This window comes from Gavia stellata, chromosome 25 (genome assembly GCF_030936135.1).
Source record: "Gavia stellata isolate bGavSte3 chromosome 25, bGavSte3.hap2, whole genome shotgun sequence".
NCBI classification, from domain to species: Eukaryota; Metazoa; Chordata; class Aves; order Gaviiformes; family Gaviidae; genus Gavia; species Gavia stellata.
The window spans coordinates 6057061-6129149 of record NC_082618.1 but is presented as its reverse complement, the minus strand read 5'-3'; positions in this window follow the sequence as shown (position 1 = coordinate 6129149).

The window sequence follows — 72089 nt, the reverse complement described above, 5'->3', positions numbered from 1 at the left end:
GAGCAGCTTTTCCACTCCTGCTGAGTCCAGGGAGGCCAATGCTGAGTGCAGAGAAGTCTCCATAAAAACAGATGGCCTCAGGAGTGAGAGCAGTGAGATAGCTGACTAACACAAGTCAGCTATCATCGACCCATCTCAGCTTCCCTGCACACAGATTCCTTATTGAGAGCTTTCCAGGTTGCTACTTGATCAGAACCACTCTCACTGTAGGTTTTCTTACAGCATTTTGGGTTTAGAAGATCTTGGGGTTTTGTCCACACTGGTGAGCACTGGAAATAACTCACAGACATACATGGTGCTTTGCTTTGCTGTAAAGACTACCCAGCAGCAAAGAAACCCTACTACACTCCTCTTCTGCTCAAAAGGTCAGCCAGAAGCCCTCCTACAACCTTCCACCATAGCACAAGTCTCACATCCTGTTTTCTACCTGGAAATTTGTTTAAAAGCCAGATGTTTTCTCAGTGAACTCAACCAGAAATAACTTGCCTTTTACCCTGATGAATCTCTTATCTGTGAAGGCTGCAAGCACGCACAAAGAGTTTACACAAGTGCCTTGATCAGTCAAAGACATGCAGTTTCAGAAGCTTTCTCAAACCAGAGTCTCTGAATGTACTATGTGATAGAGCCAGTTGAAAGAAGGTAGTAAGCATGTTTAACAAAAAATAATACAAAAAACACCCCAAAACCAAAAAACCCAAGGACTATTCCTTTCATACAAAATGCTTATGAAGAATTTAAAAAATTATTTCTGTGCATGCTGGAACACAAACAAGAAGATAAAAGAGAAAACCCTGCTCTTCCCAGTTGGATTTCATTTTGACCAAAGAACAACTTCTTTTCTCATGATTAATTCTCCCTATTCCCTCTGTTACTGTTAGCTGGGGAAAGGGAAAATATAGAAGAACGAGCAAGAAAAAAAATCACTGCCTGTTTCACTTTGATGGCTGTATAGGGCTTGCATTTCTTTTGGAAGTGGAAGCAAACACCATATGCAGTGCAATAACGGGATAGTGATGGTGAGAAAACAGTAAGGAAGTCAGGAGACTTTCCCTGTGATTTGCTGCTTCTCTGCTTGCAAGATTGAAGCTGTGGAGGCACATCCCAAGGCAATTTTGTTTGTATTTCTTACCCCAAAAGGAGGAGAAGCAGGTATGAAGTATCTCTGTCCCTGAAGCTACTGCGAGGGTTTGCCACCTGAACTGGACAGACTGTTGATTGGCTGTTGATTGGTGGTGAAAAAGCCTTCTGGGAGCAAGTTCTGATCCTCTGTAGGAGGCAAGGCCAAAAGCATGCCAAACTAGGCTGGCTGGAATGGTCCCTGCCTCTGTGATTAAGGGGATTCATAAATATTCAATGTTTCTTGGCAGCTGGGAGTGCTTCAGTTGTTCCAAGTATCTCAAGGGGGATGGGAAAGGCAGAATGAGGCTTAGCATTTCTGACACCCTGCAGAGACAATGAACCAGGGAAGGAGAGTGTTCATCTTCTTGCAGAGAAGCGTTTCACGTAGGATGATTTTAATAATTCAGCCTTCGACTGGTCTGTTTAAATGTTTGATGCCTGCAAGTTGAGCTTTAAGATCCGGCCTCCTACGAATCCAAGGAGCTGAACTCTGGTTGGGTGCTCTCTGCCTTCCTTATCAGTGGTTTAAACATGATACCATGGTATGGCCCAAGCCTAAGTAAGAGCACAGATTTCTTCCTTCACTGCATGAAATTCTGGCGCTCTCACACCATAGGAAAAATATCAACCATCCCATTCTGGTTTGTGTTTGGAAGAGAAGAAAAAAGAAAAGGTAGTAATGGTGAATAAGGATAAAAATGCATAACTACATTCTGCTCATATTAGTGATACCAACCAATGCTGTAGCAAATGGATGGAAATCAGACAACAATCATGAGAACGTTGGCACAGAAAGGGCCACCAGGGCCTTGGGTCAGTCTCCACCAGCTGCAACCAAACGGTGTTGTAGCTGAGGATGCTGGTCTGTCTGAGCAGCTCTGGGGTAGCAGAATGCATATCGGGATCTGTGAGTGGGTCCTACCAGTGCAATGATCTCACTGAGTGATTGCCGTCTTGTGCATCGGTCCTGGACCCCATCTAAGGTAACGTCCCAGCTGCTGTTGTAATCTGCTGGGAGAAGGCCCAGTTCCTTTGGCAGCGTCATCTCTCTGTTTGCTGTAACTGGGCATTTGGACTGCAGGTGCTTTTTCTGGACAAGCCCCAGGATATTAGACCTCCTGCTTCCACACAGTGGAGCTGGGATGCTCGCATCTCCTTCAACTCATCTGATTTTGGCCATTCTTAGAGACAGGAGACTAGGCCAAATATATTTTGAGTTTGGCCAGTTTTGGAGATACCAGCATTCAAGGATCCACACCATTTTCTACCCTCCCATGCATTGGCATGTTGCCACATTCAGAAACTCTCCGTCCCACAGCTAGAGTTTCCCATCAGCTTTGTTCACAAGAGACCCTTCACTTCCATGTGAGATCCTGATCCTGTAAGCCCTTATCCTAAATTATCCATGAAATGTGTGGGCATGAGTTATGCATGAGATGAATTATCCATGAACTGGGTTGGTTGCCTTCTCTCTCTGTCAACTCTGTAGGTTTCTGCCAGGTATCAAAGCATAGAGTAGGCCTCATCAAGTTGGGGTTTTTTTTCCCCCAAAGAATCTGCATTTTACACAGTGATGTACAAAACCTGGGAGAGAGCTTAAATATTCCGTGGGTCATGACGGAAGAACACAGAAGGCTGCTTGAGAGTGCACAGGGTCAGCCTTTCCCCGAAGATGCAGTTTCAGATCCTAAATCCATTCTCAGTGGTTGTTCCTTTCTGTAAAGAGGAACAGCTCCAAGAATGACGGAGACAACTTGTCTGTCTCTGACAACACACTCCCACACCCGGGCTGGTGGTAACTGTAGTCATCTATGAAGTGGAACTTGAGATTTCAAGCCTCTTCTTTACGACAAACACAGCAAACTCTTAATTTTGGTGTATATCTACTTCTGATTTTGACATGAAAGTCTATGCTGGAGCTGTGTTACTGTTCTTGAGGGAAGTTTTGTCAAAGTTGGTCTGTTTGGAGAAGGGAGGGGGAGAGAGGATTCAGGAAATTGAGATTTTTTTGGGAGGGAAAACATATTTTTAGAGCATTCCTGACCAGCTCCATCACCTTGCTAATCATGTGGTTTGTCCCTAGACAAGGCCAGCAACTATGTCGGCACCAGCTTCCCAGTGTGTGGCTAAGAGCCTCTCCCCTTTGGCTGAGAGCACGGTCTCCCATACCTCCAGGGCCATCAAATACATCTTCCTCAATGGCTGCAAGAACATCACTGCATCTCACGCCCTGGCTGGTGCAGACACCCACAAGGTCTACAAAGGATCCATCTCCTCCCACCTCAAGGTGAAACACAACCCCAGCACAGCTGCAGACTGCTGCCCCCCGCTACCCAAGTACCTCCCCATCTTTACCACGTTCCCCATGCACCTGGAGAAGCAAGCCAAGGGTTTGGGGCACTTCCTTGCCTCCAAGAAAAGGCTGCCAGTGTTTCAGCAGCTGTGTGGGGAGGCCGTGCCGGCTACGGCCCTTGAAGACACACATCTTCAAAACTCAAGCCAAGAGCTGAAGGAGCTGCCTGATGCCAAAGCACCTGAGGGAGGACACGAAAGGCTGGAGGATGAGGCAGGCAGCAGGCTGCTCCCCTTGCAACGAAGCATGAACTGACTCTGAGATAGCTTCTGAATAAAATATAAGGTTATTGGTGTCCTTACGTTACCAGGAGGTCAGTGGAGACATGGTGTGAGCTCAGATTCACTGACAGCTGAGGGCTGGTAAAATGGGAGGAAGGAAAGGTATGATATCATCTGTCCAGGATACTCCTTCCACTCTTCTGGGTGCCATGCCAGACTGCCAGTCAAATAGACCGGCAGTTTGTACAAGGATGGCCATCCAACTCCATCCCTTTCACTCAATCCCCCCAGCATGCTAGAAATAAAGAAAAACTTCCTTCTCCACATCCTGAAACCCAGCAACATCGCCTGTACTGACACCCACAGCCCTTTCACCAAGAACCCTCTCCAGCTGCTGCTCTGTAGAAAAATGCATTGAATAAAGCATTGAGTACAGGCTGTGGCAAATCAAGTACCAAACACTATGTGGGAAAACAAAAAAACATGAAAGGGAGAAGGAAGCAAACAAGAAATCTCATGTGAGAGTGTCTAGGAGGGAATGTGAGAGATTTTCACTGCTTAAGTCTAGAGATTGGGAAAATGGTGACAATTAGAAAAAATGCTCCACAAAGACAAGGTAATAAACATAACTGGACTCAGGAGTTTTGGCACACGTATCACTCTTAGACGTGTTTCTGAAAGAAACTGTTCACTCTTAGACGTGTTTCTGAAAGAAACTGTTTACATCTGGATGATCCCAGACCAACAGGGACCTTCTGAATGGGTATGTGAAACCAGTCTCAGCAGAAAAGAGGAAGAGACAATGGAGACTGCAATGGTTTGAAGCCTAAGGAGGGACAGGAGGCTACTCAGAAGACTTCAGGGGAAACAGGACAATCAGAAAACAGGAGAAAGACCAGATGGGGGGAAAACCACACCTGCACAACCTTGGAAACAAGCAGGTATCCGTGAGTGGGGACTTGTTAGGAAGAAACGTTTGGTCCCCAACTTATTTGGGACCAAAGAACAGAAGGCTGTGGTGTCTGCCAAGGGAAAAAAAAAAAGATCTTATAGGTTTAAGTTAAAAGCTATTGATGGTCCTTTACTTTGGGCCAGTAACTGGCAGAATCCCACAGGAACGTATTGCAGATGCCAGCACCAAACTGGAAGATGTTCAAAGAAGAGAGGCTTGAGTGATCATCAGAGGTAATTTTTGCAGTTAGCCAAGCACACCCAGAGGATGCAGTCCAGCAGGCCCATCAAACACTGATGCCATGAGAAAGGTTTGAGGATGCTGAGCTGTTCAAGGGAGGAGAATTATTTCCAGAGAGTAAATTCCCCCTGGTTAGGTTTGGGTGTTGCATGCTGAGATTAAGGCTGACAAATCCCAGAAGAGTACTGCTAGAAACAGAGGGGCCCAGAGACAGAAGAGGAGAATCACGTCATCACCATACCTACCTCCGCAACATAGGGAGTGCAATCAGACTAGCAAGGATAGACTAAAGACAAGGATGGGCTAGGCTGATGAAAATAAAAGTTGTTTGAGAGAAAGACTCTGCAATGAGTTTGTAGGTCATGCTGGAGACTGTAGATCTCCCCAGTCAGAATGGGACTGAGTCATCACAGAGGCTTTAATTTTTGAGGCACAGATTGCAGAGCAAATGTTGCTTATTGCAGGCACCACTTATTCCTAAGCATGATAATAAACAGACTTTGTCTCCAAATGGTTACTGATCCAGGAAGACACAAGGCTATTTTAGTAGTATTTCAGTGAATGTGAAGACATTACAGAAGAGGTTGACCTAGAAAATAAACATGAGTCCAGTAATCAGAAGTTGATGCCATTTAAATTAAATGGAAGGAGATATTAAAACAGGTCAGTAGCTGAGGCTATTTGCAATGAATTAGCATATGAAATTACCAACATGGCAACAAAGAATTTTACTGCATGTAACAAACTGGGAGTGGAACCATATGCCTGGAGTTTACCAAACACAGCACCCACGCTTAAGGAAATGGGGCAAGACTAATCATGACAGCTGAAGAGCCTTTATTCTGACCTCAGTAGTACGCTTCGATTTCTAGCTAATTTTGAAGGTGAGCAGAGAACAGGGTCCAGTGCAATATGCTTTTACGGAGGATAGGTCATGCCATGTTGGCTGTGGAAACACATCACCCAATGGCCATAACCCTCACCCAAGGTCACACTCTGCAAACAGGATCCCAAAAACAAGCCAAAAATCAGATAGAGCCTGAATCAACAGCCAAAATTTCCTCCACTGAGCATCCTAGGAGCAAAAACCACCTTCACAGAGGCACTGCCCTTGGCAGACAGGCCTCAGGGTTGCTACTTCTGGGATGAAAATGAGATTTCTCTGGCAAACCTTGAGCTGACCCGTGAGGACATCGAATCTAGTGGCCTGACACTAACTGGCACCCTTCTTTGAAAAGGGGGCCAATTCTTCTAGGCATGAAAAGCCTGGTACATCTAATCCATGTGGGCATCCACACTGGCTCTGCAGTGCAGGAGATTGATTCAACGAGTACAAGCGGAGTTCCTCAAACAATGGCCAAGGGACTCACGTCCTTGGCATTTCCATTGATGGATTTGGCACAGACAGACATATTGGATTTAGGAAGACTGCTGATTCCCCAAAGCTGAACGGAATCTATTTCTCCTGTGGGAGAAATTAGGTGACCTTGAGGAACAGCAATTGCACAAAATCTCCTGTAAAAGGAGCTTCTGCTCTAAGCTGGGAGCTCATCCATTGGAAACGAGTGAGGGGGAGAAAGGCAGAGACGAACTTGCCAATCATGGGTGATGATAAATCTCTGATGTAATGTGGCTCTGAAAGAAGGCAAATATGACAGTAGAAGGTGTCAGGGGAGATATTCCCGTTAGAGAAAGGAGACTGCTTCTGTCATTGCACAAAGCCCTGAGGAAGCCTTGTTTGGAGTCCTGTTATGACTCCGATCAACCATGTTCAAAAGAAATTAATTGAAACCAGAACAGGTGGGAGAACGGGTGGGACGAAGATCCTTCCTTGAGGACCTGAAAGAGTTTGGCTCATTCAGCCTGGCAAAAGGCAGACTGCAAAGGGAGGGGATGCAGCTGCTGCCTGAACAAATAGCTGAGGGAGGAACATTTTGGGGGACCGGATGAAGAGTTATCTGAGGTTGGCATTAGAAGAGATGGGGATAAAAAACCCAAGGACACATTTCAGCTGGAATCAGAGGATCTCTCACCATGAAAGGAGCAAAGCTGTGGGACACCCTCCAATTCAGAGGAACAAGGGGCGAGAAACTGAGCAAGAAGGTAGATCTGGTTAGGAAGGGGAGGAGGTAGCTGGTATCTCTCATTGAGGGGAATTTCAGCCTGATGACCAGGAGATCCTGATCAGCACACGATCTCTCCACCCCTTGCCAGTTGCAAGATCCCTTTTTTTTTGTAATGCTGTCGTGTTTGTGTCTACATTTGGGTGTATGCCTCCCTCTGCGCTCTACTGACTGGCTTGAAATTTGCTCAGTATTGTAGATTTTCTCATCCTGAAAGGCAGGACTGCTTCTGAGATCTTGCAAAACAGAGGAGCAAAGACAACTCTCTCTTTCCCAAGATCAAAACCAGAGACCTGTTTCTCTACCAGCTGGCTAGCCTAGCATTGCCTCTTGCGTGAAGTGTTAGCCTTGCCCAAATAAATCAATGACAGAAACCTGCTCGCACTTTACAGCTTCATTTAGGGGACAAAAGTTGCCCTCTGGAGCTGTCAATCTTTCCTCACCATCTGTAGAAGGAGCACAGAGAGATGATCCCCCCCTGCCCTAAGTTTAGGTGGTACAAATACATGCTGCACAGCTTTACATGGTGTGGTACCAACTGACTGTGCTGTCCCTGTGTTTCCAGTTACAATCTGGTCCTTGAAAGAGGAAGAGACAGACGGTATTTCTGCTCCTGTTCTTTGCTGGGCACGCGTGTGTGCATCTGGGCATGCAAACCTGCCCTCCCTGCAATCCTCCTGGCCTGCAGTTTGCTCCTCTGCTCTCTATGAAGGAACTAAAATCCTAGCTTTCCTCATCTGCAAAGAAATCCTCTTTTTTTAACTGTTTGCTGCCAAAGTCCTCCAGCACCTAGCCCAGACTCCCTCCCAGTCACAGCTTTTTAGCCTCTGCTCTTCTCATGTAGGTCGTCTTCTTTTCCCCTGCTTTTCCTCCCTTCCCAGTCATCAGCATGCAAAACCCTCTACCTCCTGCTATTCCTCAAACCCCTCCCACTCCCAAGGTCTCCACAGGTGCCTTATGCATGTGTGTGAAGAGCAATCAGTGCCTCACCTCCAATAATTGGAGTTGAGCCTCCGGAGCTGAGAGATGGATTTGATCTCTGCTGTTCTGCATGTGAGGGATGAGCCAGGGGGCTTAATTCTGCTGAATGCAACATGCTTTGGTATTTAGGAGGCTTTACAGCACGCCACAGAGATCAGGACATCCTACCAGCGACCAGCGTAGGACACAGGCACACACATCTCCCTGCCTTGGTGTCTGCACCTTGTGCTCTGCTCCTGCCCTCCAAGGGGGAATGTCTGTCCAGCTCCTTGTAAGTGAAAAACACTGATTGCTCTACAGCTATTTTATTCCTCTATCCCTTGTCACTGACATGAATGCCAGCAAGGTATTGGTGCACAGCGCAGGACTGCTTTTTGCAGTGCAGTTTAACCATTTCATCAACACACCAATGCAGACACACGGCTATGAACAGAAAAGGCCCCTGCGCCTTTGCAGTAAGCCACAAAGTTTCAAGAATGAACATAGATAGCAAGAGGCACTTGTGTAACTCTCTGCTAGATTGTATATACATGTGGGACTGTGGTTTTGCCTCTAAACGGTCCTGAAAAGGCAGTCTCACCTGCGAACATGTGAGCCAGACATCTGGGTGTGAATATCTCAAGGTGTTTTATCAGTACGCCCAAGAAGCCAGTGCTCCCAGGGAAAGGCAAATCACCGTCTCCCCGTTCAACATCACCCACTTGTAAGCAGGCTGGATCCTGAACAGGGCTGGGATCCATACAGGGAGGGGAGACCTATTCCTCACAGGTGCCATCACATTTAGACAGGCGATGGTGTGTGCAAAAACACGTTCATCTGTGAATACCAGAGCAAATAACTGTCTTGTGATTATTTATATGAAGATGAGCTTGTGGATGAATTACCAACCAGCCTGGAGCAGAGAAATGGAGCAGTGACTCCACCTAACAAGTCAGCAGGCAAACCAACAACCCACTTGGGATAGGCATTAACAAATTAACTGATCACCCGGGTCTCTCCCTCCCTGTGGGGGCTCTGTGTGCCTTGAAACCCAAAGCAGCAGATTTGCATTTGCACGGAGGTTTATGGGGACAACAACGTCAGTGCATCCATAGCAGGCTGGGGCTGGCTGGCCAGAAGTCAGCGTTGGGCAGGGCCAGGCCAAATCAAACTTGCCAAGTACAGTTTGTAGATGAGAACAGACCAGAAGAAAGACCCAAGAACCAAAGAAAGGCAGGGGGAAGGCTCCTGGAGAGGCAGAGGGAGGGAGTGTGAGATGAAATGAAGAAGTGAAAAAAAAAATTAACAGCTTTCTTTATTCCTTTTCATTTATAGACAATATTATGCTTCTGCACAGAAGGACTAATTTAGCCCTCCGCACAGCCCCAGTGACCCTTCCTAATAGAAACCATTTAAATCTTTAAACAATTTACATGAAAATATAACTTTGCTGCGAATATATTTCTTCCCCCCTCCTGCTCCCATCACGAGTGCAATCCTTCAAATCTCTGACAGCTTCCATTATCTCTTAATGAAGTGAGAGCATCTTTCTTAGGAGACGCGCCGGCCCTGAGGTTAATCGCCAAAACGAGGTTCACAAATAAAAATCAGAGGAGGGAAAAGAAAGGGAAAATCAAACACTTAAAAGAGCTCAAGGGGGTGCCTCCACCACCCAGAGACTTAAGATCCAGGAGAGCAGTGATGAACCTCCTTGAGAGCCCATGGGGGCTGATGGGAGACTCCATCCCTCCATCCCAGGTGACTCCATCCCTCCATCATGCCTGCTGTTGGCTGAGCCACCCGCATGGGACCGGGAGTGGGTGGATCCTCCCCTGTGGCCTATCTTCTGCCTGTGCCAAGACAAGGGCAGGGGTAACGCCAGGCAGCACCTCAGCCAGAGGTCCAATGCGCTGCCGAGAGCTGCAGGAGCCACCACTGCCGCTGGTGCATGGGTGGGTGGGCTCTGAGAGACAGTCGGAGCCCTGGGAGGTGTGAGGGCCACCAAGGCCAGGCCAGAGAAAGCAGAGCCCCAAGGCTGTGGGGTTAGGGGCAGGAGAGAGAAGAGCCTAGAGCAGCCTGTTTAAAATGCCATTCTGGGATGTGCAGGGCTGCATGGGAACAGGGCTGCAAGCGTGTTCCCATGCAACAGGGAAAGCTTCACTTGCAGCAGTGACCCAGTTGTCCCAACACAGGCACCAGAAGACCTCCAGTCCCCCCAGCACAGCCTTTACCCTCAGACACACCAGGGTTATATCCAAAAGGCCCGTGGAGGATGGCATCAGGGTCATCTTCAGAACCAGGCTCTACAGCTATAGAGACAGTGAGCCTGAAAGCAGGGGCTCAAGAGCATCTTCCAAAGCATATGGGGTTCTGCATACCCTTGGAACACCTTGCCACACCTATCAGGAGAAACCATCTGCAGCACCATGACAGGGACAGGCTGGAACACAGTGACACAGAAACACCCTGGATGCTCTTTAGATTTTGCAGGAGCTACGCACATTTCCAAGCCCAAGCATCAACCACAAAACTTTCTGCGTGTTTGCTCATTGGAAAACACATGGGCCCCTGGGGCTTGTGCAGGGCTGCAGTGCGTTGTGGGACTCTATTACAGGGGTATCTACAAAAAGTTGGAAAGGCAGAGCAGAGGCTGTTGCTCCAGGCTCTGTCCTCCATCAGATGCTCCCTGCTCTTCTCCAGGCTAGAGGGCTGCTTTGCAGAAGGCTTTGTGGTGATGCAGGGGAGCTTTAAGAGTGAGGACATAATGAAAAATAAATGTAAAGGGCTGGAAATGAGGAGAGAAAGGCTGAAAAACTATTGAGGTGAGAGAAGACAGTACAGAAAAGGGGATAAAAAATCAGGAAGGTCTCAGGGGAAAACAGATTCACAAGAAGGGGGACTACTGACTTGAACAGAAGAGAGATGAAAGTAAAAACAACAGCAGAGGAAAATAAATAGCTATTTCCAGAAAAACAATAAAATTTGAAATATTCTGGGCCAGAAGGAAGAAAAGGAAAAAAAAAAACACCAAGAGTTAACAATTCTGGCTGTTGAAGCTGCTAAAGTAAAGAAAACAAAGAAAGAAAAGGAAAGTACAAAGCACAAAAATAAGGAGATGAGCAATGCAGAGAGCTCTCCTTTCAGCAACAGTTTGCTCCCTGCAGTGTACTCCACTGGGCCGGCATGGGACGCGGCAGCATCAAACCACGGCTCGATCTCTCTGAACAAAGCGTCATTCCCAAGCTCAGTACATGAAGTGATATTGTGTGGCCTCAGCACATTTCCCATCAAATTGCCTCCGGGCCACAGGATCGATGAGCCTCTGGCCATAACTGGAGAGCGTTTAAGTCCCCTCTAATCTTAACACAGCTTTGCTGCTACCAAATAAACCCAAATTTGAAAGTACTCATACAGAAGTCTGTCATTTAGAGAAAAGATAAAGTCTCTGAAGAGAAAGAGCAAAAGGTTTTCTCTGTCCTGGGACACTGCTCCTCCTGCTTTCTTCCTCTCCACTCTCTGACTTGGCAGGCGGAAAGGCACAGGCAGAGACACGCAGGCGTGCAGGGATCTGTGCTCCCAGCAGGCCAATGCATCTCATTTGCCAGGCTAAAAGCAACCCCTGGTTTGCCTGGAGAAAAAGCATCCGGAAAATGCACTGCTCATCTCCAGACGAGGCAGGACGGGGCCAGGAAGGTGTGAAGACGGCCTCGACTGTCAGCAGCAAGCCAGGAGCTGGCTGACCCCACAGCCCCCAGCACTGCAACGCATCGGCGGGAGCTGCGGCTGAGCGTGCCCGTCTTAAATCAAATCCTCCAGCGGGCAAAACCTGCGGCCCTTGGGTAGGGCATGACAGATCTCCTTGCTGATAACCGCACAAGACAGCTATCAATCAAGTCTAAGTGAAGGCACATCAGTCCTTATCTGTGCAGGGTAAGCCTCATTTGCCACCTGATGTCAAATAAAACAGGAGCTCTGCTTTGCATCTCTGGGATTATCGGTGCCTGACAGGTCACCCAGGTGCTTACGACGTCCCACAGGCTGGAGCTGAGCCTGGACTTCGCAGGGCACATGCTGAGCCTGAACCGCTGGCCCAGGCTTTCTTATTGCACGCAAGCAAAGAGAGGGAAGACATGGACGGGACTGAAGCTTGGGACCATGCAGTGTGTGCCCAGGGCTCACCATCACCTACAGCAACCTTGGGGCTGCTCTGACTTATCCTCTCCCTGTCCCATGCAGAGTGACATCAGCTGTGTCCTCTCCTGAACTGGACACATCTGCCTTTCCTCCATCCCACTCCAGGACTTGGGGGAGCAACTCCTCTCCCAGGGGTAGGTAATCCAGCACGGAGGGGCTGGCAGGGACCCCGTGCAGGAGGGACGAGCTGATGGGACCTGACCTTCTGTGCAGGGGGAGAGGGAGAGGGAGCTGCAAGGGGGAAGTCAGCCTCTTCCTCCGCTGCTACCCTGACTTCTCACAAAGCTCCTTTCCTCCCAGCATGGAGAGGCACAAACAGCTCTCATTAGGTGAAGAGGGTTTTGGAGGGCGAGTGGGATGGCGGATAACAGCTGCGTGTCAGGCCTGAGTGCCTACAGCCCAGCAGTCATCTCAAAACAGGGATTTTAGCCAGTTCCCTTTCTCCCACCTTCCCCTCTCCCTGCCTCGGCACAGTGAGCGGGAGCGAGTTAACCCCGTAACCTTTAATCAAGGGCTTGTGTACATGGAAAAGGATTGATGGAGCTTGACTCCCTCATGGCCTCACACCACGGCTCCGATTACACCATTAACTCCCCAAGCTGAGTGCCCGGGCTGGTATCGGCAGCCAAGAAATAATGGCCCTGGAAACTGCATTACAGAGCAATCGCTGGGAAGCAGCAGGCTGCAGAAATGGGCATTTTCATCCCGAGGTGCTCCGGGTAAACCAGGGACCTGCCGACGGGAGGAGGAGATGGGGGGGGGGGAGCCATTGCTCTCCCATGTGCATGGACAGAGGGCTGCATACATACACCACTTCCCCGCATGAGTTTGGGCAAGATACAGCCTGTCCGGGTCTGATGAAGAAAACGCATCCCAGGGAGCGGACAGTCTGGGGAAAATCCCACCGTCCACGACCAGGCAAGTCAATAAACCCCACAGGCTGCAGAACCCCACAGACTGCAGAACCTGCACCCAGACAGTTGGCCAGGAGCAGGGAGGCAACCCATGCCAGCATCGTGTCCGAGATATTTTCCCCTCTGTTTTGAGAATTGAGGGGTCTTCAGGGATTCTGTACACCCAGAAGAGACATCTCTTGTCCCTGGACAGCCCGGTGGATGCAGCCAGGACATGAGATTCACGGAGCTGTGTGGGGAGACAGGGAAAGCATGAACAGCGTATCTTATCTTGCCGATCCAGACCAGCAGGCTGCGGAGACAGCCTCACTTCAACCGAAGGAAGGCTGAATTATTAACAGCAGCCGGAACATCTCCACCAGGAGAAACTGCGAGGACTCTACCTACAGCAGGGGGAAGCTCTTTAGTCAAGTCTTTGCACATTATGTGGAAGGCAGAGGCTCAAATCTTGACTGTGAATGATGGTCCTCCAGCTACACTACTGCTCAAGTGGGTGCTGGGATTATGGATTTACTAGCTGTCCTGGGGCACGGGACTTTTTGTTCCTTCTGGTTTGGGTCAGAAATGTCACTCCACAGGTAACAAGTACCTGCAAAGAACTTCATTTCAGTAAATTGTTAAAGACTGGGAAAAAAAACCCTGCATGATCAGAAAATCACCACCCAGCACCATCTCATGGGGCCGCAGGCTGGGGCAATGGGTGAGAAGGGGTATGGGGGGTGGCAGGGGTGACACAGACAGAGCAGAGCCGGAGCTGGGTGGCTCCAGGAGCTGCAGGGTGAAGAGAGGTGGCAGGGGGAAAATCCCGTGTTCTGGGCCCGCTTGCAAAAAACCGTCCACTTTGGCCAAAGCAGGGTATCCCACTGCTCAGAGCCTATTGCTGCAGCTCCTGGAGTGGTAGCATCCCTCCTTGTAGCTCCACGGGGTGGGAAAACCCACCCAACAACCAGCAATTCCAATGGGATGGGACTGGTACCACTTTCCCCTGAATACAGGAGCGAGCTGCCTTTCCCGAGTGGGTGTGCAGCGTGACCTGCTCTCCGCAGCGGGTGTTCGGGGAGAGCTCTGCTCTCCATGGAGGAAAGCTCGTCCTCCTGCCTCCACGTCCACGAGCGGCCGGGAAGCGGGATGCTACTGACACCCAGTGGCTCCGTGCATCCTGCAGACGGGGACTGGCTCCTTCGCTGGTGGAGGAGATGTGTCCATGCTCTCCCCATGGCTGGGGCATGGCCTTCTGGAGGGACCTGCGTCTTTGGGGACTCCTCCGTGGAGGGAGGGGTCGGAGTCCCCGGGTCACCATGCGCTTGCGGCATGGCCGGCAGACAGACCCTGGCAACATGGTTTTGCAGGGTAGCAAATGGGACACGGGGGAGAAGCAAGTGCACCCCGGAGGGCTGTGGCCCCATGTTTAGCTCAGCAGTGTCTGCCTCGTATCACGTGCCCGGGGAGACGCTGTGCAGCCTCCTTATCCACATCACAGCCGCATCCACCTCTGCAAATGGCTACATTATTTTATTCTAAAAGCTTATATATGCCAGATAAACAAATGCCCTAAATTGCCACAAAAATGCTGGAGGATGGGAGGAGGAGAGAGGCTGGGATTAGTTTCCATTGAGACATTCCGGTTGCTGCTCCCCAGATCCCCCTGCCAGCTCTGGGTGGTCAGCTCTGACCTCTGCAGACCATAAACACCGCAGGGGCGGAAGCTGGGATTTTGGGATGAAGCTCCATGGGCCAGTTGTCTGGGTGAGCTGTCCTGTGATAGGTCCCTTCACAAACATTTTGACTCCAGGCAAAGAAGCAGGTTCGAATTGGAAGTGGATTAAGCTACATCAGGAAACCCCATTCGCATTCCAGAAGAAGGCCATCTACACAGGGAGTTATTTAAGAGCAGCAACAGAGCTTTTCAATCCACTCCGCATGTCATTTCAGCCCCAAAATCAAGCAAGCAAGCAAACAGCACAGAAAAATAACAGCAAACTGCCTGCATTTGGCACCCCACTGTGTAGAACCAGAGAAGATACAGCCTCTGACCTGAAGAACAACAACAGATAAGATGGACACAGAATGGAATAAAAAAGGGTTCAGGAGCAACACTTCACAGCTGAGAAAAACACATTTTCCTATGGCCCTTCACACTGACAAGCTCTTGTTTTAGCTAGGGAGAGCACCCAGGGGCTGCTGAAACAGAAATGCATTTTTAATTATTTGTTATTATCAACTGCTTTGCAGATAGAAGCTGCTGATAATAGAAGCCCATTGCACTGAGTGCAGCAGAGAGACAGCTGTTTCGGCCAGGGACTGTGTGAGCAGACACTGACTGCATAAAGGCAGTGACTTACCTAAGGAAGATTATCTCAGAGTCTCATAGTGGACCAGCCATCGTCCCTGCGGGATCAGAGGAAGAAGGGATGCTTCCCCTGCAAGTGTGTAAGTCAAATTGTGGGTGGAGAAAAAGAAACAGAAGCAATAAATGAAAATCATTGTGGTCACAGCACATGGTGCACAGATTTTGTGCACAGCGCACAGATTTTGTTTGTATTCCTCCAGAGAGGGCTGGTGGCTCTCTGCTTACAGGATCAGGAAACACTGGCTGAAGATAAGGCACCAAATCGGGGCTACAAACAGGGACAGAAGGCAAAGTCTGGAAGTTCATAGCTGCATCCTATATCCAGGCCTTCATTGCCTCCCCTCATCATGCAAACTGGAGACACGGGAAGGCTCCATGTGCCGTGATCTGCGGTATGATTCTGGGGTGTCCAAGGAGTGCAAGGGAATGCACCGGCTGAATTAACGCATTGTTTCCATCTGTCATTTCTCAGCCCAAATGAGCCTTGTTGGCATACACTCACACGCACACGCATCCAGCTCTGGAAACAAAGGGACTGATTAGCATCGACTCTATTATCATTATTATGGGCAGAGACAGCTGATCGATGTCTACCCAATAAGGCAAAATCAGGTGTCAGTCACTCCAGCAATGCCTACTTCCCGCTCTGCTGGGACCCATGCGTGCGGGGTGCCTTGCTCCCGGACCACAGACCAAATGGAGAAGGAAAGGAAGTGTGGCTCCACTTCTCACCCCCAAAAGTATGATCACTGCTTGTGTGTCAGCAGTAGAGATCTGATCAGAGCAGTCTTCTTCATGGCAGGACTTTAGCTGTCCCTTGGCAGACTTCTTCAGGGCCCAAGGATGCATCTCCCACCCTCAGCAATGCCTGAGCACACTGACTGTACCCCAATAATGAGAAGGAAACCTCTCTATTGCCCAGCTGTCATCACATCTCATGCATGCTACCCTAGCCTCGCTCAGTAAACATCTTACACCTAAAGGATTAAAACATAAAGATCCTGAACTGACCTTTCAGCTGGCCCTGTCTACCTTCTGCAGTCCCCAGCTCCATGCGTTAATAAATAGCTCTGCCCTGTCTTCCCACTCTTCCCAACTTGACACTTTTTCAATAGCCTTATTTTCTTCAGTTTGTTTTATTCCCTGCAAGCGCGCTGAAACTCCGTGCTCCTGTTTCTTCTGCACAAATTGGTTTTCTCTTATACATTGTCTGGAGAGTGGTGAAGGAGGAGTGGAAGAATCACAGCCCCTTTCTCATCTCAGATCGTCCACTTTCCCTCTCTCCAAGCGCACATTCAGAGCCGGGAACAAAACAACCAGTGGTGGCTGCTTCACAGCGTGGCTGAGGATCATTTTGAGGCTGTAGTGTGGAATGACTCTCCTGCTTCAGAGGTGGAATGTCCTGTGGAGCCGAGGGAGAAGCAGCAATGAATAAGCAAGCAGTGCTGAGGAGAAGGAATGCTCAGTCCCCTGCTCTCTGCTCCCACTTCCCTGCCTGCCGGCAGTGATGAGTGTCCAGGTGCAAAGCGAGGAGGCTCACAAAGCAGTCGTGGCAGCAAGATGGGAGGCGGAGAAGGTCCTGGAGATACCCGGCTGTCTGCAGTGGCTCTGGGATGGTGCTCTCTCTACAAGACCTATGGACAAAGGTAAAAGGCCTTTTGCATCAGCCTCTGCACGCGGGTCCTGGACTCTCGTTATGGGAAAACTCAAGGTCAGCTTCAAACCCCAGTGCAGACACAACCGAAATCTCCGCACTGCTCTAAACAGCTACGGGCTCCTTATTTTCTTCCCTCAGCTTGGTTCCCATCCAGTACAGGGACTGTCCCCTTGTGGGTGCACGCAGCATGTGGAGCCCCAGGGACAGAGGTGTCCTGTGTGGATTTGGACACCTGAAGGGCAGGAGCAGCCCTCAGGCTCAGTGCTGAGGCACAGCGTGGGGCTGGCTCGGGGCACTGTGCCCAGGAGACTGCATTGCTGTAGTCTGGCCAAGGGGTGATGAAGTCATGAATAACTTAAGCCAGGTCGTTATCTGCCAGGATGAGGCAGAATCTCCTTGCCAGTTAGGGATGACAGAAAACATCATTCATGGCTATTCCCATGTGAGAGGAATCCAGAAGTACAGCAAAAAACAGGCCACCATTTGTTGATGTGAACTTCTGACCAAGAAGAGGCTTTCTCGGGGGAAGCTCCAAACTCTCCAAAATGCTTTTTTTCCCTGTGTTGTGCAGATCCAGCTTCCCTTCTGCCCTGCTCGGCTCCCGCCAGCTGCCATCCATCCAGGAGTGGTAGTCTCCAGCTAGCGGGGAGCTGTGCCACCTTCACATCCCTCTAACCCCGAGGCTGTGCTGCTGGAGCGGCTTGTGCTGTGCCCGCAGGTGGGCACGAAAGGCTGAGCCTGGGGGCTGCAAGGGAGGCCCCCGGCCACGGAGGTGTACTCCTGAACACGCATGTCACCGCAGAGAGCTGGCCCTGGCCAGCGTGTTGCCCTGGCCCAGTGCCACCGCTCCCAGGTGAGGCACCACCGTCCTGCCCGATCCAGAACGATGCACGAGAACGCACGCGAGCGCCTGCCACCTCCTGACAGCAGGAGAGGATCCATCGGTGGCACTCAGGCTGCTTCAGCTCATGCTCTGGCCTAGATCCAGCTGCCGAGAGGGCTGGGATATTGGCTGCAGTCAGAGGAGCCTGTAGCTGGCCTTTGAATAACATTTGAGATACTGGTTTTTGGGCATCTGTGCAATTCATTACTTTCCAAATAAACACAATATGCATGATGCCCTGGGGCAATCTGTGCACCAGTAAATCCCAATCCCTCACCTCCAGAAAGCCGTAAAAACCAGTAAAATGCCAATATCCACTCCCGAGCTTGGGTTGCCCTGAGATCACAACAAGTGCTGGGTGGGCAGTGCAGTGGCACATGAACCCAAACGGGGACGTGGGACCTGTCTGCGCTGGGAGCGGGACTGCAGGAGGGACACGTGGTAACTGGCAGGACTGCTGAGCACCTCATATTTCAGGCTGGGAGAGGTGTGCTCAGAAGCCCAGTGCATAATTTACAGTGCTGAAAGCGCACTAAAGCGTGGTATTTTCTGCTGATGCGAGGCGGGCCGTGCCAGTGCACGGTGCCTACCCTGCACTCCTGACCAGGGTGCACGGGGATGCGGCCTGTTTCAAGCCTGGGTAGCTGGCAGGGCTCCTCGCACCGCACCGACTCAGTCGCTTTGACGGGGCAAACAGTTTGCACCTCTGTTACTCAACAAGCCCTGGGAAAGCAGTCCTCTTTGCTGTGTCGGCACAACTAGAAGAGCCTCCCTTGAAGAGGGAATAACCCCCAGGCGCAAGCAGTCAGCACACGACATGGTCTCTCTCTCAGATTGAAAATAGGAAGGGAAAAGGTGGAAGCTGCTACAGACATCACAGGAGCCATAAATCTGAGATACCACGTGCAGTTGTGTAGCAAAGAGGAAAAAAAACCCTGTGTAAACTTTCCTTTGATTTAGACAAATTCCCCCTTGGGGTTCCTCGGCTGGGAGCATCTCCCAGCTGAGCTTCCCCCGCGCTTTTATCCCGTGGCAGGGCCGGGCTGTCCCCGCTGCCAAGGTCCTGCTCCGCTCCCCGACGGGCCGTCAGCCTCCCCCGGTGAAGCAGCAGCCACCCGTAATGTGGCGCCGCCACTTCATCTGATGCAGCAAGTGGATTTAATGAATGAATTAATTTTGTTCTCAACTGGGTGCGACACGCATTCAAAAGCTATAAAATAAACGTTTCCCTTTCCTAATTTATCGTGTCCCTTTTGATTTGTCATATGCACACCGCATGCGTATGGTCTCTCCATATCTCCCCCACCAACTGCGTCCTGGATTTTCCATCACTGCAGAGATAAACAACCTCCCCGGCAGAAGCCAATATTGCTGTACCGTGTGTTTCCTTCCATCCATATCTGCTGTCTCTGGCACCATACAGTACCACATGTTGCTCAGGAGCCCAGAACTGATATTGCATCTCTCTTGTGGGTCATCATGGCCAAAGACAACCACCTTCCTCCTCTGTCAGTAGAATCTTTTAAAAATCTCTATCTGAAATGTATTTATGCCCATTTTCTCCCATGCCAATTTTCTATTTAAGCTTCTGTATCCTTCTCCCTCCACGGTGCTATTCAGTGTGATAACACACAGAGGGAGTGATCCTGTTCCCACTCAACTTCTGTTTTGCTAAGCTTAATAAGCCAAGAGTCTCCACTGCAAAACATGCTTCTCACTCCTCTGGCCAGCCTTTTTTTTCTGCTGTTCCAGTTCTTGGATGGATGCCACAAAAATAGTGATCATGTTGTGAAAACCTTTAACAAACTACTCTTAAGTGACTGCAGCACAACCAAGACTTTTCTCTTTTATAGGAGTGTATGTGAGACTGTAAATATACCCCAAAATTGAATGCAAATTGGGGAGGGTGGTGTTTTCTTCTGGTATTCTCCTGAGGCTCAGGGATCAGTTGGGCCAAATCTGAGATTTCAACTGCACACTGCTTCTCCATCTCCTAGCTTGCTCCCTCCACATTAGGTGGTCTTCGTTCCTTTTCCCGGTGACTCGGTGACTTCATTGCCCTGAATCCTTCAGGAGACATTAAATGTCTTCTGCCCTGCTCAGTGGGTGTATGTGTGTGGCTGGGCTGGTGACTGTGCACATCTCACGACTCTCCCATGCTCCATGAACCCAGGTGCCCTGTGATCTTCCAATGCCCTTTCCTAACAGGCATGAGAGCCAAGTTCTAAACCCTGCACATTTTCAGGCAAACCACTTCTTTGCCTCTTTCAGCCACAGTCTTGCTGTGCATGTGGATAGAGCCCTGGTGCTGTGAAGTGCCATTAAGAGCATTGCCACTGTTTCAAAAATCATTTGCAATTACAGGTATTTTCTGTCATGATATAGTCAGAAAGTAGAGCAGCAGTTAAGTGGTTAAGTGTAAGAAATCATCTCCCACAGCCGACACAGCTCCCCAGGATGGAGCACATAGTTTCAGAGCAAGAATTAGCATTTGCAATCCCTCTAGTAATGAGAGGCCACAGGCGGTCTGCTGGAACAATCTCTCACTAAACTGTCCCAAACACAAAGCTGCTCTGGAAAGCAAGAAGGTCTTTAGGAAGGAGTAATTGTTAAGATTTGCAAAATCCATTTTTTTCCATCGGCTCTGCAAATCCATTTTAGAATTTGTAAATTTGTTCTAGGATTAGATTAATAGGTTTCATGATTTATAAACCTTTTCTTCTCTCTCACCCTCCCCTTGACTTTAAGAAGCGATCACAGACTTTAGCTCAGTCCAGGTTTTAGAAATAATTTCTCAATCAATCACAGCTGTTGAGATGTCCTGGCAGGGTTTGGTACATTAAAGGGGGACATTTCCCACCCAGAACATCAAGACATCCCAGCACTGAACTCTCCTTACAAGCAGCATGCTTGATGGTGAGATGCAGTAGCCCCAGGCTGGTGCCTGCTAGGAAGCACCTTTTGGACCGAAAGTGTGTGCCATCTCCAGCAAACAAAACCCAGCAAAAGAAGTCAAGGCCTTGCTTTGAATCCCCTGAAAACAGAGTACCACCACCACTGGGCCAGACTAGCTGTCTCCAGAGTCAGCTGCAGAAAAATGCAAACATGTTGTGGTGTTATCCGGAATATCTCACATATTCCAACAGTTTGCAGCTCAGGGACTTCCCGAGCCAGCAATGGTGAGTTTTTATTCATTAGCCCTTGAGGGATTTGTCCTCTGTGCCCATGGCCCAGCTGTGCCCTGAGAAAGGCCCTCTCCTCTTGTCTACAGAGGGCCCCAGAACCGCTGCCCTCCTCCCGCACACGTCTATGCTTAGTGCCGACAGCCCAGCTGCCTGAGCATCCCTCACTGCCCGAGCATCCCTCACCACCCTCAGGTATCCCAGTCGGATCAAACAAGACATCAAGACACGAGAGCCACAGCAAATCTTAACTCACTCTGGGACCTGTACTTAGCAGACCTGCAGCAGCAAATAATTTATCAAACTCCAATAAAAGGTCCCACTGAGTAGCCCTGAAGACACTGTCTCAGCTCCACTTTGCTCAGTGTCCGCATCACTCCCAGCTTGGGCTGATGTATTCTTAATTAGCATCTTAATGTGAGGAGCATATGCAATGAAGCATGAAAAGAAAATCCCCATCATTTAAATTCATTAACAGTCATCAAAAGTCTTCAATGCAGAGGTGGAATTATCTCTGAACTCCTTCTGAGAGACCAGCTGTGCTCACTAAACTGTGGTGGATGTTGCTGCACCGGCTTATTTATTTAGCTGCCTCCAGGAGGTTTGCCCCCCTAGATTATTACAGATTGCACCCACCAGATCGCCTGGGTGTCTGTACCAGGGTGCATGTACAAGCGTAACCACAGCCATCACCCCAAGTCCAGCTACAGAAGCACAATTCACAGGTCAGTCATGGAAACCCTGCCAGCGCATCCCCGCCGAGGATGTTTACCGGTCATGTTTACCACACGGATTATTCTGTCTCCAGTATTTGCTCTTCTTCTTATCCTTGCAACAGAGAATACCTCCAGCAGCTACTGTGTTTAATCTCTCCTCCCCACAGTTGTCATGGGTGTAAGGCAGATGGAGTGGGAATGCACAGCCTGGCCCGTGTCCCGGTGGTGCTCTGGCTTCAGGCTGGCAGGAGGGTGTGAGAGTGAGAGCGGGATGCAGCTGCCTAGATGTGCCTGTGCCCAGATGTGCCTGTGCCCAGATGTGCCTGCGCCCAGATGTGTCTGGGTGAGCAGAGCTGGGTTCACACCCTGTGCTCCAGCGCAGTAGGATGCATTTGGCTATGCAGAGCAAGGGCTGGAGCGCGCCCGAGGGACACCACGGGGTTGCCTTGCTGTGGGCAAAGAGCCGTGCCAACCCATTCCCGGTATATAAGGTGAGACTGGGTTTGTCTGGCTGTGCAAAATCCACGGTGTTAATAAGGCAGGACTTTTCCATCTACTGTAATCAGAAAGCACTCATTTTTCAACCCCATTATCCCAGCCTTCTGCCCTTTACCCGTTTGCCATCAGCCCAACAAGGGCCGGTGGTTGCAGACGCTCCATTCACCAGGCTCACAGGTGCCCCGCACGGAGAGACCCAAGCCCTTGCTCAGAGAACCGACCCCTGAAACTGAGGACACAGGTCTCACAACTCATCAGAGGAGATACTGCGCTGGGCTCCATCTTCCCACGTAGGGTCTTCCTGACTTAGGTTAGGAGCTGGTCAGATGTAAGATGGGAGTAGAAGAAGAGCGGAAAAGCTTGTGCCAGTGAGACTTCTACTGTTGAGCATCCCCTGCCTTCCTCTGCAGTTTGTCTGTCCTGAGTGTTTTGTTGGAGGCAAATTACCAGAACGAAAGAGGCAAAGGAATCGGAATAAGCTGTTCCAGAGCAATTATAGTGAAGGTCTCATTTACAGAGAAAACCTGATTTAATGCAAAATGGGCTTATAACCTGGTGCGAACTAGTCTGTTTTAGGGTATTTGAAGCTTCTTGAATTTCTTTCGCTCAATTAGGGATGGATTTACAAGCCAAACCCAAATTTACCATTAAAAAAGAATAAAACATCCTCACAGAAGTTTGAGCAAGTGCAAATAAACTGGATCCAGATCCTATTTGCATTCAGTCTGCGCCACTTTCTGAGTTCCTGAGATGGAACTATCTGTGGAAGGAGACAGCAACCAACCCGATAAATCCAGAAAGCCCATGGAAATGTCAAATTGTCCACAAGTATATATTCTTGGAGGTCAGTCTTCATATGCAGGTTACAATCATATCATCTTTCTAGTGACAGAGCTGCAGGAGGAATGACAGGAGTGTTTGAAGAATGCAGTGATCTGAGATTCTTTCAGCCACCTTTAATAAACGATAGGAAGGGATTTTTTTCCTCTATGCCAGAAGATTTTTCACATTGGGTTTCAAAAAGATCTTTTATTCCCAGAACAGGAAAAGAAAACCATTTCCATTCAAAACACTACTCTAAGTTTACATTATATTTGCCTCAATTTTTAAAATACTTTCAAAAGTGAGGAAAATGAGTGTAAAACAAAAGAAACAGAAATTTGTTTTATTTTGGATTATACAGACACTTCCATTTCATGTCAAAGGCTTCATGAAGGGGGAGAGGGCTCGCATGCATGAGCATCTTTATGGCAAGAAAAAAGCTGAAAAACTTGCTATTTTGGTCCACTCTGAAAAAGAAATCTCATTTTGCATTTTTTCTGGTTAAGCAGTAAAATGAAAAAGCAATTATTCATGCAGTTCTCACTAACCATCCATTTACAAGTTGTTCATAAGTGATTAGTCAATCTTAGACGCAAGTCCTAGACAGGGGCAGCATGTGTTTATTAAAACCGTTAGTGGAAGGTGTTGAAGGCAGTTATAAGCTGTGGCTGAGAAGAATCAGTTAAACCCTTTAGCTATTGATTAGTGATTTAGCCAGCCCGTATTCATTACTATATCTCTTCGTGGTGTACTAATGAGCACTTATGAACAGACCTGTAATCTAAAGCTGAGTTCTTAAATCGCAAACTCGGGTCCAGCTCTGAAGTACTGATAAATTTCAGCTCGACCTTGCCTGGGTCCCACGCCAGGGGTTGCTCCTGGAGCTCAGGCCATTTTTCTCTATGCCTCCTTGGAGAAAGCTGTAGAATATTTTTCATCCAGGACCATATCCAATTGACTTCCTGGGGATGGAGCCATCTTGCTATTTCCCATTGAGGTGACTTTGGTAAAATTACCTGGCAGCCCTCAGTACTGATTGCACGGCCCTGACCTGAGAGCGAGTGTGTGAAAGGACCAGATTCAGATTGTGCTCAATAAAAATGGGAGGATTTACTCCAGCAAATAATTCAGCCCAGTAATTGTATTCTTCTCTCTCCTACTCTCTTGCCCTCCTTCTTTTTCTTTCCCAATAAAATAACTAAATGACAAGGACTGAATTCTGCAGTAGGAAATTTTTCAACCTAGGCCTCCTCCCAGGATAATCTATTATCTTCAGAAATTACTGCAGACAGTTCTTTATTGTTTAAAACCTTTTATCCAAATAAATGCATGAACCTTTAGGAAGGCAAGGAGGGTGGGGGAGATGAAGGGAACCAGCATTTTAAATGAAAACCTCCTTCCCTCATTGACTATTGTATGCTAAAAAATGAAAATAAGATTTTTAAAAAAAAGACTGAAAGAAGAGAAAAGGAATGAGCCCAGGGGAACAGAAATTGGTGATCTGCAGTGGATTCCATTAAAGTCTTCCCCCTTTAAATATTACAAGTGTTTGTTCTCTGCAGCCTGATAAATATCTCGCTGTGTTGAGATTGAAAATTGATAAGCCATGCAACATCAATCTCTTTCAGATTCGCAGCCTCCCTGCAAACTCATCACTTTGGGACAGGCACCAGTTTAATTAGCTGTTGGGGTAATGCCATGTTGGGCAGCTACCTAACAGCCTGAAAGCATTTCCAGTGTTCTGCTACATTAGGCCCCTTTGGGCAGATATTTCACATACACCCAAACACAAACAGGAATGCAAGAGGCCAAATGAACGAGCAGCCTCCTCTCCCTTCCCCGCCTGACACACTTTATTATCCTCGTTTCAGTATTAACTCACTGGTGGCGGGTAAGATGCGGCTGGGAGATGGCAAGGGCAGAAGGATGCTCAGAGAGGATGTTTAGGAAGAGGAAGGGCAGGGGGCTGGGGGATTGGTCTCAGTCTGAGGGCAGGCAGATGGTTTCTGGTAGCACAAGCAGAATCATGCCGTGTGGCGATTTTTTTGCAACACCCACCCGCCGCTTCCTACCTCTGAGGGCACAGTGGGGGGCACAGCGGCTGCCATCCTATCCAACCGCCCTGTCTCCCCAGCTCAGACAAGCATGTGTGCATTTATAGGTGCAGTTGAGCAAGACTGGGACACAGGCTTCAAGATTTTGCTCTCCCACCAGTGAGTCAAATCTTAATGCCCCGCTGTCCCCCTGAGCCCCTTGTTGTACCCATATCAGGGTCAGGGCACCGACTAGGTGAGGATTTGTCAGTGCGGGCAGATATCTCGGCTCAGCACAGACCCAACTGTTCCTTTTTGGGGACCTGGCTAAAGGGATCTCTTCAAAGCCATCCAGCAGGAACTGAACTCCACATGCCCCCCCTTGGAGGCTGTCCTGGGGATGTTCATTGACAAGCAACCTAGCCTGAGGGCTGGTGGCAAACCACCACTGAGTCCTTGACTTGACTGATGAACCCTCTCGCATCACCTCTTCCCAGCGCCCTGAGGACCAACTCTGCCCAATTTGGGCATCCCAGCTACCGCTAAGGCAACTCAGGTCTCCTTCGGGCTTGCTGGGAGTCACACCCAATTTCTCCTCTTCTTCTTCCTCCTCTATCTCCTCCTCCTCCTTTCCCAGACCCAGACAGGGCCTCTGCCACAGCGTTGGTCTGTTCTTCCCCTGCTGTGGCAAGCCAGAGGAACAGGGCCACCACTATTTCACCCAGCATTAGGGAGGCGAGTGCAGCTCCTGAGCGGGAGGAAATGACTCGGAGCCATACACAATGAAGATGTTGCCCGGGAGAGCAACTCTTCTTGTCGGCCCCTGCGACTCTTTATCAGGGAAGCCTCGTTCACTCTGACAAAGCACAGCTAATGTTCTGTTTATTACCTTCGCTGCTGCATTTGGACTGTCAGGAGATGAAGAAATATCCCCAGAATTAACAGCAACATAACAGAGGGAGAAGAGCCAGGGGAGAGGTTAAGGCAAGTGCTGTTATCTAAGAAATAGGCTCATAAACCCTCTTCACTGAAAACGGCTTGTGCTTAGATGGCAGCACCCCTCCTGGTACCCAAGAGGGGAACTCTGGCTTCTCCTCTCTGCTGCAGCACCTGAACACGTAGCAGGCTGGGCGCAAGGCACGAGGGGAGAACCAGGCTTTTTCCCCGATCGCCTTTGACTTCATGGATGCTAATGCTCAGACCATGAAAATATGTCTAGTCCCATGAAGAGCACTCCCAGAGAGAGTTAACATTAAGTCCTTGAAGGCTTGAGTAGTCTTTGTGTATGGACAGCGCTTAACATGATGAGCTGTGCTCCAGGTTAGGTGTCACGGGGAGAAGGGGAAATTCCTTAGCACCCAGCATCAGATTGTAAACTCTCAGCAAGAGAGATTAAAGACTAGGGTAATTTATGGGCCAGACAAGAGGGAGCCCATCAAACTGAAGGCTGAATCTGTGAGCTGAGGGAGATGTCACCCAATCCAGAAGGCACCTAAATGCAGGGGACCCACTGGAGGAAAGCAGGAAGGGCCAAAATGAAGACATAAGATGAAGAACTGAACAGCTCAGGAAGATGATACTGGAAAAACCTTCATTTTTGCTGGCTGAGGTATGATATGCCCTTCAGAGAGGGGCTTCTCTGGTTGGGAGCAGCAGGAGCATAGAGAGGGCAGGACAAACTCAGTCAAGTATGCAAGATCCTAAATAAATTAACCTAGTGTTGCTCACAGATCTCGAGCTATCAAGTCTCCAAGCTTTGGATGAAGAGCTTTCCAACGTCCAGAAAGGCACCTCCACCTATTTTGGAGAGGGCTTTCGAAGAAGCACATACTGAGCCTGCTGCTTGGCCATACACACCCATGCTGGGTGGAGAAAACTCCATGTGTCTCGGTGGCTCTCAGAGCCACCTAGCCTCTGTTTGCCGGGATCCTGTGAGGCTGGTGCTGCCTTGGCCTTTCACAGCTGGGAAGAAAGCCATGAAGCCTTCACAGTCTGTCCTCACAGTTCATGACCCTGTGATGCTGTGAGAGGGCTATGAGCCATGCTGTGCAATCACAGTGTTGTTAGTGTGAAGCACTGCGCTCAGTCCTTCGTGGGGTCCCTGCAGCAGCAGGAATGCAAGTCCAAGCTATAAAAAGCAGCAGGGCTTAGTGTATTATTGCTTCCAAAGGGACCTGAATACGAACGGGAATGAAACAGACTGGAAGGGAGCTGTGGGATGTGTCTCTCCACATCTTTACACACAACAAACAGTGGAAAGTAGTCGGCAGTGCTGAGCTGATTGAGCTGTCATTTGCATTTGGCACCAGAATGAATTTTCTTTTCAACATCTCCCAACCAATAGCTTCTCACCTGCACAAGTATTTTCCAGCTCAAGCTTTTTCACTATCTAGAAAACCAAGAGACAACACCATGGACATGGAGTTGCTCCATGCAAACTCTGCTGAGTGGACTAGCAGGGGAGGAAGCAGGCAACATATCCTCAGCCAAAACACATGCTCCTGTTTGATCAACCAAAGACGACAGTTCATCCCAGCCCACTCTGCATCCCCCCAGGTCTCCCGGCAATGTGCCCCAGCGCAGGCCAGAAGTGACACATGTGACACATGCACAGCTAGCTCCTGTCCAGCCCCAAAGGGTACACCGCTTCCAAACTGCCTCTCACTTAACACATTTCATAAAAAACTGTGCAAAGCAAAGTGCTCACCACCCCCCCAATACAGCTCCCCCAGCAAATCAGCTCAGGGCCGTGCTGTGCTAATCCTCTGCAAATATGCAGGTTTTCAATTTGCTTTTAAAGCACCTCTGAGGAAGGAGCTGTCAGATGAGAGTACCTCAGTGGAGGGAAAGTGAAACCTTCCTCCTAGCCAGGGCATTCACGTGAGCCCTGCAGCAAACAGAGTGGCCCTGACACCATGTCCACAGTCACACGGGTCCCCCTGCAAAGAGCTACGGACTAAATTGCTCACTGTCCTCCTTCCACCAAGGGGGATCTGGCCCTGGGGATAGAGCAGGAAAACCATTTCTAGATCTTGCAGTATCAATCCACAATGGCACAGACTGATCTGGAGATAGGAGGATGGCTTGAGGCATGTCCCACTTGGAAGAAAGGAGACCATTTCCAGCACATGCTCCCTTATAGCCTCTCTCAGCAGCTGCCCTTCTCGCCCTCCCCAAGAACTGTAGATGATAACCCCAGCCATGGCCCCAGACCATGCCCATCTCAGGACTCCCTGACCACCAAGCCCTTTTCCTTTTGCACCTCCATCACAGAGCACAGTGGTGGGGTTGGAACAAGGCAGCACAATGTCTGCTGGTACCCGCACTGGGATGGCCTTTCCAACATTTTCATGCCCACACATAAGGAATTTCAATCTCACTTGTTGCCTGTCACGTTGGAGAGCTGCAGCCTGCTCCCCGGACCCCTCTGCGCGAGCTGCAGTATGGTGGAATAGGAATGACCTATTAAGCTCGTGGCACGTGGCTTGGCGAGGTTGGAGGGAAAAGCACATCCTGGAGAGGAGGGGAGGGGTGGTGCTACAAACACAATAGCATGGAAAGGTAAAATCTCCTGTTTGCCTAGCAACCTAGGAGATTTCCAGGAGTGCTAAAGTACCCTTGCAGATGTGGACAATCTTAAGACGAGATGTCTCCAGAATAAAGCACCTCTGACAGCTACCCTTACTCAGCCTCCACTCCACAGGTTGCCCTTCAGACAGGAGCGGGTTGGATGGGATGGTTACGTGGGTCCTTGCACATGGCCAGCCTGCCTGTGCTCTCTTGCTCAGTGCATGCAAGGGGGACGCGCCAGAAGAAGCAGGTTTATGCGTGGATGGTGCCTTGAAAAACCCCTCCATACAGTAGAAGCCTACAAGAACGGGTAGTGTCTGCCTCTGCAATGCTGAGTCAGGCTCCCCACCGGGCCACCCATGTCCCAGACACACAGCTTTGCTCCCTCCAAGGACTGGCCTTGCTCTCCCTTCCCCAGACTCTGCATCTTTCACACAGCGGCTCACCGCCCCGGGGGGCAGCCAGCCACACGCAGAAGGCTCGTGCTCGGAGCTGCTGTTACGTGAAGGGGCTCACTCGCCCCTGCTCCAAAGGCCATGCAGATGCTTTCTGGAACTCAAGGGCTGCTTCTAGCTCTGAGTACCACCACAGCTCGTATTCATACAGCAGTGATAGCCACCTCCCTGTAACGCTCCCAACCCTGGGATCTTAATTGGGGTCCTCACACATAGAGTTCTCATTGTCCCAATGATGGGGAGACTGAAGCAGCTCTACCAAGTTAAAAGCAGGCTGCTGAATCCTTTAATACTTTGGAGCTCCTGATCCCTCTGGCTAATTGAATTCACCAAGAATAGGTGAAGGCTTACAAGGGAATTGGGAAACTCTAGGAACACAAGGGTTATTGTGTGGGGAGATGACTGGTGTGTCCTCTACTCTTCACTTCACCGCTTAATGCTTCGCATTAACATTGCTGCAGCCACAGCGTCTGCTCTGCCGTGTCCCCTGTGGAGGTGGAGGACACCAGCATGGGGCCAAGAGCTGGGGCCGACCCACCAAAACCCATCAGGACACAAGAGCCCGAGCCCATCCACCACAGCAGAATCTCATTTGGAAGATGGTCTGCTGGGTTGCCGCAGACGCTGAGACACCTCCAGCATCTCCTGACATTGCACATCCGTGTGGGTTCAGCCCAGATGGAAGGATGCGGCCAGGAACAGCCTCCAGATTGGTGCCGGGATGAAACATTCTCCAAACGCCACATCGCTGGGAGGGTGAGCTGCGCTGTCAGAACAATGCAATTAGCCACTTAATTCTTAATGTTAATTAACTTTCCCTTGCTCTAGCACCTTTGTCAAGGTATCGCCCTGCTCTCTGGGGTGCTCTTGGGAAAGCAATTATATGCTAGTTACTTTGCGATTAATTACAGCTTTAAGAAGGCCGTGGGAGGGCACCTCTTCCTGTTTGATCTTGTAAATGCTTCATTAAAGGCCCAACAAGGAATAGAATATTTTTGTAGTTTTGCTCACCTGGCAACCCTGTCCTTCTCCCCTTTGAAGAGGCAGTGCTGGTAGGTATTTATAGTTTGTTTTAGAAAAGAAGAAAGAAAGACCAGAGCCAATGGAGTTCATTTGGTATGACACTGCACAACACCTCTGGTGCTTTCTGCTGACTACACAGGCTGCTAAAATTAACACCGAGAGTCTCTAGTGTTAATAGGGAAGAATGGGTGACACTTTCCTAACGAAAGAGCTTTTCAGTAGAAAGGCTGCAGATGAAACCAAACTTTTCACAGTGTCTGCAAACCTGGGAAGAGTTGACTTGTGGTCCAAAACCTGGAGAACATTTTGAGCAAGATGTCTGAGGTCAAACACTGACCACATTCAGTCACCCAAGAAAAGCTTTTAAGCCAAGAAATGGAAACTTGAGGGTTTACCACTGATAAGTATTTAATGAAAGATGCTGAGGTTTTGATTTTTTTTAATTAGGCTGTTGGAAAAAATAATCCTGTTAGAATTTTCTCAGAGAAAGTGCCATTTTTAAAGCCTGTTCTACTGAAGAGATGCAGTTCAATTATACAATAGCTCCTTTGTTTTCTGTATTCTCACCCAGTTTCACAGTGAATTGAGCAACCGCCGCCAAAGAATGTGTTAAATGAATAATTGACACAGCTGTGTTTTCTGCAGCAAGGAGCAGAATCCGACCTCTTGTACATGGCGCACCCTCTGAGCGAAGCACCACAATGAAAGACAGCCGTGGCGGATGGGAAGAGGAGCTCCCGGGTGCAGAATTCCCTAGTTTGAAGCAATATCTCCATGGGCTGGCGACCCTTGCGTAGAATGATCCACTGGCAGTGTGTCCCGGTGTCATCACGTCCTTGACTCCAACTGTGCCGCATCAGTCGAAGAGTGGGCCAATTTGGCCAACAACCTGGACCCCCTTGCCAAGACAGCCCTCGTCCCGTCCTCGCTAGTCCTTGCACGACTGCCTTCTCCTCCTCCTTTGCCCGAGCGCTGGTGCAGGGAGCGTTTGTGCCATACGGTGGGTTTCTGCTCTCCAGCTGGCACTCTCGCTCAGAGGAGCTCTGCCTTTCCACGAGCATCCTCTCAGGGAGGGGGGAACACAGCAGCTCAGATAAACTTGCTTGGATTATTTTGGACACTGCTGGCAGTTGGAGTGTGTCAGAGGTGCTATGAAGCCTGGCAATGAAGTGAGAGAGGGAAAGAGAAAAGAACAGATGAGGACGGGAAGAAAAGAGTCTATTTACTCGGGGCTGCCTTTGCTGTTTCTGCATCTCTTAGCTTATCTACTGGATACTGAAAAATTTAGTCTTTGTTATGTTAATATTGCTCTTGTCAGCACAAATGGCATGGCTGTTCCCACCCTTCCCACCCCCCTGCTCCTGACGGCGCCTTCTTACTCGAGTGGAAGCACCAAGTCAGCAGAACAGACAGGGCCATCTCTACCCGCACAGCCTGTGACTGCAGGGACTTTTTGTCTGGTATTGCAGCTTCCCGCTTTCTTCTTCTCCCTTTGAACCAATGCGGGGAAAAATGAAAGGAGGAGTTGAAAGGAAAGTGCACACACGACAGGGAAAGCTGAGAGGTAGCTTGGGTGCCCTACGGGCAGCGTTGGCTTATCTCCTGCCCCGATGGGTTGGAAGGGGAGGACACTCACCCCATGCGTCATCCAACAGGGTGCAGGGTCTGCTTGGGCTGTCAACTCCACAGGGCTGTATGAGATTGTAGAAGGACGAAATCCCCCCACATTGCACAGAAATGCTCCAGACAAACACAACAAACCCTCTGCATCAACCCACAGCAGAGCACCTGGCTGGACATGGATGTATTCCTGCAGCTTTGCCCACCACGCTCCTGCCCCGTGACAGTGAGACATTTCTGGCTGCTCCCCCAAAGCCCGGCAGCGTTTAGCTGCTGGAGAAGCTAGATGGATTTCATCGGGGGGACATAACTCCATCAGAAGATCGGGGAGAGTTTGCAGGCATGGAGACCTTCCCAAAGAGAAGGACAGGGGTTAGGACAGGGCTCAGGGGGTCTATGGGAAGGACGATCTGAGATGTGGTCTGCTTTCAACTTTCATTAGTGGCCTTGTTAATTTTCCCAGTTTCTCCCCTCTGCCACGATGGCGTGGGTCCATTCAGAGCTCGCTGCTGTCTGCAAGAGACGGCTCTGATGCTGCGTTGGATAATTCAGCCCAATAGCAAGCAGACACCACAAACTAGCCCAGCAGTCTGGTAATGCAGACGGTGCCTGGACTGACTGAGAGGGCCACAACCACCTCCTCGGACCGCTGTCACCTCCCGGTGCTCCTTCCTCATCAGGGCTGCCTGTGCCGGGGAATCCTGCACACCCGACACCCACATGGTGAGGATAAATGGGAGCTGTCAGTCACCAGGGCTATCAATCTGCCAAGCCACATCAAATCGGCCATAAAAGACATTTAAAAAGAAAATTGACATTTTGTTTTATAGCGCTGCAATTTAACGAAGGGGGAGTGAGGGCTGGAGGACCCATGCTTCCTCGCGTGGCTGCTCAGCAGGGCTGTGTGGGACTTGTCTTGTTCCCAGCCCCAAGCAACATCCCCCGGCTTTGGAGACTGGTGTCTACCAGGACTGTGGGGATGAAGGTGACACTTTGGACACGAAGGTTAGCCCCAGCACAGGCTCAGCAGCAGCTCAAGGCTCTGCAGCAGCGTAAGGCAGACCTGAACCCACCGCTCTGCTGATGAACGGCAACTCTCAGTCCGTCCCACTAACGGAAACCTGTGTCTTGCCCTGGGGCCAGGCGTGTCACATCCTACAGTAACTCATTTGGTGAGCAGTAACGCTGGTGGAGGTGATTTTCCCACTGCCTGGCCCCAGCGAGGCAGAGATGCTGACTGAGCCTTTTCCACCACTTAGGGCAATCAAATGTCTTGCTCCTAAGTGGGTTCTCCAGTGTCTAATAAGGGTTGAGCATGCCTGCAGCCTGTTCCTCAGCAGCAGTACTAACACAGCCACTCCCTTTCTCCTACATCTACTTCCATGAATTGTGCAGAACCTGAAAATGTTGCTGACTTGCCAAGGTGCTCAGCAACTGCAGGCAAATAGATGCTCCTTAGAAAAATAGGAAGCTTTTCCCTTCTTCCTCTCTTGACTCCATCCTCCTGATCCTGACCAAGGACAGCCCATGTTCTTGGGCTGACCCTGATGCATTACACCATTTTTATGGAGGGGGAGTCCCGAAGTGGCATGTTCCCATAAATAATAATAAGCCATAAAATCTGGGGTTTATGGAGTGCCTTTCACTGAGACGCTGCCATGTACTTTATAGCCACTGATGAATGAAGCCATGCGGTGTCCTGCAAAATACAGCAGTCTCTGCCTGTTATGGAGAGAACAGGCATGGAAGAAGCAACAGTTCCATGAAGGATGCACAGACAGTCAGGAAAGGGGCTTGCAGGAGGACCCACACCCTGCTCTGAGCTCCTGTATTGAGCTGCAACCTCAACTGCCATCAGTGACATAGGGGATGGCTCATTTTATGGGCCAAATCTGCACCTGCTTTTCTCTGTCTTGCCACCCGGTGGTATATGGTGCCCCTGAGCAGCCCCCCTCCCTGGCACATCCTGCTGCCAGGTCTGCGGTGGCAGACATTTACTCGAGGAGATCCTTCCACATCTCATTTCAAGCCTTAGCTTTTATTCCTAGTCTTCAGCTCTTAATTTCTCTCTCCTTTGCCTATTAATTAATTCTACAAAGCACTTTGGGATACATTTATTATGAATGACACACTAGCAAATAATCTCTCCAGTTTTATTACTGTGTGACTACAGCAGATCGCCTCCTGATTGATGGCTACTTATCTGAGCAGAAGAGTGACCAGCAGCCAACGTGCGTTAACCCCTCGCTTACGAGGATGTAGGTCACGTCAAGGAGTCATGGCAGTTTAATGGAAATTTGGGCACTGTCCAAGAGGACTGGAACAGTGTGTTCTCAGCAATTTGCTGCTTTTCAGGACCTGTTAGATATATCCTGGGAATGGGGCTCATAGACTTGTTGCAAAGAAGATCATTGGGCATGCAGGGCGCTGCCTCCTTAACCCACCAGGCACTGGGTTTCATGCCTCTGGCGCTGGGCACTCCACATGCACCTTTTGGAAATGAAAAAGCTGAAAACACTGCATGGCTGAACCATGAGGATTTCTCCTGGCTTGGTGCAGTGGATGCTGTCGGGCGGGGTGAAGGTGATGTTTGAAGAAACCAAATCAAATGTGGGATGAGCAGGAGCAGAACAAGGGTGGGTGAGACAGCTCTGTCTGGGATTAAAATAGCAGAACTGAGAAAGGTGCACACACTTCTGTGGTTCCAGTTCCCTCCCAGTTACCATGCCCTCATCCTCCACAAATGCCTACCATCCAACGGCACTGAGACTGGCAGCAAAACGCCTTGCCAAAACTTGCCAGCCATGCAGGGGTTCAGCTGAGGCTCAGAGCTGCAAAGCTCAGGGCTGAAACCATCTTTGGTGAGCTCAGAAACAGGAATGTTGGTGCCTGAGAAACTTTAATGCTGAAAACTAGATTTTAGGTAGCTCCAGGGTTAAACAATAATTGAGAGGGGTTTATAGGCTTTAAATTTTTAACTTTGCCATCTAAAATGGAAACCAAGTGCCTCTGTCCTCCAGCAGATCTAATTCATAGTCTCCTGTACCTCAGCTCTCCATCTATTAAATTAATAATACTTCACGGATGTGCAAAGAGGGCAGATGCTAAAGAAGCAGGGGCTCCAATGCAAATTTTGCAAGCCCAGTAATTACCTCAGGGGGAGGAAGACACCACATTCTTGCCTTGATCATGAGAGATCAAGATGAGAAGCAAGGAAGGCCCCAAGATTCAAACAAGAAGTTCCATCAGCGCAGAAAAAAATGAAGCCAAATTATGATCATCTTGATGGTAAATCTAATTAGACTTGTTGCTGATAGTTTCCTTTTATTTCCTCCAGCACTTTTTCAGGCAGAAGGACAGATGTCAAGACTGTTCTCTTAAATATCATTACCAAAGCAAGCATGGATATCGGGGAGCAAAAACTGTTTATGTTCTTGCTTTTTAATGGCATAAAACAATACTCTTTACAGCAACTATTAGCTGGCTAATGGCATCCCATCATTCCTCATATCAGTTAAGTGACAGATGGAGCTGACGGCATAATTAAGCCACTAAGAGTCTCATAAATTACAAAACTACCACTGAAGCACCAACCACACCGAAGGAACCATTGCAAATATGATGTATGAGGAGCGTGAGCGAACAGTCTTTATTAAGTGACTGAAAGAAAACCATTACGGGGTTTGGTTGCACTGTGAAGAAACCTTAAAGTCAGTCACACTGCATCACTAATGAGATGTGTTTTGCTGCCATTCGGCCATGCTCCCGCTCACTTCTGAGCAAGGGAGGGTGGAACTGGCCTTGTCTCACTGAGAAATGCACCATCCACAGCAGCGGGAACAGCTGCAAATTCAGTTTCTGGATACTGGAGGTAAGCGCACTTCAGCAGGAAAAAATTGCGCCACTGGAGCGGTACCTGCAAATGGGGTTTGGGTGTAGGAGAGGGTGGCAAAAATGCATCTTTTCTCCATAATCTCCCCATCAAAAGGAGCTGGCACTTCTGTGTCTCTCACTCAGGTATACTAAATTGCCCAGTCCTAAGGATGGGGAGTCCAGAAACGCTTCGCGGAAGCTGGAGCAGATTTTGTACCTGCCCCTTTTGTGTTTCTAGAGTCGCAGGAACTAAGGACTCCTTTGTATTGCTAGCTGAACTGATTTTGTGGGAGTGGAGCCGTTTTTGACAGTGGTAAAATTTCTAGCTCATTACAAACATAAGTGAAGTTGTTCTCCTCAATCTTTTCTCTTCACTTCATTCTGATATATAACAGGAAAATGAAATATTGAAGAAAATTATCTTGGATAATTCTGACAGAAGTTTTGTGCTGTTTCCAAGATGTGAGGAAACTGGAAATAACAACTTCTCATCCCCCTTCCAGAAAAATCAACTTTTGCGCTCCTGAAATGTAGTGTATTAAGGAGCAGATCCCTGATATGAAAATGGGATGTGGACTGTTTGTCTTTCCTCCTGGCTTTGCCTCCGCTTGGGACCACAGTGTTCAAGTGAAGGAAACTGGGAGCAAGGAAACAGTGCAATTCCCATTGTTGCACTTCCTTGAACTCCCCAAAGCACCATACTAAAGAGCAAAGTTAAGGCCTTGGGGAAGGGGGATGCTCAAACTTGATTTTAGAAGTCCACGTAGATAACCTTTTGGGTGCCACAGGCCCACGATATGAGAACATCTCCCTCTGTCCAGAAAATGGACATCTTTCCAACTCCTCAGACGACTCTACCCACTGCATTGCTAGCTTCTGGGAGAAGAAAGACTTGTAAATGATAAGTTATAAACAGGCTTTTATTTTACAGTCCAACACCATGACCTGCAATGATACAGCAGATCATTCTAGCAGAATATTATCCCTTTGAATTTTAAATTAATTTAATTTACAAGACTAAGGATAGAGGAAGAGAACTATCCATGAAGATATTATTTCATCAGAAAAAAAATCACACAGAGAGATCTGTAGCTCAGACAAATAGAAGCACATTAAGGCCGACAGTGAATGATGTGAATTTACCAGGGAATTATATAGAGAGGGTAAGGGAAGTGGCAAAATTTACATTTGGTGCCTGTGTTTATTGCTTACAGCTGAGCATTATAAATAATAAACTGGGTTCTTACTGCCTCTGCTATAAGGTTGTATTTTTCCCCTTCCTCCCTCTCTTCAGATCTTGTGGATTTTGTGACAAAGTACCTTGGAGAAGGAGCTGAAGGAAATGATTTGCTGGACGGCAGGAGAAAAGTGGGGGTCACGGAAAGGAGAGGGTCATAGAACAGCCAGGAGAGGAAGAAAAAATAAATTTTTCCAAAGCAGAAGTTGTCATGAGGGTTGTCCTGTCGAGAGGTACCCCTCAGGGACCTGGTTTTCAGGAAATGTCTTGAAAAGCATGTCCTTTCAAAGCTTCCTAGATCAAGCCTACAAAATGGCTGGGTTTTTCTAACGATGTGGCCTCGGAGGCTGTGTGCTGGCTAATTGCCATATGGGACATTCATGTCCCCTCGCTGCCCTCAAGCCCAGCTTTACAGACCCCAGCACCTCACCTGAAGAGGTGCTGAGCCAGAGGGAAACAAGGGTTGGAAACCCTCCAGTGATCTACTGCCTTGGGCTGTGGGCAAGACCAACCGCTGCGGCATTTCTGAGAGGTGGCAGCCCACCCTGGGATGATGTACTTGGGGCGATTCTGACTTGGCTGAAACCACCCCTGGCTTGGACAGTGCTTTCCGGCATCCCAAAAGCACCTCGTAAATGAGGTCAGTGAATTTGTCATCAAGATAGGAATACTGAAGCTGAGGTGTGGAGGGACAGAGTGGCACGACAACTGCCCAGACACAGAACCCAGCCTGTTCCATGCACCAGAGCAAAGCGTGCCCTGGGGACACAGCTAAGAGGAGGGCACTTACTAAACACCAGGGTCTCTCACAGTTGCACTCATACCTGCCAAGCAAAAACTCCCTGATTCACAGCTGCCCAGCCAAAAATCCATTTGCAGATCTGGGCTGGTGGTGACCATAAGGAACTCCCTAACAGCGGTGCACAACAGGACCCTCCTGCTGACTTTTCCAGCCTAAATATCTGCCTTAGGTGCCCCTGTCCATGAGGACCCCGCTTGCAGGCAGCTTTCACCCCAGCATCAGCCTCCTGGGCCAGGAGCCACACAGCAGAGCCGTGCTCCTCCAGGTGCTCATCTGAGCCCAAACCTTGGCAGAGCCACCCCTGCAGCAGGCAGACGCCTGGCCTTCCCGTGCCTCAGTTTCCCTATGCCTAAAGGGAGCAAAGGGCACTGGCCTCCTCTGTAAGTGAGTTGAGATCTAAGCAGGAAAAGGGGTCATGAAGCAGCGCTGCTGCTGCACTTCATCACCATCCTCTGGTCTCTCTTCTTTTCTGACCTTGATCACTCCCTTGGCTCTGCTGTGGCCTTAATTCTGCACTTTCATCTCTCCCCCTCGTCCCCATGGCCTCTGCTTTGTGCCTCTGTCCATCACGGTGCACTGCAACACCGAGCTCTCCACAGAGCTCCCGCAGCTGCTAATGGCAAGTTATTTTCCTTCTTCCCCATGGCAATAAAGAAAAAGGAAATTTGATACCGATTTATTTCCAGTTATTGTTTGCTCCTCCAACAGTGGCTCATTTGGAAAGTTTAATCACTAGGCAGCTTGTTCTGCTTTCTCACAGAGCATCTTTTGTGCTGCAAGACACGTTGCGCATTGTGTTCTTTCCCTAACAGGGTTTTTATGGAGCGATCTTTAAAAATAATTTTCCTTGGCCACTTTTCTTCTTGAGTGTTTAAAGTACCTTTTCTTTGTGAATCCCTGGCTCTCCTCCCTCACAACTCTGCTTTGTGTGATCTGCCTTGACCCTGCATGGTCCAGTCTAAAATTCAATGAAATCAGCTGACAGATCTTGTAGTGACAGCAGGTTTTGGGTCAACCCCCAAGAAAAGCCAGAACCTAAGATCAGCCCAAACCACAGCACGCAGATGTAAGCAGGCTGAGACTGCTTAGTCCATCAGATTGCTGACTACACTGTCCTGCCTACACTAAATTCTTTCCAACCCAGAATGGGTTAACAAAAGAAAAGAAATAAGGCGAAATAAGAAACCAATAACTATTGCCACAGATAGAAACTACTCCGAAACTAGCAAAAATGACTCTTGCTTGTGCTGCTGCATAGGTGATTCATGCAGGTACAGTAAAGTCTGGCGTATCTGAAATGCATCCCAGCAAGCATGTGTCCATGTGCAGCAGATCTTGTGATTCCTGGAAGTACCAGATTCATTGCATGAGTGGTATGTTACATGAGGACATGTTTCTCTTGGGGAAGTCCCAGAGAAGGCATCCCTGCCTTGGGCTCTCACGAACACCGGCTGGAGTAGGTTTACAGGACTGTGCATCTGTAATCCTTCTGGATTGCAGGGGCTGGACTTGGCACACAGTCTACACATGTGTACATGTGCGTAATAATCTATCCAGACACTGTGTACCCACTTATGTCTTCTGTACATTGGAGATACTCCTAAGGTCTTGGAGATCATTTAATTAATTACATTGTACTATTTCATCTACATTCATTTCAACAGCCCCAACTATGAAAATACCATTCTCTCTTTCACTGAGACAGGAACAACGGTGCCCGTGTAAGAAGTCTTTTTTAAAAGGCTTCCTTTTAATTTATCTTTCTTTTTTTGCTTCAGCAGTGTTGAGAGGATGCAATGGGGTTCATTTCAGGTAAGAAATAGGAGGAGCTGTCGAGAATGAAGCTGTGCAAAGACCAGGCGTGAGAACAAACTGGTACAGCTCAGTAGGGTGTCTTGCCTCCCAGATGGAGACGATGGCTAAAGCAGAGCAGGAGGCTGTGCTGTCGGAGGAGCAGACACCAACAGAAGGAGTGTGCACAAACCCCCTGTCTGGGTAATAAAGCTTGGGGTCCAGAGCCTGTGATTGTCCTTTGACCCCACTGGAGCTGGGTGACATTAGCCTGTAGGCTGGGCTAAAAAAACCCCAGATTTATCTGTATTGGCAATATTCAGTTGAAAAAGCCAAAGCAGAAAGCAGTATTCCCCTCTACCGCAAGTCTGAAATACTTTAGTGTGACATTTTTCATAGGGACCACTCTAATTTCTCAGCTCACATGGCTCATTCTCTTTTCACACGGACTTCCATTTTATACGACCATACTCAAAAGGGTAAAACCCTCCCACTTCTCATTTGGGGTTGAACAAAGAATTTCCTTCAGTCCCAAATGAAATCATTGCTGATTTCTCCATCCACTAAAAATTCAAAACTACAAAAAAAACTACCCACTCTGGCTTGGTCTGAAATGAATTCATTTCCTGGCTTGTTTGGGAATAGCAGGTGTTAGAGCCAGATTGCAATGCAGGTAGTAAATGAGCTCATCAAACTTTAGTTAGCAAAAATTCCCGCTCTGGACTAAATGAATCCAGCCTTGACTCTTTCTACACTCAGCCGAGAGCAGAGAACAACAGCTTTGTGCAGGGACCCTTGGCTGCCAGCTGGAAGACTTGAACCTGGGATTTCTTGTTGCACCAGAGATCCCCAACGGCAGGAGATACTCCCCCTCCAAGATTCTTGGAGGAGGGGACAGAGCCCAATACACAGGAGTGACAAATCCCCCCAATAAGGCATGCGTGCACCAGACTTCAGCTCAAATCCTGGGCTTATTAATGAGAAACACAAGTGGCACCTCTTAACTTCCGTGTGTCCTAAAGGGCTCCGCTCCTCTTTATTAGCACCTCCAGCTTTCTGCAAGAAGAGGGGAGGAATAAACAAAAAGTACAGTTCACAGATACACCTGACCGACCTTGGTAAGTCAACATGACCTCAGCTTGTCTGTCTAATGAGTCAACCACATAATTACATCTGTCTCAGGGAGAGGCTAATAAGTCCCAGGTATGTAAAGTGTCACCAGCCAGCAGAAGGCCTCTCCGACGCAATGGGAGAGGTTGCACTTGCGTTGGAGGCTGAGGGATGCAAGCGGGAGGGAAGGAGGAGGAAGAGGTAGGAGGCAGAAGGTTGAATTTTGGCTGCCTCTGCCTCAGGAACTGCTCTGTGCCATGGATCCACTCCTTTGTGCCCAGGGACTGTCATTTACGGATGGATCCACCTTTCCACCCAAAATCCATGCATCTGGGGTCCCTCTGCAGCTAAAGCAGAGATGCTTGCTTGCAGTGGACATTTGCTGTAGATGGAGGGGGTGACAAAACCTCTGGAGAAGGTGCTTCTGCCTCTCCACTGCCTGTAGAGGAAGCGCAGGGGGCTACCTTGGATTTGAAATTTGGATGGTTAAAGAAAAGGCACATCCAGCTAAGCCCTTCCATACAGCAGCCTCGAGTGGGAAAATCTCTTTTGAGAACAGGTCTCTGCATCCCACAGTCCCTGCTCTCCCCTTCTGCCCACCGTATTGTGTGGCACTGGGATAAACACACAGAAATCCTGCTGCAGGGAAAGGCTAAATAACTGAAACACAGACTGAAGCAGTAAGAAGGTTTTGCTGTGCCATGGGACATCTCTAAACAATCCTGTCCTATGTGGGGTCACTTTCCTCCCATCACAGCCAGACACAAGCCCTAGATTCGGGAGGCTCAGGCTTTACCCTCCTAAGCAGGAGCTGCCATCCCATCATGCGTGTGCAGGGAAACACATGTGTTTGTGGCTGTGTTGCTGTGAGCATGGTAATGCTGCAAACCCTGCGACCTCTGTGTATTACCACGATACCACCAGCAATATCTGCCGCTTGCATCTTTGTTCCTCCTGATGAAAGGACTCTTGAATTTGCGCATGATGCAATTTATTTGCCTTTTTTTCAAATACACACCCCTTTCCTCCTCCCTCCCTCTCTCCATCCCTGAGATAATATTGACACCAATATCCATAAAGGAGAATATTAAAATAACCTTTTCCATTACATTCTAATTTAACTACTTCCCTGCGTTGCATGACACACCTGCCTGTCTTTGTCTGTTTGTAATGTGCTCCTTCATTCCTTTCTTGAGAGTCCCTCTATTCCATCAAATTCCTCCTCCTTGCACACTAAGCTGCAGATTACTTTTTCATAAGATGCAATTTCACCCAGATCTCATTACTTACTCTCTTAATGTATTTTCTGTATTTGTTTCATCTACAATTTCTCTTGTGCTCTGTTCTGCTGATAAAACAGTCAGTTGAGGTGCTACGGAAAGCAGCTTGCTGGAGTGCATTAACTAAAACTCTTCTTATTCTTGATTCGATATGCATTCTCTGTGCCTTCGGCCTGCCAGGCAGCATTAGACCCGGTATGTATACGGTGCAGAAAGGACCCTAGAATGTAGCCCTCTTGATTTATTAACATCTATCTGATAGCAGCATTAAAGCTGGCCAGGAACCAGGGCAACAGGAGGGTGAGAAAAGAAACTCAATGAGAATGCTGGGGTTTCAAGCCAACCTCAAGATGCTTAAGTTTCATGAGAATGCTGTAATGCTCCATGAGAGGTGGAGTTCACTGTGGACACCCTCTCTCAGGATATACTACAGTCTCCCCCCACGCTCAGTAGCCAGGAGTGGCATAGAAATGGCAATCGCAATGCATCATTGGAGATGGGAGTCTACTTGGGAGCCCCTGGCCCAAAGAGGACATCAAGAGTTGACTGCCTCCAAATTACAGGTCTTGCCCAGCTTCATGTCAGTCCACCTAGACAGAAATTGTTCCATTTTGCTGGAATTACAGCAGTTGTGATTGGACATCTTCCACTCTTCAGGTGTTCTGGGAGAAAAGTGATGACAATGTTGAGGAAATGAGCTATTTTCTAGAAAAAATTCACCAAAAGTTTTAGATGAACCATCCTCATCAGTTAGGAACTGCAGAGGAGCACTGTCTGCATTGGACAGAGTTACAGCTATGGACTACATCTGCCATCCCACCCTCATATTGACATAAACCTCTCCCCAGGCAGCCCCACCAGGGTGAGAAGAAGTGTACAAGAGAGTAAAAAGGTAGAAGAAAAGAGGCATCTGCATCACCAGGGAAACAGGTAAGATGAGGAGGTCCTTTTGAAGTCAAAGTGGGAGCCAGTGGCAGGACAAGGGAACAAACTCATCTTTTCTACATGTGTGAATCCCTCCAACATCATCCTGATGGACTTGGATTATTCAAACCTTCTTGGGCTTGTGTGGGAGTTGCTGTCAAGCTCCTGTTCCCAGAGCGTATTTAAGCCCAGCGCTGGTTTTCCCCCTTCCCTTCATAGTCACTGCTGGATCCACAGCTGCAGGCAGACAGCAGCATTGCTGGTGACAGTGGACAGGACACAGTGCCTCTGTGCTATCTAGCTGACAGGGAAACGTAGCAGCACAGCCTGTTCTGAGAAAAGAGGTATTTGCCTTAAGAGGCTTAAAGTGCAAGTTTGGGGTCTGGCCTGAACTCAAGCCAAAAAGAAAAAAAAAGAAAACCCTGTAATTACAGGCAATATTTTTACTCCGCGGAAGATTAACAGGTCAGGAGAAGAATTTAAGTCTCCTTCTTTCCCGAATTCCAATTTAATAGCAAATAATCCTGCCCCTGAATGCAAAGAAAATATATTACCCTGGAGAATTCTAGTGAAGTTCAAAGGAGGTCAGCCAACAAAAAGGTCAAAAATTAAACAGATGGCATTCTCTGATGGTGTATACAAAAGAAGAAGCGATCTGGCTCTCCTTTCCCATACCTACACTCCTCCCCTACCATCAAACACCACACATATACCCCTTCTTGTTTGTTCTGCAGCTAAAATAAGAGTCTGAAGTTGCTAACACTCCCTATCCTTCAGTGATGTTCAGGCAAGCGCACCATTTTTAATGTGTCTGGAGGGAGGAATTTATTAAAGAGGCACTGCATTAAAAATATGCAAATGTTCCCAGTAACTACACAGGCCCATGAGGAAGCCAGATGAAATGTCATCCCTCCCTTCTCCCTTCCCCATTTTTATGCACTGAGATGGTTTACGGTTCCTCCTGTTTTATACTGTAACTGGGAGCATGGCAGATATTTAATCTGTTTGGAAATAATTGCAGCAATAATGATTATTTTATTGGGTTTAACTACGTTCTAAAAAAAGGAGACGCTGCAGCAATGACACGCCAAGAAAGGGAGAAGGAGAAAAGATGCTCTGCATGTCTGTGCAAGGTTTTACACCCTCCTGTTTGCACACATGTGGGCAGGCATGGGGAGATGCCTGTGTGATGCATGTGGATGGGAGGGAGCATGTGAAAGCACGTCTGGTTGAGTGTGTAATGGACTTACATGGAGCTTGTGCCCAAACACTCCAATAGGAGCCAAACTGCCTGTGACCTCCAAGCAGGACCACATCTCTCACATTGATTGCTCACCCTGAATTTTTACAAAGTTGTCCCTTTCGGAGTGCGGCAGGAGAGGCGGGGCACAGGGAGAGGAAGCACCATTAATTTTCTGTTTCCCTAGATTTCCTCTTTGAAGCTGCTGTGTTACACAGCCTCAAGGCAGCTAAAAGCCACAGTGAGATGGACTCTGTGGTCTTAATCCCAGAGAAAACGCATCTCTCAAGTTCTTTTTATATCTTCCCAACCTTCCCAAATCCCTGCCTAATACCAAGCTTCAGAGAGCTTTCTTTTTCACGTGTCCCCTGATTTCTCCACCCTCCCTGTTACCCCCCTCCCTTTCGGCTGCTGCAGCGGAGCTGGGCTGTCAGAGAAGCACATGCCAGCGCAGTCCTGCGAGGACTTGACAATGACGGCTTGAAGGAAGGGCAGGTATTTCTACATGCTGCATCATGGCAGCACATTCGTATCTGGCAGTGTTTGATGGAACCGGTTCCAGATTAGGAGGGGCTGCAGTGTGCATCTTTGGGGGTTGCTCATGCCGTACTGAAAGGAAAGGTTTTTTGCCAGGGTTATGCAAAGAAACTGTAGGAGGACTTGAATTCAGGCCACCTCCAATCACAGCTTCTGAGACCTCACGGAAGGCAGCGAGTTGTTCTTCTTCCTCCCCTTGCTTGCAGAGTATTTTCTAAGGCGTATAAGGAACTGAAACTGAGACACCTTCTGAAATCTTCTCCTGCATGAAAACCAGCTATTCTGAAATGCAGCCTCCTTCCTCTCGCCATCGGCGGGAGTCCTTGCCGTGGCGTGCTGACACTGGCTATCAGTGGGAGCAATGGATGCACAAGGTCGGGGCAAATTTTGGATGGGCAGGAGGAGTAGGCTCCCATGGGCATGGTGGAAGCAGAGAAGGACACTGGTATCTGCAGCTGGTCTGCTCCGGGGATCCTGAGCTTCGTGTCCAGCATGACTCTTGGAAGAGGAGGTGAAGCTTTCTATCATGTAGCCCAGCTGTCAACACCACCCAGGACCTCAAGGCTGTCAGCAGGAGCAGGGGGATGAAGGGGACACCTGACTCTCAGTGTCACCCCTCAGGAACAAGGCTCCCTTAGCTTTGGAAAATGCCTTTTCTCAACAGAGCAGCTCTTGTTCCCCTTCCAGAAAAAACTTTCCATTTTCAACAGCTTTCATCCAGCTGTTGGTCATGAAAGTGTCCTATGCACCAGGTTCTGCTTCTCCCTGAGGTTTAATGGATAGCTGCAATGTGTGAAACCCCAATCACTTCTACAGCATCTATTTATCTCTCACAGGCTGCATTGTTAAACCTCCATAAATATGTTTTCTGTCAGCAACTGGTGCTTAATTATTATATAATAACTGTCTCAATAAATAGAAATGCCTTATCTGAGGCACTTCATTTAACAGATGAGACATCATCTTCCCTCCCATAAATCCTGGAGCAGATCGAAATGTCCGAGGGTCTTAAAGCTGCGATGGGAGGTGAGGCTAACACCCTCGTTTACAGGGAAAGGGAACATCTCCACAAGGTCGTCTCAGACCAGCACAGCACCCCCATGTTTGAGTTTATGACAGTGTTTGGAGCCCATCAAGCCAGAACAATTTGTCCAATTAGAATTCACACAGTATAGATGTAAACTGTATAATTGTCAACATGGTGCAAAGAAAACTTTGGGAAGAAAAATGACAAGATAATTCAACCCCAACAGTCCCTTCCAGAGAGGAAAACCCCTCCCCATCCCCAAATCCAGTGCATAGTATGACACAAGTTCTACAAATAAGATGTCAGAGGTTTTTTGTGACCACTGCAAACACTGCAACACTTGCCTGGGCTTCACCAACATGCATTAACCACAGTTTGTTGCTTGATGTCATGTCCTTTCATCTCAATTAACTTCCCTTCTTTTTTCTCCCTTGTGACTACTCAATTAAAAGTGTGACCAAAAGTTAATTACTCTAATTCAATTTAGCTACAATTCCTGTGGGGGAATAGAGAAGAGAGCGTGAGTGAGGGGCTGAAGAAGGCAGCAAAGGCAGAAAAGCTGTGGTGGAGTCTCCTGAAGAATCAGCAGGTCTTGTGAGCATAGCTCTGCTGACAAGAAGACCCCCAGCACAGCTTGGTCATGCCTGGTGTCCGGAGCCTGGGAAGCAGGACTCGGCTAGCAGGGAAAAGCGTGATCCCAAAGAGTGGTCCCATGGGAGGAGCAGTAAGATCTATCTAAGAAGAAGAGATGAGGAACAGGACAATGATGATGGATGGTTGGATGGACAGATAGATACAGACAGACAGCTCTGCAGAGGGGCTGAAAGAGAGCTGTGCATGGGGATGGGTGGACAGAGGAACAGACAGAGAAACTGGGAGTAAGAGGTGAAGTGCAGGTCTGACTTTCCTGGCAAGCTGTCCAAATGCATTCTGCTAATTAACTTTCTTCTCACAACATCTTGGCAGGGTTGCAGACTAATTAGAAACCCCTCTCTTATGCTGGGAAGCTATCTTGACTTGGGCACTCATGGCCGCAGCCCTCAGATTGGGGACATATGGCAGCTGAATGTGCCAGACGAAGCAGCATGGCTTGTCGGAAAACGTCGGCAGCTGGGAATGAGCAGTCCGGCTCAGTCGCAAGGCCTCTCCAGTCTGCTTCCCTCGCCGCCTGCAAACTAAAGGGCCTTGAGTGCAAATCAGAGACACTTCTTGGCAGCAGAGCTGGGCCAGCTTAAGTCAGAGGTGGAAATCAGGACACCAGGCTCCCAGCTCTGTTAAAGTTACTCTCCCCTCCCTTTTAGTCTTGAAAACAAACACAAGAACGTGTCATCAGCAAACTTACCTACCTCTCTAGTCAGCCCCTGCCACAACCATTAGTAAATAGACTGAGCAATATTCCCATCTAACGCTGACCTGCAAGAACCCCTTGACAATCGCAATTTCCCCTGCTGAGAATTGCCCATTTCTTCCTATTCTCTCCAACAGCATTAATCTATCACAGGGATTTTAACTTGCACCCCCTGGTCACCATCATGCCTTGATAGCTCTCTGTCAGGGTCTTTATCAAAAAAGGCTTTTGAAATTCAAAAGAAGGAGTGTGTGTATATATACTCTCTCATTCCCTTTTATCCACTGGTCTCTTAACTCATCCAAAGGATTTAAGCGGGTTGGAGAAACACAATTTTCTTCAGCAGAAACCATGCTGTCTGTCCCTTATCCTATAGAAAAGCCTAAATATAGACTCTGAAAGTCCCCACAGCTCGGAATGTGAATGCAGCCATCCTGCTTTGAAGCTGTCTGAGACTCGTGCAGTTCCCAGATGAAGGGCTAGCTGGCTCTGTCAAAGGAAGAGACAAGTCTTTCAAAGACGCTTGGAGATACCAGGAAAGATGTCAGTGGCCCACAGATTCTCCTTTACCTCCTACTTTTCTTAGATTTTCTTTAGCCTCTTTAGCTCCTTGTCTCTGTCAGCTTGCTGAGGAGGAGTACGGCAGTCCTGCAGACTACACCCACTTGGGAAAGAAATAGGGAAAGGGCCTGATGTCAAACAGGAACCAAATAAAATATCATGGAAGTGAGGGTCCTTAGCCAGGTGCTGCTGGGCCTGGGGACACAGCTCAAGAGCATGAGGCTGTGCTGTGACCTGGAGGTCCCAAGATGGGGGTTTTGCCTAACTGAGGCCATGTTTCAACCTGCAGAGAGAACAAAGCGCCGACCCAGTGCTGATCAGTGCTGCTCCGTGGGGTGCTTTGGGGAGCATCAGCCACCCTCTTGGGACTGACCGATGGCTGTGCATCACCCACTTGTCTTCTGGCTCCCTGGCACCCCTCCTGAAGAAGTCTGGATGTTTTGCTAATTCAGGTCTCCGTAGACTGACTGTGCTCACTCCCAAGGATCACTCGGAGCCTGCTGCCGTACAGCAGGCTCACCTGAGCAGGCCAGTGGGTTAGCATGTGGGATCCTTTCTTGCTACCGATTTACTGTTCCAGCTTCCCTGCACTTTGCTTTCACCTCTGATAAAGGCAGGTTATCAGCATCTGCCTTGCCGCCAGGGAATAGCTAAGAACGATAGTTATTATCGGGTCCTCTGACCAGTCAGTGACACATTTGCCAGAACAGTGTACCTGGATTAAACCTCCCTCTCCACCCAGAGCTCAGATGTCTCCAGGATCTGCTATCCATTTTCTTAATGCAACTGCCTGACAGTTAAATCCATGCCTATGTCTATTAGGGAAATGCATGTGTTATGAGCACCATGAATTCAGGCAGCCCTGTTAAATCTATTTGATGTATTCACTTCAACCCTAACCGCTCCATCCCCCAAAAGTTACCTATCGTCCAGGCACTTGAGCTGTCAGATCATGAAGGATAACAACATCACGGGACTAACAGAGAGCAAAACATCAGGGAAAGCAGGCTTGCTTCACGCTGCCTGCATTAGGCACAGGGCAGCTCTGGGAAAACAGCACTTCTGCATCAAGTGCGGGGGAAGCTTCTGAGACATCAGGCTCCACACGCTGATCTGGAAGCACTTTGGAGACATTCACTAATGGAGATTATTGCCCTGAGGGGAAATGGGAAGGCAAGGAAGGTAACAGCATACATTTGCAGCTGATTTTAAGGCACTGGAGAGAGACCCACATTGGCTCTTACTGAGCCAGACCCAAAGCGGAGTCACTGCGTTGGCAGAGCTGAGGAGCCTGTCCAGAGCACAGGGGACCTCAGCCCCTGACTGGAGACATCATTTGCAGTACAGACCTGACCTGGGGAATTTGAGGTCTTTCAGCTCAGTCTCTGGGTCCCGGTTCCTCACTTGATCTCAGGCTGCAGACGGACCTTGGAAGGGCTCCAACACGTGCCTGGAACAGGCCAGTCTCAGCTTTGAACTGCTCTCCAGAGAAACCTCTCACGCTTTCTGCTGGCTGTAAGGAGACAGACTTCAGCTGTTTGCCATTTATTGTTGAAGAGCAACGTGAGATGGTGTGAATAGCCCTTCCCAGAGCACCCGTGCATGTCCAGATAAGTGTGTGGAAGAGATGGGGAGGTCTATACAGAGGTGAATGTCCTTGACTGGATAGCATCCGGATAATGCCTACATGAGCATGGACTTCTAGGAACCATCTACAGACTCTCTGGGCTCCGCTAACAACTGCTTCTCCTGGTTTAGGGCCTAAATGAATGTTCCAGATCTTTACCAAATAGTATCACGGTTAAGAGATCGGTGAAATTCCCTTGAGCCCTGGCTGGAATGGGCCAAGAGGTAGTGATTTCCACACAAGTCACGCAGCCTTGTCTTGAGCATGTGGGCTTCCCTCCCACTCCACGCTGCTACCAGGGCTGGGATTTTTGTTGTGGGTTTTTTTTTTTCCTCCTCCTTCTTTTAACCTTTCTTTGAGCTTTCGCTTGCTTCCTCAGCACCTAGCGTAATTGCTTGCAGTCTCTGAGGATCCTGGTGAGGATTTATGTAACACACCAGGCAGCAATTTGAAAGGCTGCTTTTGGATATAAGAACTTAATGCTACACCAGCCTTGGGGAAAATGAGCTGAAATCCTTGGGAGGGCTGCGCAGTGTTTGCTGCATGGTGCTTAAACGAAAGGCTCTGGGGCAGTGCAGGCGCCTCTGAGCCTCCCTTCTCCTTCCACAGCGAGAAAGGGAGGAAAGAAGAGGTGTCTTTAGGCAAGTGGCTCGCTCCTTCTATGTCTCATTATGCTGCAGCATTATCTAGAGGGGGAGTCAGAGGCAGCCAGCAAATGCTCAGCATTGCTAAGCAGTTTGGAGAGGGGAGCAGAGACAAAGAGAATGTGGTTATTTTTCCAGCAGGCAGCATGGTTTTGCTGGGGTTTCTTTCTCTCCTCTGCATTTCTGGTTTTATCAGGCCAAACAGACTCTTGGGGTACCTCTGTTGCTTTCAGGATTGCCACCTGAGGAGGGCATCAGGACTTTGGTGCTCTTGGTTACTTAGGGGAAGGATTTGGGCAGGGATGGCAGAGGGGGTACTTTTAGGAGGAAAGGGAGAGAAACAATGTTCTTGTAAGGCTCTTGAGCACGATGGCCCTGAAGCAGCACTCAAGTGCCCTGGTTTGCGGGATGCATTCCCTGGGTTTGACAGCACAGGCTGTGCCTGGCAGGTGACGAAAGCCCAGCTCTGTGCACCAGACACCCAGAAGAAACCACCCCCAGCCAGCCCAGTCAGACCTGCCATGCACCCGCTCTTTCCGTGCCCCCTCCACTGCCTGCCTACGTGAGAGTCTCCAACAGAGATGGGTTCTGGCACCTGAAGGAACAACACGTTTTCCGGAGGGATGAATTTTTCACTTCAACTTTCCTTAAACTAGAGTTGATAGGTTTTTTCCCCTTCAAAATCATATTTGCCTTAATTTATTTTCCAATCAGGTTGCTGATGGAAATAACACTGGAGCAATCAAACTGGTTCAGTAAGTGAGTCTGTCCATCTGTCAGTCTGTCTGCCCTCCCTCCCTCAAAGCTTTTGATCTGATTTCAAGTGCATTCAACACAGAATTAGGGACCTTAAAACTCGGAGGTGCCAATGAGTGAAGTGAAGTGAAGAGACACAGCTGAGCAGAGGAGAGCCATCCCCCATGTGCCTTCTCTGATCAAATCATTAGGGAACCGGTATGGGAGAGAGATGCAGGAAACTGGATACATCATTAAACGGAACAATTTCTTCACTTAAAACCTGATGGCTTTCTAAGCTTTTTTCAGGATGAAAAGGAAGAGAAAAGCCTCTATAAAGTTATGCAACCTGCAAGATCTACCACCCTTCAGCTTGCCTCCCTGGCTCTGCCTTCCTGATCCCGCAAGGAAGGTGAGCTGCCCCTCGGCTTTACAGTGCTGCTTCCCACACCCTTACATTTATGTGAGTGTTACAGCAACAGCAAACCCTCCTAGGGTGTCCCGCTCCTGCTCCCCGCAAACACTGTTACACCTTGCTATTACGATAGCTCCGGGCCTCGCTTTTCCTCTTCTGAGCCACAGCGTAGCCTCTGAACTCCCACCGCCCCACCAGCAGCACCAACAGCCACAGCCTGCCTTGGAATTACCAGCACTAATTTATCATTTGCAGCATCAAATAAGCACACTCCCACTTTTCTTTCTCATCCTTCTTGTATCTATAAAGAAATGGGGTGGGGAACGACTAACAACAACAACAACAACAACCAAAAAAACCCTGAGTAAATTAACATTACAGCTGAGGTTTTACACGCACAAAAGTCAGGAAGTTCAAAGTTATGGTTCCCCCTCCAGCTGTAATTCTGGCACACTGCACATATATATTAAGACATTAAAGTTAGCCCCATAAACAGTAATACAAAATACTACACGCACACAAGGGGGCCAATCTACAATGGCCAGGGGAGCCATAATTCTAGCCACCCTGACTCCTGTGCGTGCGTTTCTCCGTCAAAAAAGGAATAAGTCAGCTCTCATTCACTTGTAATTCAAAGTTCAGGATGCTGATAGGGAAGAGAAAAGAGATTGTTCTGTCTGCTTCTTCTTCCTCCTCTTTTTTCTTTTTTTTTTTTTTTTTATTGCACAGGGTGTTGTCTAGCTGCTTGCGATCAATGCTCTCCCTCTGTCTGACTTTGATATATCGGGAGAGATCTCAGATTTCTATTCCCGTCCTCTCTCACTTTGTAACTGATCCAGCTCCCCAGCAAGGCACACGCATGCAATAGATAAGGGATAGCCTTTGATTGAATTTACTTAATTTATATGGACGATGGGACACAAGAGGAATATTAAAATACAAATTAGCAGCTTCATATTTCACATGCATTGAAATCTCCCCAGCAGATAATGAGCTGCTGGAAACTTATTTGCCAAAGGTCTCTCCCCAGCCACACCTATTCCCTTTCCCCCAAGATCCTCGAATAAATGCTAGGAAAGTTGATAACTCGAGAGTTACAGTTTAAGTCCTTAAAGGGACAATAACTCAGGCCAACACTTTTAAACAACTCAGCCACTGTGGGGGAGCTGTACTGAGAAGGCACAAAAGGTTTTTCAGCCCTTGTGACCACCTTCACGCCCTGCAGAGCAGGATGGAGAGATGCCTCCATCTCCATTTCCATGGGAAACGGACAAACCGGTATCATCATGCAGGGTCTCCGCTCCCCTTGTTTAGGAGCTGAGCCAAAGAAAGTGTGGCTGTGTGAGAGTCTGGCTGCTGCAGAGCACGGCAGCAAAACCTCCCCGGGCATCAGCATGGACCCCAGGCGTGTTCCTGCTGCCAGCTTTAAAATCAGGGCAGAGGGTCCCGCTTGCAAGCTCAGGAACATGGATTCTGCCTAGATAACCCCACCGGGGCACCCTATTACCTGTTCACCATGCAGCCTGCAATTACACAGCACCTGCGGTAGCTAGGGTGCCTTTCAGCAATTTGGCAATACAAATGTGACACATCCCTTCTCATTCTCCCAGGGCCACTTTGGTAGAGGCATGTTTTTGGTTAGCTGTAAGAAGCTAACCCCATGCCTGAAGACAGTGTCTCTCCATTCAGCAGGCCCCGACTCCCATCCCACACATCCGAGTGGCAATGAAGTGCCATTATCCATAGGAGCATCCTCTAACAGTCCCAAGCAACCCAGTGGCCTTCCTCTTACTGGATTAGATAAGATCCCCGGTTTGGGTGGAGTATTTCATTCTGCCACACCTGCTCAGATTACAGGCTAGATAAATCAGAGGTTTCTGTAATACTGTGGTCATCCTTGGAAGTTGCAGAAGAAGGGGTGGGGAAAGGGGCAGAGCAAAAGGACCAGTCATGGTGCACTGCAGGAGGGATGGGAAGGGTCTCCGCGTACATGTTTTCCTCCTGGTTTCCCCATGGAGCATGGGTAGAGATGCATGCATACAAATGGAGGAACCCTGAAGAAGCTCCTGCAATGTCAAATTGTTCTTCCAATGGAGATCAGTATCTGGATTTGAACAAGAAATCTGCCAGTAGACCTGACTTTGAAGTGGTCAGTAGCAAACGCCTACAGGTAAATTAAACCAACAAATAAAGTCAACCTGGAGATCAAACTGACACTGTATGCTTAAACTAAGTTAAAAAGGGCCTTGTTGCTCCTCAGTCCAGGGTGTTTAACTCTGTTAGCAGCCAAAGTCAAATAGAAATGACCTAATATTTTCCGATGGGATTCGCAGAAGGGAAGGTGTATTTTGAAGTTAGGCCAATGAGTACTTGAATTCTGTACACCAGGCCTGAGCAGCCATTCCTCCTTGAGAGGCTCCCAAGGTGATTACCTTCACCCAGCTGAAGGCATCAGTAACATGAGAACCTCCTTTGCTTCACAAGAGATTAGATACAGCTTGAGCCTTGCTTGGGGTGATGATGTGAAAGGCAGGTGATATTCCCCATAAGCGACAGATGCCTGAGAGCAGGGAATATCCCTCACTCTCCAGCTCCTCACCACACTGGGCCCTAATGCCAGACCAGTGAAAAGAAGTAGGACTGGGAACACATTCACGTTATCGATGGGTATTAGGGGGCGAGGGGGGCTGCTCTGCACATTCCCTTCATACACACGCTGGTAAAGCTGGCTCAAACACGCAGAGCAGCACAGAGGTCAGATCAACCGAGAGGGAAGAGATGCAGATGTCAGCGATGTTGACTTACCCTGTTCTCTCTGCCGGCCCGGGGAGATCCCTCCCAGCACACAAATGGGTCAGACCCTTTCCCTGATGAGAAGAACTAAGGGACATTTTTGCAGAGTATTCTGCTTTCCTTGATTTCCCACTGGAGAGCTGAAAAGCTACGACACAGTGGAGAAAAAAGATTTCCCTCCCCTTCCAGGCAGGCACTTACCTACCTCCCACTGCCATCAAGTACATTCTGGATATTTCAATAGAAACTCCACGTAGTTTCAGAGGACACTGACACTTTTAATACTGTTTTGGAGCAGAAGGATCCGGCTTTACTCAAGCCTGCTCGGCACAAGTGGCAAACAAACAATGAATTACTTTCAACCAACCTCCCAACTTTCATGAGTAGACTCCTTTCCCAGCATCACAAAAGAGCCGGATAATCAGGATGCTCTTTCTCCATTAAAGAGCAGCCTGGTCCTCTGACTTTTCTTCCCATTAGAAAGTAAAACATCTCAGGGAGTGACAAAATTATACTGTCAAAAACAAGTCAGTCACTTTGAAAATCAATAATACCCCAAGGTGTTATTGTGCGTTAACAGCTCTCTTAGGCCCAAAGCGCAGAGCTGGTATTAATGCTGTTCTTGCCGCCTTGCCCGCCAACATCCCCACTGCTGCCGTTACTCGAGAAAATCTCTGACATGGAATTCTACTTAAAGCAGTGCAAAGGATGGATTTTTCAGTTCGGTGACCAAACCAAAAATAATCAAGAGAGATGAGAAAAAGAGAGAAAAGAAATGTGCTACAGGCCACCCTACATGCTTTATGTAAGGCAAAAACCAAAATATTATCTTTTTCATTTGGGGTGATTTAACAGTTACTGACTCCAACTCCTTTATTTTTATGTGTTTGTTAAAAGCAGCACTGGAAGAAAGGTGTTACATCAGAAAGAAACATCAGATTTGTGTAACGCTGACACAGGCTGTTCAGCTCTCTGCTTCACTTCCCTGTCCCTTTCTGCTCCTCAGCCAAAACTATTGCACTTGCTGAACTGAACCCAAACTGGGCCAGTCCATCCCACAGCTACGAAAATCCACTTTCCAGTGAATTTAAAAATAAAACCCAAAAGTGATCAACTTCCAGCGTATGGGTCGTTTAAAGAGAGACAAAACATCTGGGAAGACTGGTGAACCTCCAGAGGTTTTGAGGTCCCCTCCAGAGGCGTCCAGGGGCTCCCACACTGCAGGAAAGTCCCGGTGAAATTACATATTAGTCTCATTTCCATCCCTGTGTTGAAAAAAAAACTGTCCAAAAGGGCCTTTTCTCCTCCTGCTCTGACCAAGGCAACAATAGGAGAACATCTCCCGCCTTGGACTCCTTATTAGTTTAATTAAATGATTTTCTGCATGATTTATCCTGAACGCTGCAATTGCGCAATCAAATCACAGATCAGTTGACAACTTCATTTAAAAAATTAGTGTTTAGCAGCTTTGCAGGCTCTAAAAGCTCTGAGGACATCTGTCAGCAGTGACCCCTTCTGATAATGACAAACAGTCCCAGCCTGTGTCCCCACCTCCTGTCCTGCCTGCAAGCTGGCATGCTAAATAATCCCTCCAGAATAAAAAAAACCCAAGCCTCGGGGCATTCCCAGTTTGCATCTGCCTATGCTGCCTGCTGCTTGGCCTTCCTTCTCACGTGTCAGTCCACAAATGCTATCGAGTGTTACAGGCCTGTCAGAAAGAGAAAAGATCCTACTGCTCAGAGGGAGCTTGGCGTTTCAGATGCACTTGCATCAGGCCCCATGCTTGTGCTAAATTAAGCGGGAGTTGATGCCCCATGTGAAGCTGACACCCATACTATCCAGCATCAGCCAAGGCTGGAGCCCCTGCACTCCCCGTTTGGGCTCTGCTCATCCTGGGGCACATGGGTGGTGACGGAGGGACGGATGCTGCTTCTGGCGTGAGCGGCAAGCTGAAGAACCCGAAGCTGAGCACAGAAGCTGTCAGTGGTGGATTTCCCAATTCACAGGCCTCCTGTAGGAAGGTGTTGATCCTGCAGGCTGGGTTTGGATCAGCTCAGCTCAGGACGGCACGTCTTGAGTTTTCTTGTGCTTAGCAGGCTGTCAGGAATCACTGCCAGCAAGGGGCAGGGCAGTGGTACTCGCTGATGGAGACAGTGATGCCATAACCATGTTCCTTGCAGGTTTGGCTTTCTGGAGCAACAGAGAGCTGCTTGGGCAGATCCTGCAGGGAGTGGTGGGAGAAGACGAGCAATTTAGCAATCCTTTCCAGCAGGTTTGGGGAGCAGAAGGCATCACATGCCATCTGAGCAGGGAATGCACAAACTGTGTCTTTCCTTAAAGAAACAGAAGCCAAAACTGGCCTCCCCTCCTGGCTTAGTCCAAAGAGCCCTGCTCCCTAGGGTGGAGGATCTGTGATGGGTGGACAACTGACCCTTAAACTGTCTCAAAGCTAAGGAGCTTTCTCTGAATCCTCCACTTCACAGCCAGGCTGAGTCAATGGCATCCCTCCTGAGGGAACCTGCCTTTCCAAGGGAGACTGTCCATCCAGGGTGACACCAGGATAACAACAACAAAGCATTCTGCATCCTCAGAAATCTCCGAAAACCCTGCTAACACCATCTGAATTCAGACCCTGTTAAGAAGCTCAGGAATCAGCCTCCATTCCAGATCTTCAGCAGCCTGAGACACTGATTATAATGAGCTCCACTAATTAGATTGTTTTAATTCAAAGGCCAGCAGGCTAAAAGCGATGTGAATCAGGGGAACCTTTGTGAGGCATCTGCTGGGATTTCCAGCCAGCGTAATTCCTCCAAGCTGCCCACTGATGATTCCTTTAGCAAATGTCTCCTCTCCCACCTCTCTCCCCGGAATGAGACCTTGGCCAGGAAGGTCTCCAACTTGCCAGACAGACCCTCATTCCCTCTGTTCTCCAGCAGGCCCCTCTGAGGGATGAAATGACAGCTGTTTCCAATCAAATGAACCTCCTTCTCTTGTTCCCGTTTCATATGTTTGCTTCAACTGTTATTCAATTGCACAGATGAAAAAAACAACTCAGGGAAGGAGCTAATTAGAGGAAGACAACAGAAGCAGATTAACTGAGGTGGAACTGGGAAAGGAGGTGGTGGATGGTATAGAAAGGAACAGAAATCTGTCTTGAAAGGAGCAGCAAACACGTGGAGGCGGTCCATAAGTGACCACGTGGTGGATGATGAGGAGGGCAGAGTGCATGGCTGGCGGCTGATTCAAGCTGGTCAGGAGCCACCGGGACTCGGGGCCACGCACTCTGCATGCTGCCAGTGGTGAGATGCCTAGACTGCAGTGCTGGTTTAAATCCTGCCATGTGGCCTGCACCACCCAGCTTCATCGCTTCACCCACGCTGGAACAGAGCCTGTGCTGCCTTGGAGAAGCCACGACCAGACTGGTTGGCCCTTTTTTGCAGAGGCGTTTTTACAGCTCTCCCAGAAGACCAAGGCTTCACCTGCTCTGGGCAGAGTGGTAGACCTGAGCTACACTCCACCAGCTCCTGCTCTATAGATAAATGGAGATCTCCTGAGCCTCATGTTGCAGATGAGATCTGCAGATAACCCAGATATCTCTGACTGCAGTTCGTGCTAACACAGACACACATGGCTGACTGAATGGCTGACTAAACTGGCCTGGAGCCACATCTTTTCAATCACAAATACAACATAATCCTTAAATGAAGATAAAGAGCACCTAACTGCCAGGTGCACCTACCAGCATTGCTAGAAAGTTAGGAAACAGCTAATCGCAATTTCAATTGGAAACCTAACTTCCTCTGGTGCTTGTGTGTCTATGGGAGGTTCCCATGGTACATGGGAGAACTGATTTAAAAAGAATACCAAACAAAGAAGCAGGATTGTATTAATAAAAAAAAAAAAAAAAGAAAAAAGCTGTTTTGAATAATTTGCTGCTAATGCCCTAGACACCTGGATTTCTGCAGCACGGAACAGGACAATGTGGGAGAGGTAGACTGTAGCATCAGGATTTAAAAAAGTGACAACACTAAGCAATGCCTTGGAGTGCGGATTAGTGACGTGTGGCGCCAGCAAAGCCCCACAGTCAGGGGAGGAAAGGCAAGGATGTACGTGAGCTAACAGTTTGTGAGCCATCTCTTAACCCTTACAGTAAAGCAAGACTTGCCACCCATCTCTTGGCTGTGCCTGCCTTTCTGGCCAGGTGCCCTGGGAACTCCAGGACAAGCTGCTGATCCCCTTTGGGCCCGAGTTTCCCTTTTTATAAAAATCAAATTCCATTTCTGCTTGTGTTCAGGAATGGCCAGTGATGGACTTGGAAACATCTTGAGATGTGCAGACAAAAGAGACTCCAGAAGAACAAGTCTCCTTGCAAAGTTGCTATCTGGGACCTTGGGAAGTTGCGCAGGTGAACAGACAGCTGGGAGCAAGACAACGAGTCCGAGAGATCCTTTAGGCAAGTTTCTGGCCAAACCATAGTCCCCGCAGTCCATGGGAACTATGGTGACTGAATCCAGCCATAACTTGGCTCTCTATCTGGCACATCTAGAAATTCAGCACCTCCCAGCTTAGATGGCTGGGAAAAGGCAGGCACTGGCCTGTCACGCCAGCTCCTTCCTTTTAGTGGCAATATCTTCTTCTGTCTCCCATGCTTCCCTTCATTACCAAAATCCCCCGAAGACACCATTGATGATAGAGAGCCATTGGAGAGGCAATTAGAAAGAAGTTAGAGTGAATTACATATGCAGGGTTTATTTTCTGTTTTCTGCTATAGCTGCTGCCAATTATTGTGCAATTAGGCTGCCTTCATTAGCAAATGAGATTAAAATTAACATCGTTAATTACTCGTTCTGTTAAACAGGGGAAAGCAGGCATTTAAGGGGAAGATGCAGAGAAGGTTGTTCTTGGAGCAGATGCAGTAACGTTCTCCATTTGCAGCACTGTTTCTTCAAGGGTTGCATTGGGTTATTCAATTTCAGTTAATACAGCAGGGAAAAGGAGCGCTTAGATTCAAGCCACTAACGCAAGGCCTTGCAGGAACACGTTACACATTGCTCAAGAAAATCACCACCACATTGCAAAACACAAGCTGATGGCCACAGTGAGTAGCCACTAGACTGCTCCCACCAGAGACTGGAGGGAAACCTCTCTCCTCAGTTGCTGGTGCACTAGACTGACCGTTGACAGAAATTTCTAACGGGGTCTACAACCCATCAAGCTGGGAGCAAGGCTCACACCCCAGTGATGGTGCAATAAAGCCAAAACATTACTGCTATTGATGGCAATGTCTCCTGGGTGCTGGACATTTTGTGGACACTCAAGAAAACTGCTTTCCTGGGCTCATAGACTAGAGAGGGAGGTCAAGGGAAGAGCAGCCAAATTGATGGCAATGTCTTTGCAAGCCAACTCAATGGTATCGCTTGCTGCAAAACTCAGATCCTGAGTAAGCACGAAGTGATGCCACTGATCTATGTGGCGACACTTTGAGGGTCCTGGAATCACAGGGCTAGAAAGGATCTCAAGAAGTCACCCAGCCCAGCCTGCTGTCTCCATGCAGGATTGATGCGACTGCATCATTTTTATCAGCTGTGTCTCTAGGCCATTTTCTTGATGGTCTGCACCAATGGAGGCTCTGCCCCTCCTGAAACATTATGTCTAACATTTTGCTTTCTTTACGCTTGGGAAGGCTTCTCTAAGTGTTTCATTGGAACTGCAGTTGCCCAGTACTAGCTGCGCTGCTCCCCATGGACACAGAAAAGTGATTGTTCCCATTCTGTTTGCATCAGCCTTTTTCATATTTAAGAACTATTCCTGTCTTGCCCAAATTCCTCTTCTTTGGACTAAACCATCCCAATTTACTCAATCTTTCTTTGCAAATCGTGTCTGCTAGTCTTCAGTCAGTCGTCCTTGCTCTGGACTCTCTTCTATTGCTTTGCAGCTTTCTGGATGAGTTGTGCCCAAAACTGGACCCAAGCATCCAGCTGAGATCTCTGTAATGCTGGGCAGAGCAGGAACACTATTTTGTGTGTCTTGCTGGTGATACTTCTGTCTAGACTCTCCTGTTTGTCATTTTTCACAGCAACTTGACATCTCTGACTCTCATTCACACAGTGATCAAAAATGAGCCCCAGTCTTTTCCACAGGATTGCTGCCTAGTCAACTCTGTATTTCTGCATCCTGCATGTGAACAGTTCATTATTCCTGCCTAGATGTAGAATCCAGTACTTATCTCTATTAAATTGCATCCTATTTCTTCCAAACCATTTCTCCTATTTGTCAAAATCATTTTGAGAGAAATAAAAAGATTGCTAAGGTCCCTTGGAAAACATGGAGTGCAGTAAGACAGCCTAAATTTCGGCTTGAACCTCGCAAGGTTGAATGTTTCCCTTGGATCTATGCTTGTCTCACCTTGCTCTGCAACACCTAAAAGCAAAACGTGGCCCCTGTGAGGGACATTTTCACAAGGTGAGACACAGGCTGCCTCTTCAAATCATGCAGATGTGCAAACAATGTACTGAACACCAGGAAACATACTGCTATGGTTGCAGAACCAGGGCTCAGACTGCTCTCTCTGCATGCAAACCTCAGTCCATACTGAAGTCCTTGCATGGTATTGCAACATCCCTCTCCAGCTTGGCCAAAGTACCAAAACCTATGAGCACTGCAAGCAAAAGCAAAGACTCCAAAACTGGACCAAAGACTTAGAAATAGCTGCTCAAATGGACTCCTAAACTGACAGTCAGGATCTGCTGAACGGATTACCTGCCAGCCTGCCTGCTGGTACTTCTCCTAATGTGTTCACTTTTCTATGTACAACAGGTAGCAGTAGTACAGCTGCAGCTGAGAGCCTTTATGGATCTGGGAAAGACAAAGGAGGGGGAGCCTTAGATCTGCTTTGGAGTACACCAATCTTTGCATTAGGAACAGGAACATCAGACTCCAGGTACAGGAAGGCTGAGGTCATGTATTGTCTGTCCCTCTTTTTGCATCCTCCTCTGCTCTAAAAATGCTGAGTGCCCCTCTGCCTCACTGTCTAGTTCATAACATACATTTGAAAAGGAGCAGCCTGGCTGGAATAGACTCTGCTAACTCCAAGCTCTGAAGAAGCACGTAGTGCTCAAAAGCTTATCTGTTGTGTTTGGACCTGCAGGTTGATCTAAGAGAAGCCATTTCCTCCTCTGTGAGTTTTCTCACGTGCACATAAGAAGATGCACCAGCTGCCAGCAGCATCACCAGCGGCAGTGACCGTACAGCCCAAGCTGAGCACATATGGGCTGTGCCCCTTGCTGGAAACATCTGAATCCATCACATTTTTTGTTTTCCTGACACCCCTGTGAAGGTGGGAGAAGAAATTTTCCTATCTCTGAAGCTGAAAAACTTGGGCAGAAAGAGATTTAACAATCCACCCATGGTTAGTCATAAGCAGGAGGCCACTTGGGGAACTAATACTATTCCTTAGTCAGGGGACATTTTCAGTGTCGATGATCTGTGAAATGTTTGCCTTGAATTTCCTTTGGACCCAGCACATAGCAGTATCTTATTCAAAAGCTGTGTTTAAGAATGGCAATGAACTTTATTAGGTGTATGCCGACAGCTTCATGGACACCTTCAATACGAAAAGCAATCGAATTCTGAGCAATACAATACGTTGTGCATAGCAACAAGCCAGCTGGCTCTGAAAACCGTTTTCTCATGCAGACCTCATCAAAAAATGAAATGAGAAAATAAGTAGACAGGACTAGGCAGGGAATTCTCCTGCCCTTGTGCCCCAAGGGGAGTATATCCAAATTAATAGGCCTTTTCCACTACTAATGACTTAGTGAAGATGTGGGAGACACAGGCCACATCATCAGCTGGTGTAAATCAGTGTGTACCTGGAGATACTGCAGGAACAACATCAGATGACATTCATCTTAGTGTATAGCTGAACTTACCAGGGAGCCCACTTTCCCGTGGCACTGGGTTAAGCCAAAGCCATCTCGGGAGTCCCTGGACCCTACCTGGCTCTCTGCTGGGATGTATATGTAAGGATAGGGATGCTATTCAAAGCCTCCAGTTCAAAAGCCACACAGTGTAGTATTGCTACTGGTAAAATCCTTACCAATGCCAAATCATCCAGCACTGGGACTTCCATGCTCCTCTCTTGGATTCAGCAATTCCTTGGAGAAAAGCTGAATTGAGACTGGCAGAGGAGAGATGCACGAGGGAAAAACAAGTGGTCTGATGGGATCAGTGAGCTGGAAGGAACTGAGAAAAGGTGCAAAGGGAGCCTGAGGTGTGCATGGGAGGAAAAAACCATCGATGTATGGGTGCGGAAGAGAAAAAATGAGAGATAAACAAGTGATACGACGTTTTCATGCCAGACTCCTCCTCTCTAGAAAATTCATTAGGCATTTGTGCCTCCCTCTTCCCCCTGGCAACGTGCTCTAGCTTTGGCCAGGAATGAAACGGTAATTCATGCCCATGCGCTGTCCTCTCCCAACAACCATGAAACAATATAGCACCCTCCCACCCCAGCTCTGCTCCTTCTCTCAGGCTTCTGCAAGGGGCTGATGGGGACCAGTATCTTGGGAGTCTGCAGATATTCCTTGAGGCATCTGCAGAACGAACAGCAGAAACTCTCTGGTCACACCACACGTTGGTGTGAGACCTGACCCATGGGTGAGCAGTGTAAATGCTTCCCTGGGAACAAGAGGGAAGAGGCTGCAGGAGCAGGGCATGCTCTCTAGTTAGCTTGGATAATTTACCTACAACTCAAGCTAAAGGAAATTGAAGTGGCCTGTACCAACATTGCTTAATTTGCCAATGAACTGGCTATGGAAAGAGATAAGAAATAAGGTCTAAATCTTAAAAGAAGCCTTTAGGACAATAGAGACATGTAGACCAGCCAAAATAAAGCCAAATGCATGTTTTTGAGCTGATAAGATTCTGAACATTTTTTTCAGCAGCTGATAGCCAGAGGTATCAACAAGGTAGACAGATTAAATTCCTACAGGCATTAATTAAAAGAAGTCTGATGAGGAGAGAAATTAAGGCCCAAACACTGAGCAAAAATAACTGTTGTTTTTCCTCTTCAGAGAATGTTTAGCTCCAAACAACTGCTGTGGGGGGAAAAAAGCTTGTGGATGTAAGGTGTGAGATGCAGATGGGAGATGTGGAAACACATCATGAAAGGATAAGGGCAACAAGCTAGCTGAAACAAAAATAATATTGGGATGAATCTGGTGGTGGTGAAACAGCAATGAAGAAAGATGAGAAGAAGCTGACCACTGTGGGCAGCCTATAAAAATGTGAATGTAGAAAATGCAGTGAAAACCCAAAGATTTCAGTGGCCAGGGTATGAGATTCCCAAGACAAAAGAGAGTTCAGCAAAGCATCTCCTGGTATTCAGCTCCTCTCTGGGAAGAGATGGAGGAAAGCACACGCACGGTGTGATTATAGCTGAAACAGAAGAACAGGAACCTGCTGAGATCAGTCACGCAGCTCTTTGTGTACAGAGCTTAGGAGAAAGGAAAAAAATCTCTGTTTATGAATTCTCACCTCCTTATAAAATTGGCTGTAGGGAGCCAGTGTGTGCTTTGTGCACAGCTGGCCAAGCAGGGATGTGTGGAGCAGATGTCCCATGGACCTGAAGACATCTCTAGGCAGTGCCACCCCATGACTACACAGCCAGAGAGACCTGAGAGGAGGAATAACCTTGTGATTAAGGCATGAGCTTGGGGATTGGCACATCCTGAGCAGACTCCTGGTTCTCCCACAGATGCCAGACAGAAAGAAGGACTTGGGGTAAGTTGTTTGCCCTAGTTTCCGTTCGTTATGAAACAAAAGTGCCCTTCTCCTACCCTTCATCCTATTAATTTTCTTTCGTACCAACTATTCTTTGTCTCTTAGTTGGTACATGCACAGTGCCAGGACGTCTCTGGACCCTACGTTGAAGCAAACAGGGCTTACTGCACCTGAAAGATTTGTGGACGCTGAATTTGTTGTTCCACCTGCTGCAACGGCACAGGAGGGTAGCAATTTTGTCTCTGCTTCCCTATAATATTGGTGTGGGTGAGTGCTTTTCCGACAGAAAACCCAGCTTGTGTGGAAGTGTGTTGATTCACGTTTAGCTGCAATCCTGTTTCCTCTGGAAGACACATCTAGCTGAAGCCAGACTGATTCCACCCACCACAACACAGCACAGCTGACGTCTTGTGGCAGTCCCTGGAGGACATGTCTCCAGAAAATAATCACACAGCTGCTCATCTCAGCTCCCAAAGTCACCACTTCTCTCCCTTTTTTCCCCCCTCTTTTTTGCTTCACTTTATTTACATCATTTTCCCCCCAAGAGGTTGACAGAACAGCGAATGCTTCATGGCAGGGAGGGATGGTACAGCAAAAGACTCACAAAACACTCGAGTGTCTCAAACACTCGCACTTTGCTGCTATGGCGCTGAACCTGTGATCGCCTTATAATATAGCTGCAATGTGCTACAGATTAAACACCAACTTCGAAGTTCACATGAGTGAAATGTCAGCTCAGGGGTTGATTTCATTCACCTGACATTTCTGTTAATAACAATGCCTAATTAGAAAGGCTTTTAAGCATCCGTTACATTAATTTAACGTGAAAATCTCATGGAGCTTTATTGGAATTTTTTTCCCCTGTAAAATTAACCCTGCAGGCTTGTTACACATGTTTTCATTAGGGACTGTGAGCAGTGGGGATATTTGATGAATTAGAATCAGCCCCTTAGTCTTTGAGTTTAACTTTGTATTCCAAGTTCTTTTATGCTGATAAAGCTCTGATTTTTTTTTCCCCCCTATTAGTTTTAATATGTGCTACAGACTCCTCACATTGTGGTTGAGGGCTAGAAATCCAAAGTCACTGCTGCCCATTTCCATGCAATGCAGAACAGAAGCCCGTAGTTCACAGCCCTTCATACCAGCTGGTGCTAAATTCTGGTCTGCAGACCTGCTCTGCTCCGCGGAGTGCTTGCCGCTCACATGGCTTTTCTTCTGCACTTGCAGCTGCCAAACCTTCTTTAAAGGAGCTGAAAAGCCACGATAGGGTTGACCCAGTATGATTTTCCTTTCTAAGTGTGGTAGATGCCATCTTAGCCAGGACTGAGGCTTCTACCACTAAGGGCACAGAGTGCTCCAGCAGGAGCTAATATATCAACCTCCTTTGCAGGGAGGGGAAGAACAGAGGCTATTAGAGATCATACGCTCCATGGCTCAGCGGAGAAAGGGACTAGCAGTCCTAATGACCTCCACATTACACAGACCACTCATGCCCTTGCCACAGCCTCAAACTGACTGCAATTACGCACGGCGTGGCCAAGTGCCCACAGGACAAGTCTGATGCAAGTCCCCTTTGAAAGCTCTTCTATGCCTTGACAGCCTAGACCTTTGAAGAACATCCTGGGCTATTTCTAGTACCGGGATTCATTAAACTATGTTATTATGTTAAAGTTTGGACCTCCATTGAACCTCCCAGCTTGCTAGAACACAGAATATGCTAGAATGTTTTTAATGATGGATCCACTCAGGGATTTGAGGGAGAAAAGTTGGAGGAACAGGAACAAATACTTGACTGGCATAAATCTATGGAACTGTTTGACATCCAGTGAAAATCCGACATGAAGCCAACTCCCCTGTCACACAGACCATGTTACTGAAATTGAACCTAAACGGCGAAAGAATCACAGTGTCACAGTGATGGAGGAGAACATGCACATCACCTTGTTCTCTAGCAGGCCACCGCAGGATGGTTTCCCTCGTTATATTTTATACTGCTGCAGCTTCGCCAGATCTACAGTTCCCAGCTGATTTCACCTCTCCCCATAGTAAACTACTTTATTGCCTAATGCAACAGATATAAGAATACTTTGCTGATAACCACAGAGATTTCCCCTCTTATTAAGGCTTTCCCTTGAGTCACTGAACATTAATATTACCCATCTGTGGTATTTATTCTACTTCAATATGCAGACGCTTATCATGTCCCTCCTAGTTGTCACTTTGCCAAGCTGCACATAATTAGATGTTTTTAATCTTTCCTCATTAATCAGAGCCTTTGAACTCCCCCTACCCCCAATAATTTTGCTGCTCTTTCTTGAACTTCCTAAGTTTGTCAATACCCATCTCATAATGAGGTGTGCAGAACTGAATGCAATATTACAGCTGTCTCACAGAGAAAGGGAGTATGACCCCTGCCTCTATGCATACAGTGCCATCAGTCTTTCTCTGCAGCCATAGCACATCTAATCTTTTCCCCTCTACAACCCCCAGATCCCTTCTGATCATCTTCCGGCTCAGAAGTCCTCCAAGGCTCTGCTGAAGATGACAGAGATCTTTTCTGCCAGCTCAGTGCCCTGCTACCTCCCTCCTACCACTCATCATACAGATCAAGGTATTAACTCAGAGCCCAATTGGCAGAAAAAGGGATATACAAGGATAGGAAACGAAAGGCACACAGAGATTTTGTATGCAAGTTTAGCTCCTCTTTACACTATTGCATTGGCATTGCCTAAGAAACTAGTTCAGTTTGCTCCCTGCTGAGATTTGTTTCTGGAAACCTGTCCTGCCTAATTTCCTAGACTTTCCAAAGCTGCGTCCTTTGAAAAACAGGCTCCTCAGCTTCCCTCTCTCTCAAACTGCCCTCTACTAAATAGCTTTTCCTTGATTCTTCCCAGCTGCTCAGTAACTGCTGCCTCGGTTAACCTCTTTCTTGCTGTCATGGGGCAAAATCCATCCACTGCTCTACATAGGAGCAGGCTTGGGCCAAGAACACTGATGTGAAACCTCTGTTTGGATTGAGATGGTGAGTGAGGTTTCAGCTGAATAAGATCTGGCTGTGATTTCTTATTAGGAGGCTGTTGGTATCTGCTGAGAAAATTTTGACACCCACCCCCCCCTCCATCTCTCCCCCAAATTGGTCTGACAAAGGCCACCACGACTGGAGCTCCTTCTTGCTAAGAGCAGACAAAGGCTGTAAAAGGATTAAAAGTGGTCTGGAAATTCTGCTATTAGAACAGCTTTGGAGTCTAGGATTGGATAAAAAGCACTGAAACTCAGGCTGGCTGGGTTTCCCTGTCATTTACATCCTTCTGATGATGCTGTCTCTCATCCCCACTGTGGATGCTCTATGTTGAGATTTCTTAGAGGCTGAATCTCACCACCTGAGCTGACAATGCTTTATCTCAGCAGCTCAGCCAAGCACGAGGACTCAGAGCAGGTGACAAAGGCTGAGACGTGCCTGCTAATTGCGTGCATGCTGCTTTTCCATAGGATGGCAGGGCCTGAAAAGTGACAGACTAAAAAAAGCTTAAACCTAAGAAAAAACCTGACCCACAAATTACCTAACAAGTCTTCAGTCATTTGGAAGGGAAAGGAAGCCTATTTCTGAGGATTTCCCCCACATCAGGGAAGAAAAGAGGTGTAAGGGCATGTCAGAAGCAAAAGACGCTGCAAGGTGGGAGAGTAGGAATAATCCAGAGGCTGAGCTTCTCATATAGGACACAACCCTGTGAGTTCAATGCCTGGCACAACCCGTTCCCTGCTTGTACAACAGGGATGCTGATACTACCGTAGGACAAATCCATCTAGATGGGAGGTGATGGTTTAGCAGAACCTCCCACTCACTAACAACAGAAGGTAGGAGGACATCCTTCCCCCAGGGACTCCCAAAGCCTGCAGAGCCAAGCAAGGCTGGCTTTGAGAGAGACAAAAAGGCAATTCACTGCCTGCTTGTCAAGGGGCCGGAGGTCCACAAGGCGAAGGATCAGTGCTGTGGGAAGCTCAATGATCCGAGAGCAGCAAGGGGCTGCACAAGGCTTTTTGCTCTTGCTGCACTGGAGAATGGGGTAATGATAGTGTGGCATCTCGTGTTTGTCAGCTAGCACTGCCGCAGCCCCGGCCTGGGTTTTCTTAGGCCTGCCTTCTCCCAGCATGCTGTGAAGGGATTAGCATAATAGCGTGCCTATTTTAACTTTGCTTCATTGACTCCTGACAAGATACAATATTTTTGATTAAACGGCTTCCTAGGAAGGAGCTGCTGCCTTAAACCGCTCGCACTCTCTCTGACCCCATGCGATCTCGTTAGCGGTCCCCTCAGACACCATCTGACGGCATCTTAAATTCCTCTTTTCCTTCTTCCTCTAAACGAGCTCTTCAGGGTAGGGCAGGGCCCTCCTTACCGCTGCATGGTGTCCAGCTCTGCAGGACCTAACCCTGACCAGGGCATTTTGTCACTGCCGTGGCATCAGACCTTCCGCCTCTCCGACCCCATTAGTCCTGAGACCAGCTTTCTCTCCAGCTGCTTTCCTTGCTCAGTCCTTCTTCTCCTCCTTTCTTCCCCTATCAATCTTTGATCTGCTTTTTCAGTTTCTCTTTATCTCATACCATCTGTCTCATTTCTTTCTGCCTTCTTTTTCTTCCTTTCTCTACTGACCAGCCCAACAGAGACAGATAAATCTCTCCAGCCAAGGAGACCACGTCCTCCATATATATTTGTGCAACAGTCAGATGCTACAGCGACAAAGATCAAATCACCAGCTAGCTCGTCAGAGAGATTCAATAAAAGCAGAGAGTTACATTGATAGGAACAAGGCAAATGGATAGTTTTGATTTTAGTAGATTATTGACTGCTCAATAGAGGCAAGAAAAGGCTTCCCAGCAGCATGGTTTAGAGAGCAACTCTTCCTGATGCAACGCAGCCAAACAAGAGGAGTGAAATATGAGACAGGGAGCACTCTGTGGCATGTCTGACAGTCGCATCATCTGCGTGAGGAATGGTCCTCCCTGCCGGATGAACCACTCGTAATACATACGAAAAAAGATGAGAACTGTTTTCAGCTAAGCCTGAAGCGAGCAGTATTGTGCAGAGAATCAGGGCGCACTCCCACTTAACTCCCCTGTTACATTTGGGCATCAGAGAAAGACTCCCCATCTCTCAGAAGAGTCCCGTCAGCGTGGAGATGGCTGGTCTAAGCCAATGCAGAACTATACAGGAGGCAGGGTGGTGTTGCTCTTCAATCTGACTCTAAATACAGAGCGTGTCTTATACTTACACAGCACTCGTGAATCAGCTTGGTCTCTGAATGGCTGATACTCTGCAGTGAACATATCCTCACTGCTCTTTTGCCTGTTTAATGTTGGGAACCTATGGGATGTGCGCATGGTTCCCAGAGGAATCTAGGTCAGGGCAAGAAATCATCTTTGGTTATGGCTCTTTACCGTCCAAATCACTCAGCGCAGCTAACTCCACATCCCCCCATGATCACATTTTGCACACCGATTATTTGCTTACAGTCCTTCTGTAAGAGAGGAAGAAATCCAGATGCAAAGCTCAGGCAGCAAGAGTTTACCTGCAAACACATCCCCGCAGGAGGCTCAAGCACACAGTGAAAGTTGGGGAGGTAAGGACTGCATAAGGGAACATCAGGTATGAGGCTACGAGGTAGCATCAAACCCCACAATCTATATCCATTTAGGGAGTATTAAATAAACAGAAATGACAGGGGGTTGCTAAAGCATCTCTCTGAGAGCCTGGAACACTGCAGATGGGGTCAGGAGTGATGAGGAGTCATCTAGTGCGTTGAACAGGATTAATTGAAGCACCAGCAGGCTAAAAAGCTGGGAAGGGGGCATGAGTATGGGGTGTGAAGGATATTTCAGCTCTCTCTGCTTAATCTTAGCTAATTAGCAGTCCTCCAAGGGGGGAACCGTTAAGCGCCAAATAACAAGAGTGTGAGCTCAAGTGTGAATGGGTACAAGCAGGAACAGAAAGAGACACTTTCAGCAGCAGTCAATATTCAGAAAGGGGAAAATACCATGAAATTATTTCTTCTGCATTATGGGAAAGGAAGGAAATCTTACAGTAGAAACACACTAATGGGCTACACAGGGATCTGAAGGAGGATTGTTGAGGTATTAGAGCAGGCTGCATTAAGAGAAAAAAAGAGCAAGAAAAGAAAGAGGATTTTCAGGGAGTTTTCATCCAAATCGATTAAGTGAGAAATGTAAAGGGGCAGCATTCCACGGGGATGGAGCCGGTAATTGGCCCATGCAAGTCCCGACAGAGAAAAGCACTCAAAATGCATGCTGGAAGGTAAGCACGTGGCTGACATGTCTCCTTCGGTCAGAGGCTAGAAGAGACCATGGAGAGAAAAGTTTCTCTTATGCTAATCCTCTGCACAAATCTGTGAAGCCTTCCTTATCTGCCTTCACATCCCTCCTTAAAAATCACTGCTACTGCAATGCCTATAAAACATCGTCAGTGCCTAAGCAGCTGGTGCAGCAGGTCCAAAGCTTATCACAGTAATCAGATACTGGGTATCACTGTTCCCACATGCAGGTCCATGTGTTCTTTGTGTTGACTTGCCTGTCAACTCAAACTAAGCTCTTTGGGATGGAAACTGTCTTTACGTTCACAGTGTGATACAGGAGGAGAGTTCACGTCCTGAAGGAGAGGCGAGAAAACACAGCACACGAGCTCTCTGCAGACAAGGGATGGACACTGCCACAAACAGAATGCAGAATGCAAAATTGTGGCCAGCATGAAAGTAGGTCCAGAGGGAAACAGACAGTACACAAGGCCTCCGAAAGCATCAGATAGAGATTGTCACTCAAATTCTGCGTGTTTCTCTTGCACCACAATACTTCTGATTTCTTCCCCCAGGAAAAGCAAACAAAATGCTTGTCCCTGTTTTTATATTTCCCTCTTTTTAGAAAAGAAATGAAAACTCAGACCAGGAGAAGAAAAAAGCATCTGAAAGGGCCAAATCCAGTTTTTTAAAATGCATTACTAAAAACAACCCCATGTAAGTCAGGGGGGAGGGTTCATTAAAAGCAGCTCCTGACTGCTCCCAACTAACCTCAGTGGACAAACTTTGGAATAAGATGGGACAGAGATGAGGAAGCTGCACTCTGGAAAGTGGCTTCATCTGTCTCCATGGATCCACAGGTAACACTGGCTTGGTTTACAGCTGAAGGTCTGGACAAGATTATAATCGTGGGCCTAAGGAGAAAAAACTCTTATTTCTCAGTTGTTTATTTTCAATATAAAATTCCCTGAAAAGTGCAAAACAGACTGGGAGTCAGCTCCCACTGTCCTCTGTCCCGTGTGGATGTGCAGAACCAGCATCCCTCATGTGAATAAAACGGCAGGTCTGCGGGGATTCTGATTCTGCCTGTGCATAACTTACTGCCGTCGTGCAGAATAGCGAGGTCTCTGCAGAGGTCTTGTCAGGATTAGGGTTGTATTTTGGCACCTCTGGCTCTGAAATCTCTCAGGACTGACTATGGAAGAAAGCACTATTTTTACATGTACTATTTCTGCTTGTGTTTTCTGTCAAATATTCACAAAATAGGTGATAGAGGGTTTGTAAATGATTAATAGGTGTTTTAATGAATGACTAATCAATGCTTACAGATTACTATAAAGCCCAAACAGTCAGTAGGTTGCTTATAATATTTCTGTAATACCTCCCCCTGACATGCTTATAATCACCTGCTAAATTATGCTACTCATGTCTGTAATGCCTATTAATCATTTATTAATCTTTTATAAGCCACTTGCAAATGAAAGCATAATATAAACTGTGAGGTCCTTTTCCGTCTGCCATCCACGAGCATCACACTTTCTGGGAGTTTAGGGAAGTATCACTCAAGAAGAGACATGATTTGAGCCGAGTCTTTGCAGCACTGCTGGGCTACAAATAATTCACCACCTTCTGCAGGATTTGAGAGGAGAGCGGGAATGGCAAGGCCAGCTGATAGTTTTGTGGTTCAGATGATGTCAAAGTGGTGTTCAGAAAAGACGAAATAGTCACGCACACAAAAGCTTCAGGAAGAAAATCCTCACAGAGAGAGAAGGAGGAATTAACTTCAAGGCTTAAAGCAAGGAAAGGAAAAAAAAAATCTTATCTGTAAGGACAGAGGATTGAAGCAAATGGACCACAGGTAGGTGAAAATAACCGAAAATCGTTCCGAGTAATCACAGTCAAATCAAAAGGTGTTCTGACACAAAGCAAGTATGGGAAAAAGAATTGGTAACACAACAGTCACATACTTCTCCCCTCAGATAGGACCAATTTTTATAAAAATATATATGTATTTGCAAGATCATACCAGGTTAGTTGGAGCCATGAGAAGCTGCCTCTGCTTTGTCACTAGATCCCCAGAGCTGACAGCTAGAGGCTGCCATTAAATTCTCTTTCCAATTACTTAGAACTGCAATGACTTACAACAACCATTTTTAACCACTTCCAGTGCAA